The following is a 60,948-nucleotide window of genomic DNA, read 5'->3' as shown; positions in this document are numbered from 1 at the left end:
TGTGTGAGCTCTTTGTATTTTTTTTATATTAACCTCTTGTCACTGGTATCGTTTGCAAATATTTTTTCTATCCTGTAAGTTGTCCTTTTGTTTTATTGATTTCCTTTGCTTTGAAAAAGCTTTTAAGTTTGATTAGGTTCCATTTGTTTATTTTTGCTTTTATTTCTTTTGCCTTGGAAGGCTGACCTAGGAGAACACTGCTTGATTTATGTCAGAGAATGTTTTGCCTGTGTTGTCTTCTAGGAGTTTTATGGTGTCATGTCTTATACTTAGGTCTTTGAACTATGTTCAGCTTTTTTTGTACATGGTGTTAGAAGGAGCTGTAATTTCATCGATTTGCATGTAGCTGTCCAGTTTCCCAACATCACTTGTTGAAGAGACTGTCCTCTCCATTGTGAATTCTTGCCTCCTTCTTCGGAGATTAATTGACAGTAGGTGCATGGGTTTATTTCTGGACTCTCTGTTCTGCTTCATTGATCTATAAGTCTATTTTTGTGTCGATACCATGCTGTTCTGATTACTGATTACACCAACCCATCATGGCGGAGAGTTGCTCCCGAGTAGTAACTTCTTTTCGCTTCTAGGCGGCCCTTTGCGTGGGATGAGCGAACTCCCACAACCTCAGAGAAAGCCCTGAGCAGGAAAACAGAGAAGCTTCTGAAGTAAGACACGGTCAGCATTCAAACAAATAGTCCCCAGAGGAACTGCTCACAATAACGGCAGCTAAAATCAGATTCAGCGCCGAAGCTGCCTGCTGTGATACATGACACAGACGGGAAGGAATCTGGGCTGCTACTGCAGGTCTCGTTTCTGTGACTGGTCATAAAACCATGTTGATATTTACGATAATCCTTCTTTGTTACACGGTCTATGCTCCCTTCACCCTCAGCTAGCACCTCAACTGATTTGGGTCTGATTTGGATCTTACCTGTAGGATAATCCAAACCAAGATGAGTAAAATACAGTTATAAAGAGCATGGCTCTGGAATCACGTGATCTGGATTTGAAGCCCAGCTCTGCCACTTATTAACTCTGTGACCTTTCGTCAAGTTATTTTAATCTCTCTGTGTCTCAGTATGCTCATCTGTAAAATAGAGATAATGAAAATATCCACATCATAAGATTATTGTGAGAATTAGCTGAATTGATCCATGTGAGATGCTTAGAAGAGCATGTGACACATAGTTGATACCATGTAGTTACAAGCTGTTGTTTACTTCCTGAGAAGTCCTGCCTGTATTGGGTAGCTCAGTTTTCCATTAATTTTTTCACTGGGTTGACACATAAGAGGCAACCCAGAGGGTCCACTAGATTCCAGAAAAACTTCCTTTCTTTTGTCCCCCATATTGCAACAATCCTATTTCTCCTCGATGATCAAGATCAATCATTCCAAGTGTAGTGACTCTTTATTTGCCAACAGTGAGGATTCTGGATCACTGTCAAAAAACCCGAAGTCTTCACTACTCATGCTTAACACCAGACATAACAGACAGATGGCCTCTGCTTCACCCTCTACCTTTCAAATCTTGACCACAGACATCTTGCAAGAACCTCGCTGCTGTTGGTATTTTTTTTTAATGTGCTTATCAGTTAGTGATGCCTTCTGAAATGTTTACAGGTACAAAGATATGATATCCTAGGTTTTTTTTCTTTTTTAAATTTCAACAACAAAAAATAAAGTGGAGGGGAATAGGTGAAACAAGATTGGCAAAATGTTGGTGATTGTTGAAGCTGAATGATGGATGTGTCACATGGGTCACTCTACTAGTCTCTCTACTTTTGTAAATGTTTGAAAATGTCCATACTGAAAAGACTTATTTTAAACACATGGCCACCAAAAAAAGAGCCTGAGAAATCTAATGTTTGCCTTTCCAGCCGTTGCACACCAGGAAGGTGCACTGGAGAGAATCAAGTGCTAAGGAAGAAAGGAGATCAAGTGGGGAGCCATGATGTTACCGCATAAATGAAACACAAAAGAGTCGATACATAAATTATAAAGCTCTTGTCCCACAGTGCATTCCATCTATCCAGTAACTGGAGTAATTATATCTGTGAGATACAATGTCTCTCTACCTTGGATACTGCTTAAGGTTACAACTTTATCAGCACTAACACAGTGTTTATTAGCAATTAAAACAGGTGGTACCCACTGAGGGAGTTAAATAATGCATTGATTCTCCTTGGTTTTGCTCTCAAAACCAACAAACTTTGGGGACTGACTTACTATAGTCCTCTTTATACTAACCTCACTCTCACTGAGGGATAATAAGGAGCCTGTATTGAAAATGTGAAAGGGAAAAAAAGTTAAGCAGAAAAAATGCATAAGGAAGCTAGGTTCATTACCTACTGTTGTTCCATGTAAAATCTACATTGCAGATTATTGCATTTTCAAATGCTGAAGTGCTTTGAAAATTTTCTAAGCAGAAGTAGAAAGATGTTTGGACATTTAGGATGTAATGGGACATCATTTAAAAGTGCTGCTGTTAAAAAGTAAGTAGGTAAGCACTTGAGAAACGTGGGCATATAGCATTGAGTGAATATAAAAGTGATATTTTAAGCTCAAGAATCAACTAAAAATCTTATTGAACTGCTGACAGTTTTGAACAATATTGAAAAGCTATAGTAGCCCAAAGAATTAAAAAGACAAGTACAGTATCATCCTGTATCAAACTGCATAAGCACTGGGCCCTAATGTGTCTTACAATTATCCTTACAGGCTCAACCCACTTGTCAGCAAAAATTAAATGGCAGAGTTACAGTCATACTATTACCGAGATGCTGCTTAGTTTTACAAAACACTCTTCAAGACATTTACTAATGCGCTACAGCATGTTTCTATAAATAATTAAAATCAAATAAATTCGGAAGAGCTAAATAATTTAAACACTTGTCAAAATAAATCAGCTAAGAATATCCTGAGGTTTAATATATTTGATTTGCATGCTTTGATTTACTTATTTTCTCATTAAATCAGATAAAATAAAATTAAAAAACAGTTAGATGTTCAATTCCTATGTGCCAAATAATACTGCCTTCACTGTCCTGCAAAATGCATTTTTGGGAAAACCAACTGAAATGTATCCAAAAAAGGACTTATAAAATTTGAAATTTGGGTGGATTTGCCACAAGTCATAAGTGCCCCAAATTCAAATAGCATGGTACCGTCACATTTTCACAGACTATATATGTCCTAATTTTTGGTTTAATGTGTATGGTCCTTGGGATCAAGATATTAATATATGTATTAATAAGTATATGTATCCTTGGCATCAAGAAATTTGCAATTTATTAGAGAAACAAAGCACATAGATTAAAAGCTTAGCTCTAGGCTCAATTAGGTAAGACTTCCTGAAAAAAAACCTCTTTTTCTAGGCTTTACATTATGGTTAGGACCTTGAATAGGCAATGAGTAAGAGAGAATTTGGAATCAAGGTAAAAAGTAGAGTATTATATATAATCAAGGAAGGATAAGCAGAAGGCCTGGCTGAAAGTAGTGATTTTATGGTAAGAAATGGGATAAGAAAAGGGGGAAAACAAGGTAGATTGGGACCAAAGTGTGAAGGGCTTTGAATTTAAGTCAAGTGGTTTCAGTTTCATTCTATAGACAGTCATTTAAAGGCTTTTTGAGCAGTGGAGTACGGAGAAGGTTGCTCACGTAGAATCCATTAGGAAGACAGGACTCTGAATGCAGGAGAGCCATTAGGAGGTAATCGTTGCAGCACCACACTCAGTAACGGGCTCCCCTTGAGAACTGGTGATGGGAATGCAAAACAAGGAACCGGAACAAACCACACCTATAGAATCTATGGAACTTGGTGACTGCCTAGCAAGGAAGAGGAAGTGATGAAGAGATAACGAGAAGGTATCGCGAGGGACTGAGAGAATGGTGGTCCTATTAACAAAGAAAGAGGAGCCCAGAGGAGTCAGTCTGTGAAGAAGAGAATGAGTTTGATTTTCAAGCACGTTGTACTTCAAGGAGCAGCTCAGCTTCCGGGGAGTCGCAGCGGGAAAGACAACACCAGAGAAAAAGACTTGGCATTCTTTTGCCTGGAAGCAGTGGCTGAAGCAATTAAACTAAACTGAATTCTCTGAGGATGGCGATATAAATAGAAAAAAAAACCAAACAAACAGAACTAACCTAGCAAATGCCCCCACTTAAAGGATGGAAAGAGGAAGAAAGGCCATTTGTGGAAGCCACAACATTTACTGGGTGCCAGTGCAAGAAATGGAAATACATAACGTAAATGATGATAATAATTATTATTTTAGACGTTTATCTCTCAGTGTCATTCAAGCAAATGTAAGATACTGAAAATGTACTAAAGAATAATGAAAAGACAAGAATAACACCAAAACCCTTTTTCATGAATATTGCCAATAGAAATTATATTAATGCAAATATTGCAACATTTTCAAGTTAAATGTATATTGCTCATTTAAGTGAGGTGAAGGGTAATAAAGTGTTTGTATACAAATATTTGAGTTAATAGTGAATGCAAAATTTTTAGAAAGGATAAGATGAAATTATCCATAATAATGATATATTTATGTACAGGAAATAAATCATCTGTGCAAGCTACCTGAATCAATTAACTAAACTGGGTTTTATAAAATAAATTGACCAAGTTGATTGAATTAATATATTTGATTAATCATTTTAGAATCATATGGTCCAATGGACAAAGTCAAACATATTCAAATAAATGCTTAAATCCTAATTATTCATTAACACTTTATAGATAATCCTCAAACTTACTCAGCTGAGAGTGCCTGAATTATAACTAGGTTGATAGGATTTATACATTATGTCAAGTAAGAAAGTAAGATTAAGAAATAATTACCTTGTAAAATCATAAGACTATTGCTGATAAATTTTTCAGGAACCAACAAATTATTGGAAGGATTTAAAGTGGTTAATACTAAAATCAGGAGATGGTTTGGCAAAATAGTATGGATTTAGGAGTCAATCAAACTTAGACCCAGACAGAATATTGGGAGGATTATGTGAGTGGATATATGTACATTAAAAGTGCTTAGTTAATATTGTTGGAACTAAACTCAGGTCTGGCTGCTCACTGCTCAAAAATCAATACTCGAGAGGTAAGTGTTTGTAGAAATGGAACATGTTGCTTTTAATCAGAAAGCCGGCAATCTGGGGGGAAGGCAGACTCATGTCCCAAAACCAACTCTGAAGATGCTGCTCAGCCATGAAAGTTTTTAAAGGAAAAAGGGAAAGTAATCACAGTCAATCACTGAGACAGGGGACCAGACTGGTTGCCATGTCCCACTGGGTGCAGGCTTGCAACTCCTCATGATCTTTCTTTAGATGCTATCTTGTTCACACAATTTGCTCTTGAAATTGCTGAAAGAGAAGCTGGGGACAGGATCTGGTCATCTCTTGGATTACTTATCCTTTATTTCTATTTCTTTGGGAAAGAAAGGAAAGAACCTATCTAAGGAAAGAACCAACAGGTTAGGCAAGATATCGTGTGATCAAAAGATCTGAAAGCTGTGCTTGGGCCAGAGATGAGTAGAGCATTGGGGGTGCCTGGTTTAAGTTTAGTTACAATATAGCTTTGCTAAAGTGACCAGACAAAAGGAGCCTCCTGCAGAGAGCTCTTTCCTGCAGAAAGTTCTTTCCCTGCCAAAGGCTGCTTACATTGTTGAATAATTAGTTAAGGAACTTCTGGCTTCAGATGCTCATGGGCAGCAGAGGATACCAGATACATAAATCAGCAATTAAAGTAAAATAAGGCAATGATAGTTATCATTTATTATTATTATTAAGTGAGTACCATGTGTCAGAAATTGAGACCTAGAGGTATATAAATTGCCCAGTGTCACACAGTTAATAAGTGATACAGTCAAACCCAGATTTGCTGACTCCAGAGTAAGCTCTTAAAGATAACTGAATACAGTCCCCAGATGGACTTGAATGGAAGGAGTTATGGAGGTAGAAAGGAGAAGTTTCCTGATGCAGGGAGACCAAAGACAGCACTAAGAGGGTGAAAAGGAATTGGGAATGACATTATTACTACGATGGTGACGAAGGCAGCTTTTAAAAAGTAGCAGATTTAGACAAACAAGAAGGTGGGGCGGGCATTACAGGCAAAAAGAAGAGGAATTGAAATCACACTAGGCGTGGCTGGCTCACAGAGGGTGTGTGGGGATGTGGTAAAAGAGCTCAGAGAGGTCAGCAGGGAGACACCATAGAGAGCTTGATGCCTACTGAAGAGGTGCGGTGCCAGGAAGCATGGGAATGCCATGATCCTTCTGTCACTGACGTGTGATGGAGGGGGTGGACACACCAACTAGGAGGCAACCGTAACTGTCCAGGCAACAGATAATGAGTGGCCACAGTAAGGATGGAGAACAGAGCCTGAAGAAATCTAGGAAGAAGTATCAACAAGGTTTAGCACGATTGGGTGTCGTGGGTAAACGGCATGGAGAAGTCCAGGCTAACTTCTGGCTTCAGGCTATGGCGACTGCATGAGAAATGGCCTATTCCTCTTGAAGAGTCTGGAGAGAGGAGCAGATCTGAAACGGAAAGTAATGAATTTTACACTGGACTTTTTGTGCTTGGAGTGCCTCTAAGGCATCCAGGTGGAGATGAGTCACTCAGAAGTGATTTTTTTAATATGTAGTACTATCACATTTATTTAGCCCTTCCAAAAGTACAATATTCTTTTCTGCATTAAAAAATCATTTTACATATAGAGATACAACGGTATAGATTTATACCAGTGACCACAATTACAGTATCAGTCAAAAGATATCCTGGGCGTAAAGGCCAGTCTGCCACCTCACCTTGGATTCCATCCATTGGGCTGCACTGCCTCCATGTGTACCAAGCTGCAATAGCAGGAGGAGTTACAGCACCTACTTCACTGTTTTAGGAAACATTATAAATATTCAGACACTCGGAGACTAAAATAATGCAATGGGAAAGATTCTTAGTCTATATGGCCTTTCGGGAAAACTCTGGGAGCCATACCATAGTCTTGTATTTCCCAGAAAAGGAAAAAAATCCCTAACTAAGAAAAATAAATTCTGTGTTGGACTAAAAAAGAGTTACTCAGTAATCGGAAAGGACTTTATTCTTAGTTTTAATAATGTATCAATAAGTAACAGGCCAATTAGAAATAAAGGCTAGATAACTGAATCTCTATACTGTACAAGAGAAATGTATACAAGTTTGAATTTACACCTCGTGGGGAGTGATGGAAATGTTAGCTATCTTGAGTGCAGTGGTGGTTTCATAGGTGTGTGCATCTATCCAAATTCATCAAATTGTACCTCTGAAATATGTGTAGTTTACTGTACAGGAATTATACCACAATGAAGGTGGTTTTTTTTTTTTAAAGAAACTAATAGAACATTGTAATTCAACCCCCTCCAAAAAAACTAGAAGTAAAATGTGATTATTTGCTATCCTACCTTCCTATGGTATTCATTCAGAAGCACTAAAGGTCTGAATTTCTGTCTAGTATTAATAAAAATAAAAGAGAGAATCACTAAGCATTACAGTCAGCATATACCGAAGATTTAGGGAAAAACACCAATGCAATAAAGGAGGATTTTTCTAACCTTTGGAGGAATAGATTTACACAAGTTCTACCAAGCATTGTTAGCACTTAGCCATGCAGACAGAGGAAGAAATGTCTGCTTTCTTCAAAAACAGACACCATAGGACGGGGAAGGTATAGCTCAGTGGAAGAGTGCATGCCTAGCATGCATGAGGTCCTGGATTCATTCCCAGTGCCTCCATCAAAAAATAAAAAAATAAATAAATAAATAAACAAACAAACAAACCTAATTACCATCCCCCCAGGAAAAAAACCCAAAAAACAAAAACCAGTCACCATAGAACTCCAAAAAGGAAGAAAGACTATGAGGAGGGAAAAGGGAGAAGCTGAAAGAATACACTGATCAGGGATTTTAAGACTCAAATTCTCTTACCTTCTGAGTCTCTTGAAAAGAAAGTTGCACAGACTGTAAGTGAGGAGGTGGGATTTGAACCCAAGTAACAAAACTTACCTCTGTCTTCAAAGTCACCTTGTTTTTGCCTTTTAATAAAGATGTTTAGCTTTTAGCTTCTAAGACTCCAAGTTGAAAATGTCTGAACATGTCTCATCATCCACCAATCTGGAGAAGAATTTGTCTCCCCTAAAGGCATAACCTTAAATAAGGAGCAATCTAGGAAACAGGCTGCCTATCTTCCTATTAATTTATTTAATAATTAGAGACTGAGTGCTTACTCTGTGCCAGCACTGTTCTATTATTGCATGTATGCAGCATGGAAGATGGGGTGGGGAAATGACTTAATTAATTAACTAATTAATCAATCAATTGCTTATTCATAGGTAGACCTTCAGGTAGTTATAAGTGCTAGAGGTGGGAGGGAAGGAATGGGAAAGCAGAAATTAGTAATAACATTAAACCTGAAGTCAGAAGAACTAAGTGTTAGCTTGGCTTTGCCACAGGCTTGTGTTTGGTCCTTGGGCAAACCTACTCTCTCCTCTGGATCTTAGTTCTCACACATCAAATAAAAGTCATTTTAAAACATAGTGTATGGGGGGAGGGTAGAGCTCATGCTTAGCATGTGTGAGATCCTGGGTTCAATTCCCAGTACCTCTTTTAAAAATAAATACATAGATACATAAGTAAACCTAATTACCTGCACCCCCACAAAAAATTTTTTTCAAATTGGATTAACACAAAGGTTTATTTTCATTATTTTAAAAGGCTTACATAATTTGTTTTAAAGGAATTACTATTTTGAGTAAAATCAATGGCAATAGTTAAAACACATGCACAAATACATTTACACACTTTTTGTTCGTTTGTTTTGGGTTTTTTTTTCATTTTTCAGTTTTATTTAGGTAGAATTATTAGATAAACAAAATTTCAAAAAAAATAGTATATGCAACATATATGTTTATTCTTGTTCTTCTCCAAAACCTCAACAAGAAATAGAGTAAAGCAGTTAACCAAACAACAAACAAAAAGACTTAAACCCACAAGGACAAAAAGAACAGAAGAAAAGACAAGAGCAGACAAGGCTGTCAACCAAATTTTACAAGATAAAAGTATTTCAACAAGTGGTAACTGACTTAACAGGATTGAGGAAGCTGAAACCTCAGTGTGGAGAGAGACCAAAAACAAGTCACCAGGGAAAAAATGAAGTCAAAATAAACAGACTAAGCAGAGACCAAAAGAGAACTTTGAAAATACCAATTAATGTTATCAGAAAGATAATGCAATCATATATTCATGAAATAAGAAGAGTATGCTGTAAAAAGGAAAGAAAAGAAAAGAATCAGAAAGCAATAACAAAAACCTCTTGGAAATTAAAGTATAATAGCAAAAAGTTTAATTCAACAGAAAGATTGAAAAATAAAGTTGAGGAAATCAACCAAGAAGTGAAACCATAAACAGTAAGTTTATACTGTATAGCACAGGGAATTGTATTCAATATCTTATAGTAACTTATGGTTAAAAAGAATATGAAAACAAATATATGTATGTTCCTATATGACTGAAGTATTATGCTGTACACCAGAAACTGACACAACATTGCAAACTGACTATACTTCAATAAGAATGTATTTTTTTAAAAAAAAAGTGAAACCAAAACACAAAAAGGTAGAAAATGGGAAAAAAACAGTAAGAAATTCAGAGGAAATATCCAAAAGATCTTGCATCCAATTTTTAGGCATTTCAGGAAGAGAACAAAGAAATGGAGAAAAGGAAATTCTCAGAGAAAAAAACAATTAACAAAAAAATCCTAGAATTGAAAAGTAAGATTATTCACAATGCAAGAGCCCACAATGAAAGAAAAAGTCACATTATTATAAAGTTTTATGAAACCAGACATAAAGAAAGGATCTGAAAAGCTTCCAGACAGGAAAAAAGCAAATAGTTTCAAGATAACATTTTAGGAGTGACAATGGTATTGGACTTCTCAGCCACAACAGTGGAATCTAGGAGACAATGCAAAAATGTTTTCAAAATTGTGATGGAAAATGATTTCCAGCCATAAAATATGATATCTGGGCAAACTATTAAGCAAATATGAGGGTAAAATAAATGATTTTTAGACTTGGAAGTTCTCAAAATGTTTTCCTCTTATACATCTTTTTTGGGATGCTGTTGGAGAATGTGATCCACCAAACCAAAAAAATTTATCAGGAAAGAAAGCTACAGAGGGAGGGGGTTTAGCTCAGTGGTAGAGTGAATGCCTAGCATGCATGAGGTCCTGGGTTCAATCCTCAGTACCTCCATTTTTAAATAAATAAGTAAACAAACCTAATTAGTCCTCTCCCACTCCAAAAAAAAAAAAAGACAAAAAATTTAAAAAAACTTAAGAAAAAAAGAAAGGTATGGTGTGGCTGACGCAGTGGATTGACTCACTAAATAACTATTATAACCTCCTCCTAGCGTGCTTCTCTGGTTGTGTAGAAGCTGGAAAGCTAAAAACTACATTTACCCAGTTTTCTTGAAGCTAAGACTTCAGTTTTGTTCTTCAGATGTATGCACGTAAGACTTGAATTGAGAACCGAGTTCGGTGGAGTATGAGGACATGACATGTGTGGCATCTGTCTCTGGTGGTGTGAGGACGGCGAGAGCCACATGGATCTAGATCCAAGACCTGCAGGAGCAGCATCCTGACTCCGGTGTCGAAGCCGAGAAGGTAAGTTCCTGGAGATGGTAGTTGTAGCGTGGCTTCCTGATTCCCCAGCATCTTGATTAGGGCAGATCTGACTGCTCTCCAGTAGCCAGTCTTGTGCTGTGAGTCATCCTTCGGAGTCACCACGCAGAGCCTGCTCCTCCTGCCCTTTGGACATTATTTTCACCACTGAATTCCTGTGTTAAATCATTTTCTGCTTAAAATAGCTGGAGTGATTTCCATTGTCTACCTGTATGCAAAAGGACTGCAGGCAATAGACTTTCAAGGATAGGAACTGGGGATCATGTGACCTGGATTTATTTGAAAGGAGTGCGATCTGTTATGATCAGAAGGTGGGACACAGAATCCATACCGATCAGTGGCATGTTACTTCAGTGATCCCCCATGTGAACTGAAATGAAGCGCCTCTGATAGGCACAGCTTCGGTGGGATGAACAGCAAAAGCTACAGCACAGTGTGATGTGTGTAGTGAATACAAGAGCTGAGAGAGGTCCAGGTTCTTTTTTTGCTTCCCTGGGTCCCTTTAAATCCACTCTGCGGCATTAATTTTACCCCCACCCCCAACTCTAGATTAAAAATTCAGGCCAGTACTTGGACTTCTCAGGCCATTCTTAGATAATAAAAAGTCACTTCAGTCACTTCAAGTCACACAACGCACACTAGATTCAATAATAAAAATCTCCCACCCACGATTCAAAGTTGTGGCTTCTCCCCAGCTCCCAGTTCTGGCCTGTGGCAGTGAGAAGGTTGCAACCGGAGAGGAGAAGAAAGGTAGCTTCTGCCTCTACCCCACCTGGTGCTTCTCCTCCTCCTCCCTCATCTTGCCAGGCCCGGTTTTTTGGCCACTCTAGGGTCTGAGTTCAGGGAAGAGAAAAAGGAAGAGGAAAGAGAGCAGAAAAATTCACACCTAACTGGTACTGTTATGGTGATGCAGGGTCATGCTCTTCGGTCCCAGAAAAGGTCTTACACCAGCTCTTTTCTTCCGGAGCACTTTGGTAGATTTGGTGGGCCCTTCATAAATCCTCTATCACTAGAAAACTTTCACGTGCAAGTCCCGTGCCTGCATCTGTATGCATCCGTATTCTGGCTGAGTGCCTGCTACTTCTGCAGTCCACAGGCATCCAGTGGTGTGCATCCAAGGAGTCCTCTTGGATGAAATCTAAGACACTTAGCCTCTCTCTGGCCCTCGCATATGCATGATTTCCTTCTTCCAGTCCATAGGAAACTCATCCTTTGCCTCAGGGAAGTAGAGAAATGCAGATTAGTCCCAACATATCAGCAACCTCTCCTTTGCTCTTCTCTTGGAATGGATACCAAGGCCCTCAATCTTAAGACGTCTCAGATGAAGTTAAACCCATCCCCAGGCTGCCTGGGGCACATGTTGAGCTCTGTGAGTGGTTCTGCTCAGATTCTTTCACTTGAGATGAGCGTCAGGCATCCTTGGGGGGGATGTTGGGGGAGGAGAAGGAGCTCAGAGAAGACTTTCTGCTCTCCCCAAAACTCTGCTCTCACCCCATGACTTTTGTGTTCTTTCTATGTGGCAGAGGTTTATGAGTTGAATAGCCAGTTTGGGGGTGTCTCTTGAAATTTTTGTAGTTTGATCTGATCACTTACTTTGGAATATGTTCTCTGTTATACAAGGAATTCATTTGAAATTTCCATTATGTCGTGTTATACTTTGGCAAAAATAAAAATTAAAATGAGGGGCTTTCACTCCCTCATGGGAATGGAGATGGGAAAAATTTTAAGGTGTCTTCCAGCTCTAAAAGTTGTATGTGTGTGGGTGGTGGGAGGTTTATTTGAAGAGAAGAGGGAAATGCTAACAGTGATGGCATCGTGAAAAGGAGGAAAGGTGTGGTGTGATGTGGTCAAGGATGGGTGTAGCAACAGTGTTCCCTGTTGACTCCCTGGATGCCTTGGAGGTCGAGGCTGAAAGGAGGACCACAGAAGACTTCAAAGAACTACTGGCCAGACACCATCATTTGAAGGGACCTGAAGAATGTGGTTTAGAAAAAGAAACTTTTTTTCTTCTTCATTTTGAGAACTGTAGAATTTTAGGGAAAAACAGTTCAATATACTTTACTTTAGAGAGGATCATAATAGTGACTTTTTAATAATACACTGAATCTCTCTGTTTTTAATAAAACTAAATGAGTACTCTTTTACAGGAATTCCATGAATGTATTATTGAAGAATTCAGGCTACATTCAGGTTACTTATTCCTAATGAAATGTTGCTTGATAGAAAATGTTAGTAAAAGCCAAATCACTTCTTACGGAATAATCAGAGCCCAGGCATGTAGCTCTGATGAGGTGAATAGGTCCTGAATGCTCTTTGGTAGACTTCCAGTCAGAAATGACTGGCATCTGCAAAAGCTTAGACTTGGAAGAGAGCTGAGCATCTTTGTAAAGTAGAATTGTCAAATGTTTTAGATTTGGGATTAGAGGAAAATGTACTTCTATTTTCGCAGCTCAGAAATTCCAACAAAATTACTTTCCTTAAAGATCTTGAAATTCTTTGTGATGATTTATACCCTGACTTTTGGGTCATTTAATTTCCAGTGATGGGAAAGTGAAGTAAAGAAAGACTACAGTGATCGATCATCACATGAGTCACCCTCAGCAAAATCGTCAGTGTGATGGGTGAAAATTGCCACATCATTGACTTCATTTGCATCTCTTTGATTACTAGTAAGTCTGGGCATTCTTTCAGTGCTTAAGAGCCATTTATATCTCCTCGTTTGTTGAATTACCTGTTCATTGGTAGAACTGGTCTTTTGATAAATCAGATAGCAATATCCAGTAAAGTAGAGAAACTATGTTCTGGTCCCTCTCTTTTTAAATTTTGTATCTTAATGATATACTGCGCTTGGATGATTAGATTATAGGCCCCTAGCCATAAAACAAAACAAAACAAAAAACTAACCTCCATCTTTAAATGTGACTCACTTTTAGATGTTTCTGCTGTAACTGCCGTGCTCTCTATTTTCAAGCATGAAATGGTTCTAAAAAGTTAACAGCTCTAAAAATAAAATTTTACCCTTGAAAGACAGATATCAGTGTTTAATTTGCTTATTAATTATAAACTTATGCAAGTTAACTCATTGCATTTTCACTTTGAATGGTTTACACAGACATTTAGTTTCATCTGGTTTAAAATTTTTTCAGGTTATGTTCCTAAAATCATGCTCCATTATTGAACTTGGGGCTTTGAAAACCCTTCCATCTGTGTGCTAAAGTGAATTCCAAACTATTTCTTGAGGAAAATCTGGGCTCTGTCCAAGAGTATTTCCCTGGATTACCTCCATGCCCTACTAAGACTTTTTTGCCTTCAAAAGAGGTTGTCACTTCAATAAATTTTAAAAAGGAAGGAAGGAAGGAAGGAAGGAAGGAAGGAAGGAAGGAAGGAAGGAAGGAAGGAAGGAAGGGAGGGAGGAAGGAAGGGAGGGAGGAAAGAAAGAAAGAAAGGAAGGAAGGAAGGAAGGAAGGAAAGAAGGAAGGAAGGAAGGAAGGAAGGAAAAAATAAAAATAGGTTGTCAATTCTATTTGCAGCCCAGGTGACTATCAATATTTACAGTTCTAACTTTAACTGCACTCCAGGTACCTGGCGTTGAAAATAATATTGAATTTGTAGTATTTGTCCAAAGTGAGACAAGTAATATTTATGGAAGATTGATGAAAGGCCTATTCCTCTAGTTTATGCTAAGATCTATCCCAGGAAAGACCAAACCGGAAGAGAGCCGGATCTCAGCCTCTCATCATCTGGTCTTGCTGATTTAAGCTCAGACATGATGTCATTGGTCCACACTGAGGGATATTTATATGAAACAGTCAAACTCACTGATCTCTCAGTTCCTTGGCCTCCTCATCTCCATTGACATTTTTAATCCACACCAGCACCTGAGGCCCTCACTTTCCAAAGTCACACCCTGGATGTCATAACCAGAAAGTACCATCTCCAAATTCACAAATCTAACATCTCAGCCTCTTTGCTGCCCACCCAGCTCCTTCACACAAGTGGCACACTGCCACACTCTGTGTCTCATTAAGAACACCTAGCCACTGCCACCACTGCCACCACTTTCAATCTATCAAGATTTTCTTGTCTTCACTTTCTCCCTTATCCACCTTAGGCACCATAGCCTAGATGTATGATCACTCATGTAATTAAAAATCCAAGGGCATGTCTTGTTTTAGCTATAGCTTGATGCTGGGGACAAGACAACGACAAAAGAACTGTATATTTTCTGAGTTTAAAAGCCTCTGCTTCCTCAAGGTTGATTCTGCTCCCAGGCAGGCCCTGCTCCCATGATGGCAAGGAGGCTGCATTCACTAGCCTCAAAACTCCACGTTCAACTGAAACAGAGATTCTCTTTATTAATAACTTTCACTAAAGTCCGGGGATTCACTAAGATTCCCTCAGAGGATGCACACTGCACCCCTCCCTCTTCTGGCTAGACTTTGGATATGATGGCTAGTGCTTAAGCAGCCATTTTGGAGGTGAAAGGCAAAACGTGGAGTGTGGCAGTGCAGCAGTATAGACAGAGCCTGGGTCCTCACCTTTGCAAAGCTGCCCTGCTGGTCCTGGTCAACCCAACTATATACTTCTCTGACGTGAAAGAGAAATAAATTTCCATCATAGTTATGCCACTGTTATTTTGTTAATTTTCTTTCATCTGTCACTCACAGCCTAATCCAATCCTCATCCATGCCAAGTGTATGGTGCTAAGATAGACCACGGCATTTGAAGGGCCACATATAGTATCATAATGTAAGAGCAAATATAAAGAAGTAGGAAGTGAAGGAAAATCCAATGGTGATCAAAACGTCTATTTTATATTATCCTAATAAACTTAAACTTTGCTCTTTAAGCATTTGTGTGTGTGTGTGTGTGGTTGTATGTATGTGTGTATACATACAGAGGGAATTTGAAATAGTTCAAGCTAGGCATAATATGATTTGATTATTCTATATGTTAGAAAAATTCTTCAAGTGATATGATGAACATTTTAGAGGTGGGCAAGATCAGAGGAATTGAGTTTGTGGCAACTCTAGCAAGAGGTAAGGATCAAAATCAGGGCAACAACATTGGGGATGGCAAAGAGGAGAAAGATTTGAAAAATACATACAAGGCAGAATTGACCAGAATTTAGTCAACCTGAATGACTTCTGAAGCACTGGAGGCAAGTAGGCACTGTTACAAGACCACAGCCAGCTGATGTTAGAGGTTCAACATGAGCCTTCCAGAGAGCTGACATGAAAAAAAGCAAATCGTTGTCGATTCCTCATTCACCTCTCACGTATTCACCACTCACAAAAGTCACAAATGAATGTGCATTGGAGTGTACACGTGTTTAAATCACTGTTACATGTCAGTTATTATTTGAATCAATCCTTCCTCTTTTAACAAGCAAGATGTCTTCAATCTCCTGCCTCAGGTGTGCAAATGAACCGTAACTTTATCTTTCTACAACTCAACTTAGTCTTTCTCTTGAGCCTTCATTCCACCTAATAACCTAATGTAGTTACTTAGGATTTTTTTCCCCAACCATTGCAGGTTTAAACTCTTGTCAATTCAGGATTTTTTTTCTCCCTCCACATGTTAATTCAGTTCACTTAAACTCCTAAAAGTTTATATAAGCTCATTGTGCTGGAAGTGGGGAGAGGAATTTGGTTAACTGAGAGACGACAAAAGTCTTCACTAATGTAATGACTATAGTCTTATCTTTTAAGGACGGAGCCATATATAGAGGAAATTCTACCACTCAGATGCCCCTCACTGCAAATATAACAAAATAAAAATTAAAATAGTGCCTACACAAGTTAAGACATTATTACTATATTTTAAAGTGTGAATTGACTTCTGATTCACTTTGAATGGACTGTCTTATTCAGAAAAGAACCGTGAAGACACAAATGATTTTTTTTTCATTTTTTAGCTTTATTAGGTAGAATTGTTACAATTTGACTGCACATATACAATATATTGCATGTAAATACATATATACAATATACTGCACATATTTTTAAATTTATAAATATGTATTGTTCATTGTTTCTAAGAACATTTAGAGCTTTAGCTTTTTAAACTTACATAGTTATCAAAGGAATAAAGCCAACCACAAAATAAGAATCAACAGAATGCAGTAATCCAATCATAAAGGACAGTCAAATGTGCTTACACATATTCAAGAAATCAATCATCTAAGCTATAAATAAGTAGTTCATTTGTGTCCTTTTTTAGATTCCACATATAAGTGATCAAATGATAATTTTTTAAGTATTGAGAATGGCATGAACAAATATTCCAAGCTGACTTCTAATTGTATGCAATTATTTCTGTCCACATTATTCATATTCTGGAAAAACTATTAACTCAAACAGTCTCATTAGATAGTTAAATGAGACTAGGTAACCAGTTCAAATCAGAACTTTGGTTCCAGTTCAATCTGTCCCTGATTGTGAGGCTCAGGATACAGAAGGTATTATAGATCTTAATCACCTCATATGGACCATTCAATAGTCTATCTCATGACTTCCTAGTGAAACCACTGGGACAATATCCAGTTTGACATCAAATTTAATTGTTTATCAAATTAATCCTTGGTAGGAAAAGATTATGAAGCACTCAATTCATAAATACAAGGTTGTAACTGATATCTCCCTGTGTCTACTCTTCATAACTAGAATTTTTTTCTTTAATTCCCATCCAAAGTTTTCAATCTTCATGTCTGAAATCAAATATCATTTTCTATTTAAAGATCCATTATCAGTTATCCCGATTTTGTCTTTTAGAGGGAACTTCATGGAAACCTTAAATTTATTAACAATTATTTATTGACTGTCTATTATATTCCAGGTACTGTGCCAGGCACTGGGATATTGCTATGCATGAAACAAACCAAGGAGGGGAGGATGTAGCTCAGTGTCAGAGCACATGCCTAGCATGCACAATGTCCTGGGTTCAATCCCCAGCACCTCCATTAAATAAATAAACCTAATTATCTACCCCCACCCCCATCCTCCAAAAAAACACTGAAAAGAAAAAAAGATAAAAACAAAACAAAATTCCCACACTCACATTTACATTCTCTTTAGGGAGGGAGACAATAAACAAAATAAATAATTCCATATTATGTTACACAGTCGTAAGTGCTATGGAGAAAAATAAAACAGAGCAAAGGAGTGGGGTAGTTTCACATATAGAGGGAAGGAAAATTTCATGGAGATATTTTAGTGAAAATTGAATGAGGTGAGGGAGCAAGCCATACAAAGACAAAGGGGAAGAGCTGTTCAAGACAGAATAGCAAGTGCAAAGGCCCTGAGGTGGGCAGCCTGCTTTGCATGTTTGAGAAATACCAAGGAAGCCAGGATGTTTGTTGTAGAAGCATAAAAAGAAGATAGAAGATGAGAGCCAAGAGGTAAGGAACGATCAAGGACTTTGACTTTTGCTGTGAGATAAAAAGCCATTAGAGGTGCTTGAGCAAAGAAGTGACATGATGAGACAAATTTTTACAAGATCATTCCAGGCGCTAGGTTGAAAGTAGCAACAGTAATAGCAGGGCAAGGCCTAGGTAAAGACTATTACAATAATCCAGACTAGAGATGATGGTAGCTTGAATCCTAGTTGGCAGAGGTGGAGGTAGTGAGAAATGGTTAGAATCTGGGTAGATTTTGAATGTACAGCCTTACAGAATTTGCCAGTGGAATACTTATGGCGAAATAAGAAAGAGTGGAATCAGGCTGAGATTTTTGACCTGAGCAACTAAAAGAATGATGCTTCCATTGACTTAGGTGGTGAAGACTGAAAGAGGAGGAAAATTTTTTGCTTTTGTTTTCTTACTTGTAAATCATAGTTTCCCTATATAGGTTTAACGTAGTGAACACAAAGATCACATGGAGAATTTCTGAGCATTTTAGGAGAATCTCAAAGCCAGAAGATGCATTAAAGATTATCTAGCTCTTTTGAACTTTTTACTTTGAACCGAACGAAATAAATTTTACATGTTGACCCAGCAGACACCAGTATGAACACGACACACACACACACACACACACACACACACACACACACACGAACATAGACACTCTCATGCATACACACATGTCACTGAAAGAAAATTTGCATGAAACAAACATCCTTATTATGTATGATGTACTCGGGTGTTTTGTTTTGTTTTGAATTTTGATAGTTTCCCCACCAAACTGATTTTACAACTCCTAGTTTGAAGAACACTGATGTTGCTTAACACCTTTAGGGGCCAGTTGAGGAAACAAAGACCCAGAGAGAGTAAGTGGTTTATAAAAAGTCCCCCAAACTTAGTGGCAATGCTGGGACCAGAGCACAGGTCCCTTGACTTCTGGTTGATAAACAACAAACAGAGGCTAGATATCCTTTCTATCCCTTCCTATATTTTCTCTTTCTTTTAAAAAATTTATTAAAGCAGCATGACCTCAGTAGCAGTTTAAGTACCTTTCTTAAATTACATATGCCCTACCTCCCTGCCTTATCTTCTAAGCTTAAACTTCTACAAACACAAACACAACATGATGGTTTTTTATCAAAGTATTAAATTATTTGTGCGCAGCTTGCATAATTCAAGTGTACTTGAAATTAAGGTTATTCATGGATTAGTCAAAGGCAAATTTTAGTAGTCATAAAATTAATCAATTTTAGTTCATCACGAAACTCATCACATGTGCACACTGCACATGTATAGAAGTTCCGGTTCATGAAAACTATGGTTGACAGTTCACTTCCACTCAGTGAGGATCTGTACAGCACCCCTATGTGCTAGTACCACTATGTGCTCATTGTATGTGTGCTGGGGAACTAACAAAGAATGACTAAATCCCTCTGTCTTACAATCTAGCAAGAGATAGTCAGACCAATAGCCAAAATTCAATGAGATATTTTACAGAAGATACAAGAGATGTCATCCAAGTACAGAGTACACTTTGCATAACAGCTTTAGGATCACAGATCAGGGAGAAACTGATTCTCCGTGGGGGTGTAGATGGTTTAGAAAGACTACAAAGGGAAGGTTATATTTGTTCTGGGCCTTGGAAGGTGAATACAAATTCATTGACCAGATTTTCATGTGGTGAAAAAGGTAAAAAGAGAGGAGATAATAGCATGAAAAAAAAAAACAGTATAGCATGAATAGCGAGCGTGTCATGTAGAAGAATTACTGACCGGATTATGGGTGCCACATTATGATTGGTCATCCATGACATGATTAGGTATTTAGAGTTCATCCAAGGGTGAATGAGTCATCAAAAGTGTTTAATAAAGTAATTTTGGAAGCACTGTAGAAACAAAACAGGAGTCTGCTTTCAGTCGAATTGTGTGCCTCCAAAAAGGTAAGTTTTGAAGTCCTAACTTCCAGTACTTTATAATGTGCCTTATTTGAGAATAGTCTTTGCAGACGATCTAATTGAGGGGAGGTCATTCAGGTGAGCCTTAATTCAATATGACTGGTGTCCTTATGAAAAGGGGGAAATCTGGACACAGACATGTACAGCTGGAAGACAATATGAAGAGACACAGGAAAAATGCCTTACAAAGGTGGACAACTGGAATAATATGTCTACGGTCCACGTAATGCCAAAGATTGCCAGTGAACCACAAGCTAGGAAGAAGGCATGGAACATGTTCTTCCTCACAGCCCTCAGAAGGAACCAACCCTGCTGATACCTTGATTTTTTGGACTTCTAGCCTCCAGAACTCTGGGCCAATAAATTTATGTTATTTTTTTAAATTTTATTTTTTATTGAAGGGTAGTTGATTTACAATGTTAGTTTCAGATGTACAGCACAGCAATTCAGTTATATATATATATATATATATATATATATATATATATACACACACATATATTTTCATTCTTTTCCATTATAGCTTATTACAAGAAATTTAATAGAGTTCCCTGTTTTGTATATAGAAATGGGTATCTGTTAATCCCAAACTCCAATTTATCTCTCCCCACTCTTTCTCCCATCGTTTGTTTTCTATGTCTATGAGTCTGTTTTTGGTTTGTAAACAAAATTTGTATCGTATTTTAGATTCCACATACAAGTGATATCATATTGTATTTGCCTTTCTCTGTCTGACTTACTTCACTTAACATGATAATCTCTAGGTCCATTCATAAATTTGCGTTATTTTAAGTCACTCCTTTTGTGGCACTTTTTTTTACAGCAGCCCTAGGAAACTAATACAGAGCAGCGTAGTCTAAAATGATAAGAGAATGGTGGGCAGCGGGGTGGGGAGGGGTGTATAGCTCAGTGGCAGTGTGTGCTTATCACTCATGAGGTCCTGGGTTCAATCCCCCATACCTCCACTTAAAACAAATAAATGAATCTACCCTCCCCCCAAAAAAAATTAATTTAAAAACAAGAAATGATAAAGTGATAAGAGAACGAACAAAAATAGTGATAGTGGGAAGTTCAAAAATGTCATAAATGCACAAGATATTGCTAAAGTAAAAAGCAACAAGATTTAATGATTGGAAGAATATGCCAAGGAGGGATGAAGTCTAAGGTGAACAAAGATTTTATTCGATCTTAATCAACTTGAATGTAGTGGCTCAAGTTCCTTAGTGTCCTCATTAGATCTCTCCCGAGGTCAAGGACCTTGTAAAAAGCCCCATGCCTTTTCCTCTGGCTGGTGGTGTCTAGCCTAGCTGTTCTGCTGATTTCTCATTCAGACCTTTCTCTGGGCTGGATCCCCCAGTTTCCATTCTGTTGGCTTATAGCTGTATCTGCTCCTTCCACCCAGTTCTTTTAAGAGGCTTCAGTTGACCTGTCTAAGTTCCTTTCCATTTTAGTTTTGCCCTGGATGCTATTAGGTTATCATTAGCTTTACATTCTGCCACTTCTAGCCCAGTTCCATCCCTCCCGAATACACAGCACAAACCGCTAGCATCCAGATTCAGCACCACAAGCTTTCACTTGTCTAGGGAGCTAGAACAGATACTAACACCACTGACCAAACTGTAAAACATAGGAAACGAAAACATGGCAAGAAAGCCACTGAATTGACCATTGGACATTACAGAGAATATATTTTTGACATGAAGGAAATTCATTGACCCCTCCTTTCTCCAGGGCTGCTAATAGTCCACATACCACCTCCAAAGGCATTGGTCTGCCTCATGCTCCTGTTTCCTTGACCATATCTCTTTGATAGGAACACCTCTGAACTGGGCCAGCTAGATTGTCTCTACAGAAAAAATGGAAATCGGTTTCCATAAGTGTCTAGATCTAACTTAGAAACTGCAGCAAGTATAATCTTCCATATGGACTAAACAGAGAAAGCTGGATTGCAGAGAGGTAAGAAAATTAAGCAGATGTTAGAAGAAAGTGAATGTGACAGATACAGAGACCCATGCTGCCTGGGTCCCTTAGAGCATTCCCTTTCCTGGTTCCAGCAGTTTTCTGAAACCGGCTGCATTCCTGCCTGTGGATTCTGTAAAAATACCTCTGTATCCTTATGTTAAGTGCACTAACCTTTTTATATCACCCTAACTAAAGTTTTTCTCGAAGAATCCTAACCAACACAGATGTATCAAGTCTGAAATGTGTATTTAACATCTGAGAGAAGAGATAATTGGAAACATGAGTCTGAATATAAAGCAGAGGTTTGCGGAGGGGTGGACATATGATTTGGGTAAGGGGGAAACTGAAGTCACCGGAGTAGATGATGTTACAAGAAACAGCTCAAAGTGAAGGGAAAGAGGGGGAGAGGGCGAAAAAAGGAAAGATGGATCTGTTAAGAATTTTAATATATAAGATATGGATCACAGAAAGGAATCAGTGAAGGTGGTTAAAAAGAACAGGAAACTAGGAGAGAATGCATTCACAGAAACCAAGAAATAAGATTATTTAGATTCTACTTATAGAAAATACAGTCACCAGTGTTTTAAACAAATACTGATTTATTTATCCCAAACAACAAGATGTCTAGAGATGGTACCACTGATCAACAGGTCCATCTGGGACCCGGTCTCTTCCTCTCACTTCTACCACCATTTTTAGCATCCAGCCTTCACCTTTATGGTCACAAGATGGCTGTTACACCTTCCAGGTAGGAAGGAAAAGGAAAGGAGACAGGGTGATGGGCATTAGTGGTGCCAGCCCCCATCAGAAAAATAAAGGCCTTACAAGAAGCACCACTTACGTCTCATTGATCAGAACTCTGTCACTTGGCCATCCCTAACTGGAGGAGGACTAGCAGAAAGACTGTGGTTAACAGTTGGGTCAGCCAGTCAGTTTAGCAACAGAGTATAATCAACAAAAGCTATTGTGAGGTCAAGAAGAATAAATAAAGATGAATGATGGGGTGGGGAGGGGTAGATCTGGCAGTTAGAAGGCCCCTGGCAACCTTATCAAAAGAAGTTTTCAGGGGCATATTAGACATGGAGAGGGATGAAGGCAAACTGGTGGGTGAAAAATGAGAATATGTCGTTCTTTTTTTAATGTTTGAGAAGGAGAATAATGGAGAAAGCAAAAATCGAAAGGAGAGGGCATCATGGAAAGATCTTCTGCTTGGTTTCAGGATCGTGGATACCTGAATATGTCTATTGGCTGAACAGTATAAACAATTGGAAAGGGAGAGATTTGAGGTATAAATGGTACAAACTAAAGATCAACTGTTGGAAAGAAATGTTTTAAAAAGATGGGTGGCAGCGTATTAAGCACATCCTTGAAAACAGTACTTCTTCCTCCAAAACAAGAAAGGAAGTAAGGATGAGTAACAAAAAGTTTAAGTTTGGATGTGGCATGAAAAAAAGTGGAATTGTTAAAATTCTATTTTGGCAAAAAACACACTTTTTAAATTTTTATTTGTTTAATTGAAGCATAGTTGATTTACAATGTTTCAGATGTACAGCAAAGTGATTCTGTTATACACGCATATCGATTCTTTTTCAGGTTTTTTTCCTTCATAGATTATTGTAAGATATTGAATATAGTTCCCCTTTCTATACAGTAGATCCTTGTTTACCTGTTTTATATATAGTAGTATGTGTATCTGTTAATCACAAATTCCAAATTTATTGCTCCCCCCTTTGGTAACCATAAGTTAAAAACACACTTTAAAACTGTTTAAGTTTTAAAAGATAAATCTTGAATTCACTTATTAACCAGTTTGAAGGAAGGCATGGGAAAGTAGTACGATCTCACCAGAATTCAGGTGTGCTTTGTTTATTTAGGTCCTCGACCAGACATAAGCTAAGAAGGGACCACTTAAGTATTTTTTCCGACATACAGAGCAGAGACCGAGAAGAATGGGAGGGTTTTTTTAATGAATATATGAATATTTTATTTTTTTCTCTTCTCCTTTCCTTAGCTGAAGGGCCCTAAAGAGTATGGAGTTGATTCTTGGTATTTTTCTCCCTCTTCTGCAGTGAGAAAGAGATGGTGGTGGCAGGAGCAATGGCCAAAGCCCTTCCTAGGGGCACCCAGAACTTGCTCTGAAAATTTCTTTCTTTTCTGGTCTCAGCTCCACCTTAGAACGCCTCGGAGGTGGCAATCCACAAGGCTAGAGAGCAGAAAGCCGCAAATGCAAAGCTCATAAATTTGCAAGGTAACTGTGGTCACAGAGCTGGTCAAATCGATAAAAGAGGAAACTACAGTGGTGACCCAGGGGACGCCACCCCCATTTCCAAAATCAGAGCCGGAATCTGACAAGTCCGCCCTGACGCCTGCAAGAAAATGATTCTCACTTTTCATTGGCTGACCCTTCCTGAGTTGAGACCTTGCTTCATTTTCATTGGTTGTTGCTGCTGTCACGTCCTTTCGCCACACCCACTTCCCCCTCGGCGCCCAGTGAGCTTTGCGGGAAAGTGATTTACAGAGGTCGAGGGCGGGAGTCCGCACGTTGCTAGACTGTCTCCCCCACCCCGCGCCACGGCCCGGCCCGCCCCCTGGCCCGAGGCCCCGCCTCCGTCACTGCCGGGCCCGCCTCTTCTTCCAGAGAGGGCGGGGACCAGGCGGCGGCCGCAGCCGCAGGAATATGCTGGAAGGTAGCGGGCGGGTGCCCGGGAGGTGCTGAAGGGACAGTTCCCGCCGCCGAACTTGGCCCGCGGCGGGTGGGCGGGTGGGGCGGCCCTGGAACCCGCGGGCACGTGAGCGATGGAGACCATCTGGATCTACCAGTTCCGCCTCATCGTGATCGGGGACTCCACCGTGGGCAAGTCGTGCCTCCTGCACCGCTTCACTCAGGGCCGCTTTCCTGGGCTGCGCTCCCCCGCCTGCGACCCCACCGTCGGCGTGGACTTCTTCTCCCGCCTGCTGGAGATCGAGCCGGGCAAGAGGATCAAGCTGCAGCTCTGGGATACAGCGGGACAGGAGCGGTTCAGGTAGGGCCGCCGGCGCCGGGACCCTGGGGACCCCGGGCACCGCGCTGGCCCCTCCGTCCGCCTGGGCCCCCCCTTCCCCCAGCGTCGGCCGCTCCGACCCCGGTCGGGAGAGGCTCCGGCCCTCCCCTCTCTCGAAAGTGCAAACACTCCATTCTCGCTTCCCCTTTGCCCCTCCTCTTCCAGGGACGACTTCCTCCTCCGCAATTTCTCACTTCTTTCTTTGGCGCCCATTTCCTGCGCTCCCTTAGCGTGTTACCTTTCCCGCCTGAACCCAGAGCCCCCTCACCAGCCCCAGTCTCTCCGCCCCTGCTGGTGTTTTTATCCCCAACTCTAAGGCTCTCCTGCTGCTTTCTCCCCAAACTCAGGGTCCCTCGCTGCGCACACCCTGACCCGGCCACCCTCCCCCAAGTTCCCCTTTCCTTCCCCTGACCCAGCGGCTTTCCATCTCTGCTGCTCTGGAGAACAGCAGCCAAGGGCCCCCAGATTCACGATTGATCCCTTTAGCTTCACAGCAAGCAGTGCTCCAGCCCAGATTACTGCATGAGCTCACTGGGCATGGTTCACAGGGAGATGAATGCGGTAATGGTTTGAACACCTCACAGCACCGAATGTGGTCATCAGAAATACTGGGCCGGGACCCGTGGGAACGTACATTGTGCAGCAACCGGATGTAACATCAGGGGCAGAGGCACAGCTGAGGAGTTTTTTGTTTTGTTTTTTAAGGGTTGAGTTGTCTTTAGAAGTTTGTCATCATTGGGGCTTTGGTGGAGAAAAGAGATATACATACTGAGATTTGTTAGGAACTTTTCCTTTATTTTATTTATAATTGGTTATCAACGTGGTGCTAATAGATCTCAGGGTGCTAATAGATCAGAAAATACATTTCTAAATAGAGAAGGAGGGACCCAAATGAATAGTCTCAGTCTAAATTCTCATTGAAACACTGAAGGATTTCACAAAGGCAACATGTAAATTAAAACTAAATGTAAATTCTGTGCATTTCCCAGATACTTAAGATTGAACCAGTTATGAAACACATTTTAAATTTCTAGAATTCAAGGACTTTTTTTTTTTTTTTGAGGAAGGTAGGGCCTCTAGGGTAGAGTCTGGGGTTTTTCAAAGATTGCTTTATCATTTGGAACTCATTACAGCAAGCATTATGTAGTCTTCAGCAAGAACTCTGCTTGTGAGAGAGAGTAGTCCATGAGGGGACTTCCCAAACATGGCTTCCCCTTACACGAGCCAGCATCCGTTCTGAGTGAGAGCAGCCTGCCTCTGTGAGAATGTTCCAACATTGAAAGTTTTGGCTTCCCTTCCCAGCTATGACACTGATTCACAGAGATAAGTGACTCCTTAGCTTGCTTATACTTCAGTATTCCCATTTGTGAAGTGGAAAGATGGTAAGACCAGCCTTTCAGAGAGATGTTAAAGGTTAGTGGTTTGAATTGTACAAGAATCCATGAAGAAGTTTTTTTCAAGATGCCTCCTTTAAAATAATTTTTCAAACTTCTGATTCCTCCTCTGTAAAATGGAGTCATCATAATCTCTAAGATTCGTGACAATTTTACCATTCTGAGTTGATTACAAATTCCTTCCCGTGTGATCTCAGTCAGAGGTGAACTTTAAGATATTTCATGGTCAGAAAAAAGTGTTTACTAATTGCTCTTGCTCTATCCTCTAAAGTGAATATAATAAAAACATGTTCCTTATACCTTAAACTTCTAGCAGCTACTATCATTTGCAGCTACAAGAAACAAATCTTGTGTCTAAAATTCTTTCCTTAAAAGTAGCTCTTAAACAAATTGACAGGAAAGTAAGGGATGATTAATTTGTTAGATTTTTTAGAGACCTTTCTGCTAAATACATCACTATTTTTATTGCCTTTAAGAAGAAAATAAATAGTAATTCATTTTATATACATTATTAAAACCAGACAGTAACTCTCTCATAATAATGCAAGGACATTCAGGGAATGTTTACTGACAATGAGTCATACTTTATTTTGTTTGGCTCTTTACCAAAGATGTATTCCTAAAGACATAGAGATTTCAGTAGCTATACTTGCTTTTCTCTCATTTAACAGAATGTTTCTCCATAAAATTGCATTTTAAACAATTATTGTTAAATCATTCTGTACCTTCCTCTATGAAAATGTAAATACTTATTTTGAATAAGCACATTGATTTCATAAGAAGGTGCTATGTAGTTCATGAATATATAGTCCTGTCATTGGTTATAATCATACCATTAGGAATTTGTGGGAAATAGTCTATTTGGAGGTTTATTGGTGGTTAGATATAAACTAACAAAAAGGAGCCTACTTTAGACAGCTTGGGGTATAGCCTGAAAGCATAAACAAATATGTTACAGAACAGCAAAATAGTAAGCTGATAATTATGACCATAAATAACCTTAGATTTTTCCTTCACCCACCTTCATTGAGGTATAATTGACAAATAAAGCTTTGGTTTTCAATGTTCTGATTAATATATGCTAGTAGTCAGTAACCTCTTGCAAAAAATAAAACGGAACAAAATCAAAGGGTTAGAAAAATAATGAATATGTGAGCATCTATAAATTGTAACATAGCACTGGATTGTTAAGTTCTATTATTAACTCTGTGTTTTACTCAGGATGAATGTTAAATTGCTGTATTAAGGATACTTAAAATTACAGTGCCTTCATTAATGAGTTGATTTCTCTCTTGTGTAACAGTCTCAAGGTAAGTGGTCCAAGTTGTCGGAGTGGCCCGCTCCAGGCCATCGTTCAGGTACCTTCCCTCCTGCTTTCCTGCCATCCCTAGGACATTATCCTCATCTGTGTGGGCCAAGCTGGGTTTCAGGCACACTATGCGCCAGCTCAGGGTGGGGGGAAGAAAAGATCTAAACAAGCGATGTTTCTTTAAAGCAAGTGAAGCCAATGTGGTACAGATCACCTAAGCTCTCAGTTCACTGAGGAGAAATTAGTTACAAGGCCACACTTGGATGGGGCTACCACGTGCCCAGGAAGAAGAAAAGAGGGGTTTGAGGGCATTGAGGGGAAGCCAGCAGGCACCACTGTTATCTTTTAATCACCATAGTGGAAGAAGTTTATCAGAAAAGAAAACAAGAATATTGCTTAACACAGTATGAATAAGGCTAAGTAAGTGTGAATAAGGCTAGAAGTGTAGAGAGCACCAAACGTAAGAATATAAATTCTGAATTTTTTTCTAGGAAATGCATTTCAAGCGACATGAAGATAAAATGAGATAAAGAAATAGCAACATTGCAGGGACAGAAAACCTGAGGTTTCAAGCTGGATTCAGCCTTTTATTTCACGTCGTCTGGCCTTCGGGGTATTCCAGTTGCAGCCACTGGTTGTAAAGCTTAGAAAATAATGTGCTCCTGGTGCAGTGCTTCGCAAAGGCTCTTCTGCAGAACGCTCAGCCCTTGTGATTTTTTTTTTTAAAGGATGGGGTCTGTAATCCAATAAATTTGGAAATCCCTATATTCCATTTCTCCCTTCGAAATTCACATCAAAGGCTCTAGGAAGTGTCGAGCAAAGAAACATGCTGAACTTTGACTAAACTAGCATTTCCCACATTTATTTGAGAGGCTACTCTTAAAATCTGAAAATTGGTGATAATTAGTGTTCCAAGGAGTATAGTTTTGGGGTTAAGCTCCCTTGATGAGTTGCTCCAGTCACATCCTTTGGGCAGGACCACTAAACTTTTGGAGGTCTGGAGCAAGGGAATGCCTGAAGGCATTAGTTACCCAGCTAGTTCTCCTAGCAAAGGGCTGTAGGCAGTAACTGCTCTATAAGGGACAGCGTCCTCTGCCCCCCCAAAACTCTGAGGGGGACCTCTAATATCATTAGCCTCCTGGGCCTCTCCCCAGCTGTCTGCCTGCCTCTTCCTCTTTCCCTCCAGCTCCTGTTCCTCTGTGTATCCTTCTCTTCCCTGTAACTTACCCTTCCTTAGGCTTCTATTTTTATTTTTCCTTTACCCCTTTCATCTGTCTGTCCCTACTCATAGTTTCCTCCCACCTTCCATCTTTTCCTCTCCTTCCTTTTATTTTAATGTGTCTTTTATGCTCTCATTTCTTTTGAACTTATTTTTCCTTATTTATCCCTCTGCCTCCCTTATGTCTCCATTATCTCCTTTGCCCCTTCAAAACATCCATATGACGTTAATGTTTCAAAGTGGCTTAATTTATGTTCTCCATTCATAATTTTTAAAGTAAACAACATGAACATTTTATATTTCTCCTTAAGATACCTTTAAAGACCCCTAAACTAAATAGGCTTTTTATTTTTTAGGGACCCTCACTTGATCCCCATGCTCCTTACTGTGGTTCATGGTCTTCAATACAAAAAGATTTGCTGATAGTGGATTAGCCGGTTCGTAACTGCATAGGTAACAGAGCAGAGATTGTCCACAATTAAGTGCCACAATCATTGCAGTTCCAAATTATTAGAAACAATAGAAAGCTAGGCTATATTTGTATTGAGTAGTCAGATAATAAAATGACTTAGTTAAAATAATTTGTGTCATAAGTAACAGAAATCTAGTCAAATTAGTGTAGATATAGGAAATAAATTATAAATGATACAGATCTCATGAGAGACAGAAGCTCGCTGAACATACAGGTGTCTGAAAGTACGGAAACTCTCATAACAAGAGTTTATGGATTTTCTCTCTAGTTTATTTCCATTCTCCAATGCTGTCGCCCAGCTGTGTCTCAGTCTCTGAGCCTTTTCCTCAAATTCTTGAAAGAAAAAAATCTCATTAGCTACTTGACCTGCCAGTGAATCAGCTCCCCACCCCCTGAAAGGTTATTAAGATAATATATACATAAGATACAAAGGAATTTTAATACAAATATCCCAGGTATGTATTATAGGTCATATAATGCAGATGCATCTGTCAGGGTCTACTTTTTTGGGAAAGAGAAATTCACAGAAGAAAGAAGTGAGCAGTTACCCCAAAAAGTATCTACTTTATGGTGTTTCAGAGTAAAATAGTATGTAAGAAGGAGCCAGCATGGTTCCTAACAAGTGTAGCAGAATGTGGAAAGAGGACCTGTGTAGCAGCATGTATCTTTATACACTAAACGTTATTCTTACTGTCCACTCAGAGCGTTCAGACCATTTTGAGTGACTGCAGTTAAGAAGCTAAACAGTAGTTTCAAAAATCTGTGATAATTTTTCTTGATTTCTTTTTTCTTCAATGAATCAATTGATTTAGCATGTGTAACCACAACCTCAGTGATATATTGGTATATGAAGATGATTATACATTCTATTTAGTAACTGAATATTGTAAACATAGTAAACTAAATACTGTACTCCAAACGTTTGAGGTCCCTAGGCCAGCAGTCGGCAGAATTGTGAAGTCGATAAAGCTCATTCTTGGGCCTCTGGGGCTTTCCTGCGTTTCTTTCCTTCTGTTTTTGAATAGTAAGACCTTGACCTGTCCTCGCCTTCTGTTTTCCCTCACATCTCAATTAGAAAGCCATCCCTAGTGGCTTTTTACACCATCTTAGCTTCAGAGAGAAGAAGTAGCTGGCAGATGAAGAGACATAAAATTATTAAAACTTTTTTAAAAACTTTGAAAAATTATTAAAACTTAATAAGGGTTCTGCCAGGAGTATTTACATTCTAAAGAGAGGATGACCACCTAAAGAGGTAATATCTCATCTCGAAGTAACGTTTCCCTGTTGGCAGAGTCGTGGATCTGTGGCTGAAGGATGCTGGAGTTTCTTCTCATCATGCTTCATTGATGACCGTGTATTCTGACACGTTGGCCCCACATTTAGCTTTCAAAGAAAGGGCTAGGAAAAAAAAAATTAGAGGTAATGTTGTGAGTACATGGATCACTATAGTAAAGTTTTCACATGAAAAATACAAAAATGCTTTGCTCGGTCTGAAAGAAAGAGAGAGAGAAGGAACTTCTAGTCATTGTCCGTCAGTTTGGTTAGCATAGAAAGATTTCTAAACAACTTACCCTCCATAGCCATGGTACTTTAAAGTTTAAAGAGCAACTTCTGGGAATGGTGTAAGAATATTTACTTTGGTATTTTATGAGCAGGTTACTCTTACCCTAGCTGAGTTAGAGGGCATCTGCATGCTTCCAGTCTGCCCTGTCAAGCAGTGGGAAAGGAAGATGACCACGCAGATACTGCTGAGGTGCACACACGTGTCCCGGGGAGCATCAGATTTCCTTTAATAAGATACTTTTGTTCTTTCTAAGGCGAAATACCTACAAAGCCTGTACTTTCTGATATTAATAAATCTGCCTCCAAATGTCAGTAATCTTTAATCACTTCTGATAATATATAATTCCAGGGAGGTTTATTTAAAAATTGCCACTGCACACAATCTACCTAGCTTACCATGAAACAGATGCTATGATAAACCCCACTGTTTTCTAAAAGGAATCACTTTATGTAATAAAGCACTGTTCTGACCTATATGAGTTCCAGAAAAAAATGTGAAACAGAGGTCCAGTGTGTTTTAAACATAAAGGTATATTTTTAGTTTAAGCTGGAAAAAAGTTTGAAAATACCGATAGTAATTCTGTATGTAAGCGTGACTGAGTAAATGTTGATGGCTAGCTGGCATATTATTTTAGCTTGGTTTAAAATCTCAGCAGTGTTCTCTTGTTAAATGTTCTGAAGTTTTTTTCTATTTCCTTCCTATGGTAATGATTCATTTTTAATTTAGGAACACCATACTAAATAAAATTATTTTACTACTGACAGTAAGTCTTTAAGACCATCCACTGATGTCAACAGTTAGGCCATAAAGAAGCCACCAAAAATATCTCAAAGCCAAAAAAATATTGAGGTGAGGGAACAGAGACTTCTCTTAAATTTATTTCTACTTCACTGGTGTGGCGGGTGCATCAGAAGTCAGCTGAGGAAGGTCTTTATCAAGCCATGCCTCAAAAGTCATCAGTGACTTGTCTTGGCAAAATGTTGCCCTTCTCTAACGCTTTTTTTTCCCCCCTGCTTTTGTATAATTGGTCATAATCTCTGTTAAAAATTATCTTCCTCTACTGGGAATGTTAAAAGTGGTTTTTCTTCTGATTTTTCAGCCTTTCCAAATGTATTTCCTTATCACAGGACTTTGTGTGATATGGCCTGGAATAGACGAGACTGAAGGCAGCCTAAATTACAGACTCCTGCCTCAAACACAACAGGGTGGTGTGTGGCCCAGACTGAACCCCCTCCTCTGAGCACAGACCAGGGGCAGAGCTGCAGGGGGCATTTGGGCAGATACGCAGTGCGTCCTGGCTGTAGGAGAAGGCATATGGAGAAAGGTTACATACAGAGTCTCAAATTCCAGGCATCGCCTATCATTTTTCTTCAGAGCAGCATTTTTCAAACTGATAGTAATAGGTGTGATCTGAGTAAAGCGTTCCTTGATCCAACAGTTTTGGAAATGCTGTGTTGTTGCAAAATTACTCAGGGCTTTTAGTATACTAATATCCTAATATACTCTGTAAATGCCCAAGACAGACATGGTGTTTCCAAACCCAGGGTCCTTTTACATAGAAGTATTTTAGGAACCAGTAGAGAGAGAGATCAGAGCACTTTGGGGGCCAGGACTTCAAAGAAAAAGTATAGACAGTTCCTTAAATTTTAGGAGTATATTTGAGCCCCCCTCACAGTTTCTCTATATGATTCTCTATGCTTCTTGCTGCTGCTGCTGGACGACTTCATTAGATCTCCCTTTTAAAACACTTGATTATTGTATTTTAGGGCGAGATCTAGTCAGAGCTGTAAACTCTAGAGAGCCCCTTGATTTTCGTCCCCTCATTCAAAATTAAAAGGTTTCTCTTCTTGCCTGACTTCTAGCCATCTGTCACACTTTTACACGGACCGCGTGCTTGTTTCACCCGCAGGATCTTCCACCTAGAACACTAGGAAAACTGGAAGATTGACAAAGGGGCAAACTGATGAAACCTCATAATTTTAGATTTCTTAGGTGTGAAAGGGCTGCAGAAAGGCAATGGGATTAGGAAAGCAAACGTGAATGAAGCAAACACGAGGTGAAATTTAAGACAGATTCAATAGACTAGGTGGACAGACGGAAAAGAGAATTAAAGGTGGAGGAGAGGTGTAATTGTATAAGAGAGAACTATTGGATGCAAGGAAAATTAGTGAGAGATGAATTGAAAACGAAATCCAAAAAAGTGAGGGGGGGAAGACACGTGAAAGAAGCCACAGAGATCAGCCACACTGGTCAAAATTTTGGCCATTTTGGTACAACCGTAGGACTGGGAAGGAACAGACAGATGATCTGATACAACAGTCTCATTTTTAAAGTAATAGAACTAGTGTCCAGAGAGGCTTTGACTTGCCCCAGGCCTTGTAATTTGTTAGTGGGTTTGCCCAGTTCTCTAAACACCTCTGTTCAGTGCTCTTTCTGCTGCACCAGGCCTCCTGGCATGGTGGAAAAGACTTTTATTGGCACATTGCATAGTTTCTACCCTGAAAAATATTCTGCTTGCATACAACCCCACCCCCACTGTCATCTCTGTAGACCCAGTTAATTACTATGTCTATTCAAATCATTATTTTACTGCTAAATTCAGAAACAAAAGGAGAAATAGCTTTACACAAGAGAAGTGATGCTGAAAACTGGCAGCAGGCACGTGTGTGGCTGCAATGACAACACTCCCCTCCGGGGGGAAGGGTGGAGCTCAAGTGGTAGAGCACATGCTCAGCACCCAAGAGGTCAGGGGTTCGATCCCCAATTACCTCCCCTTCATGAAGGGAACAATGCAAACCCTCCCCTCCATGCAGAACTCAGTGACTACACTGCTACTCTTAGTAACTGGAATGAACCCTGCCCCTGCAGCGGAGGAATTTATATGAAGCCTTTTGCCTTGTTAGACAAGGAGAGCTGTTGAATATTAAGTAAAGCTACAAGCAAATACTGGCCCCAGTGTCCTAAAGTTTCAGAAGTATACGATGAAGTAGCTGGGGGAGGGTATAGCTTAAGTAGTAGAGCACATGCTTGGCATGCACGAGGTCCTGGGTTCAATCCCCAGTACCTCCTCTAAAAATAAATAAGCCTAATTACCATCTCCTACCAAAATTTTCTAAATACTTAAATATTACCAAAAAAATAAATAATACAATAAATAAAAAATAAAATGTTTTAAAAAATACTATGAAGTAGCTTTCCGTTTTTCCTAGGACAACTGAAATCAATCAGGGTGATGACTGATGTATGGAAATCTGTGCATTTGATTAGATTAACTGTACAACAGGTACTAGGTAGAAAAATAAATGATATAGTCTCACATTCAAGGTCCACGCTGTCTTTATGCAGGGTGGAGTCAGACTACACCACTATAACCAAGAGATTGCGCCCAAATGGTACCTTAAATAATATAGAACTTTGTTTCTCTCTCCCCTGTGTGAATAGTCCAGGATGAGCAGTTCTGAACTATCTGGGTGGCTTTGCCTCAGCATCAGTTTCTAGGGTTCTCCAGTTATGCCATTTCCTAGCAAGCCAGAAAAAAGAGTAAGTCTCAGGCAGATGGCTTCTTCAAGCAAATGAACCTCAGACTGCGCACAAAACTCATCATGTCCCATTGATCTAAACTTAGTGACATGACCACAACTAACTGCAAGAGGTGCTGGGGAATATAGTCTCTATTTAAGTTGCTGTATGCAAGCTAAAACTTGTGGAGTTCTGTTACTAAAGACGAGGAGAATAGACCCGGGGGGACATTTAGAGGTGTCTCACAGACTCCTAGCAAAGAATGTTAAGAATCAAATAATTGCAATACAGGCTGGTAGGTACTGAAATAAGTTCCAGCTGCAAAACAAAGGGAGGGATTGTCATCTGTGTGTAGGGTGAGGGCTAGTTTCAGAGGATGTATCTGAAAGCTTGTGGTTCTTGATGCAGGGACATGAAGGATGTGTTGGTAGTTAGGAATAACAATAGGAAACAGTAACCACAGACAGAGAAGTGGCTTCCAGTGATAATAGCAGATTGAACACCTGTGCCTGTGTTAGCTTTTTTATCCTGAAACTTCGCTAAAGTGACAATAGTTTCATGTTTTAACCATAAGTCCTCACAAGGAGAATAGATCAGAAGACCATAGCAACGAAGTTTTGGAAGTAAGAAAGCAGATGGAGGAATGGGAAATGGATTAGCAGATTAAAGAAAACGAGCTTCTAAGCTGGTGGCGGGAAAAGCTAAAAACCAACCCAGGATATATCATTGAATCCCATAAAGACTCAAGAAATGGTGATGCCAAATTCTTCTGAAGTGGGAATGCTAAAATCAGGATCCTTGGTTATCAGTCGGTTTAAGAAAGACTGAAGTCTCAAACCCCCTCCAGCACTCTGCACACCAAGTGACTCCTCTCCCCCAACGTTGGCAAAGAAGCTAGAAATTGATTCTTTGAAAAGAATTAAACATCAAGTCCCTTACTGGAAGCATCAGGCATCATTGAGTTTGGAGTCCCTTAAAAAAAGAAAAGGCTTTTGGTGAATGTATGCATATTATATGCTTAGACTGTCCAGCCTTCTGGCCCGTGTTAGCTCCCAGAGTGCTGGCAATCAGACCTTGACTCTTCAAACAAGACATTGGTGAAATCATTTCTAATAAAACTAACCAGGCCAAGAGGAAAGAGTTAAGGTACCAACATTACCGTTTTCTTAACTAAATGATCGAGCCTGATCATCTTACAAGTGAGACTTTTAGTCTCAATGAAAGATTACAAGAAATACTAAGAAAAATGTAATATGAAACTTAGAGACCAAAATAAACAGAAACCAAAAGCAATCAGAAAAACAAACTTAATAAGGGAGAAAGGAATATTAAAAAAAACCCCTATCTTTAATCTTCTCAGAGGGATAAAAGGAAAATATTGCAGTCGTAAAAGAACAGGAGACTATTTTTTAAAAAAATATTCTGAGAACAACAGAGTTTTTGGAAACACAGTAGGAAAAATAAAACAATACAAAGTTCAGAAGTGGGGGAGGGTATGGCTCAAGAGGTAGAGTTTATGTTTAGCATACACGAGGTCCTAGGTTCAATCCCCAGTGTCTCCTCTAAAAATAAATAAATAAGTAAACCTAATTACAACCTCCCCAAATAAATAATAAAGTTGGGGAAATTTCTCCAAAAGTAGGGCAAAAAGACAAAGACATAGAAAATAGGGGAAAAATTTTTGTTAGAGGACTAGTCCAAAAGTTTCAATAAATAAGCAACAGGCATTCCAGAAAAATGGAACAGAGAAAAAATAGAGGGGAGAAATCATCAGTGAAGCAATTCAAGAAAATTTTCCAAGATGTAGGGACCTGAGTTTTCAGATTGGAAGGATCCAGCACATAGATGAAAGAAGACACATTCTAAGAAACATCGTCATGAAATTCTAGAACACTGGGGCCACGGAGAACTTCCCACAAACTTCCAGGGCAAGGGTGGCAGCATGCGTAACAGGTCACGTAAAAAAAAATGAGGAATCAGAGTGACTTCAAACTTCCTGAAAACGACAGCTGAAGTTAGAGGGCAATGGAGGGACTTCAGAATTCTAAAAATTCCACATCTGGCCAAACTGTCATTCAACTGTGAGTGCAGAATAAATCAAACATGCAAGACTTCAGAACATTATTACCTCATGCATCTCTTTTAGGAAGCTACTTGGGGATGTGCCCTGCAGACACATGCATGCACTTAAAAGAGTCAACCAGGAATGAAGAACACGTGGGATGTAAGGAACGGGGCTCTGCCTCTGAAGAAAAGCAAAGGAAGTGCCCAAAGAGACAGTGAAGGGAGATCCTAGGATGGTATCCCTGCCACAGATACCAAGGACAACCAGGCCAGATTGGAGCAGGGCGGAAGATTGTAGAGAGACCGCAGGAAGATGAAATTGACAGAAAAGCTAACAGGAATGAACTTTTTAAAAGGAGGCAACTGGCAGAGAGTTTGGGGTTGGATTATTGAGGACTACATGGAAAACAGCAAAAAGGAAAAGAAAGGAAGAAAAATATGTGATAGAGACTTAGTGCTCACTCACAGCTGATGCTTCTTTTCTTCTGGACACAGGAGGAATATATATTTCCCTTCCCTCTTGCATTTAGAGTCACTTACAACTAATTCTGGCCAGTGGATTTGAGCAGACTTCACATGTGGTGGTTTTAAAATACAGCCCAGATTTTTTTTAACATTCTTCCTATCAAGAGGTGGATTGTTTGTTGCTGTAGCATATCCTGGTCTATCTTGACTAATATACAACGTAAGTGGTAAGAGATCATAGTTTGTACCAGGGCTTAGCACTAAAAAGTATCTACACAGTCAGAATGACACAAATGCCAAGAAATAATCTTTCTAAAATTATGATAAAGCAATCCTGGCAAGTTTGGGCAACAGAATCAATAAGGATGTGTGGTAAGTGCATAGGTAACTTTGATGAAAACACAAACTTAGAAAAAGAAAGAAGGAAAAGAACAGCCTGTTCAAATGACTTGAAAATAGTGCCTGCCTAGCAGGCGTGACATCTGGGCTCAATCCCCAGTACCTCCATTAGAAAAATAATAAATGAACAAACCTAATTACCTCCCACAAAAAAAGAAAGGCAAAATGACTTGAAAACAAAAGCTACAAAATTTCAGATATAAGATGAAGTGAGAAAATGATAAACACCAATAAAAATTTTAAAATGTGGAGAGATAACAGCACATGAAATGAAGCAATAGTGAGAAAGTTGTATAGAAACAGAAGTCAAAAAAGTGGTGGGAGAATTATAACTCAAGAAGAAATGTTGTGTGATTAGTTTAGATCACATAATGTACTGTGTTATATGGAAAATAAAATAATCAGGAGAAGCTGGCCATCATCTCTTGTTCTGCAAAAGGAGGCCAGAAAGTGTGGGAATTAGTGCTGAAATCTTTCACGCACTTTTCTAGTACAACACCAGATAGAAAGCAAATGTCCTTTCATTATCACCTCACAGACAATTAGTGAAGCTAGAACCAGGTCTCATTAATTTCCAAATAAATTATTTGGATTTTCACATAACTGGCTCTGCCTTCCAGAATCCACTGCAAAGTATAATTTGAATTACTACCAACGTATATACAGTAGGTGGGTGGTTTCACCCGTGTGTGTAGTGTGTGCTGTTACTCAGCACATTTCTCCTCTTTTGACTTCCTGATTCTCACCAAAAATATCAAAAGGAGGTAAACTTTTTTGTACTTCCTTCTGTTATTCTCCCATTTGCTTAGCATTTGCCTGCTACCAGGGCATAGTCTGACAGTCTGAACTTATTAATTCAGTTGTTTATTTATTTACAACTGTTGATGGGCCTCATGAGTGCCCAGTTCTGTCTTAGACGCCAGGGATACAGCGTTCCAAAAAAAAAAAATGGCAAAAATCCTTGCTCTCTTGAAGCTTATCTTCTAATGCGGGAGACAGGCTATAAGCAAATAAGTTGGAAAAACTATACAGGATATTAGAGTGATAATTACTACTATCGAGCAAAATAGAGGATAAAACGTAATTGGGACGTGCTAGGGCGGGTGATAAGAAAGCCTATCATAACATGATGATCTGTGGTAAAAGAAAAATAAAAGGGGAATTGATTTGCATATTCAAAGAAAGAATATGGCCTAATATTAGGTCTTGTCAGTATTACATGTAGCCTCCACAACCACAGACTTGATTTTTTTTTATTGAGTTATAGTCATTTTACAATGCTGTGTCAATTTCCAGTGCAGAGCACAATTTTTCAGTTGTGCATGAACATATATATATTCATTGTCACATTTTTTTTTCGCTGTGAGCTACCATAAGATCTTGTATATATTTCCCTGTGCTACACAGTATAATCTTGTTTTTCTATTCTACATTTCAGAATCCCAACCTGTCCCTTCCCAGCCCCCACTCCCTTGGCAACCACAAGTTTGTATTCTATGTCTTTGAGTCTGTTTCTGTTTTGTATTTATGTTCTTTTTTTTTTTTTCTTTTTAGATTCCACATATAAGTGATCTCATACGGTATTTTTCTTTCTCTTTCTGGCTTACTTCACTTAGAATGACATTCTCCAGGGACATCCATGTTGCTGGAAATGGTGTTATGTTGTCATTTTTATGACTGAATAGTATTCCATTGTATAAATATACCACTTCTTCTTTATCCAGTCATCTGTTGATGGACATTTAGGCTGTTTCCATGTCTTGGCTATTGTAAATAGTGCTGCTATGAACACTGGGGTGCAGGTGTCATCCTGAAGTAGGGTTCCTTCTGGATATATGCCAAGGAGTGGGATTACTGGGTCACATGGTAAGTCTATTCCTAGTTTTAAATGTATTTATTTATTGTGGGGAAGGTAATTAGGTTTGTTTATTTATTTTAATGGAGGTACTGGGAATTGAACCTAGGACCTCGTACATGTTAGGCACACACTCTACCACTGAGCTATACCCTCCCCCTATTCCTAGTCTTTTGAGGAATCTCCATACACTTTTCCACAGTGGCTGCACCAACCTGCATTCCCACCAGCAGTGTAGGAGGGTTCCCCTTTCTCCACAGCCTCTCCAGCATTTGTCATTTGTGGACTTTTGAATAATGGCCATTCTGGCTGGTGTGAGGTGATAACTCATTGTAGTTTTGATTTGCATTTCTCTAATAATTAGTGATATTGAGCATTTTTCATGTGCCTATTGATCATTTGTATTTCTTCCTTGGAGAATTGCTTGTTTAGGTCTTCTGTCCGTTTTTGGATTGGGTTGTTTGTTTTTTTCTCATTAAGTCATATGCTGCTTCTATATTCTGGAGATCAAGCCTTTGTTGGTTTCATCTTTTGCAAACATTTTCTCCCATTCCATAGGTTGTCATTTTGTTTTGCTTATGGTTTCCTTTTCTGTGCAGAAGCTTCTAAGTTTCATTAGGTCCCATTTGTTTATTCTTTTATTTCTATTGCATGGGTAGACTGCCCTAGGAGAACATTTTTGAGATGTATGTGAGATAATGTTTTGCCTATGTTTTCTTCTAGGAGGTTTATTGTGTCTTGTCTTATGTTTAAGCCTTTGATCCATTTTGAGTTGATTTTTGTGTATGGTGTAAGGGAGTGTTCTAGCTTCATTGCTTTACATGCTGCTGTCCAGTTTTCCCAACACCATTTGCTGAAGAGACTATCTTTATTCCACTGTATATTCTTGCCTCCTTTGTCAAAGATTAGTTGACCATAGTTTGTAGGTTCATTTCTGGGCTCTCTATTCTGTTCCATTGGTCCATATGTCTGTTTTTGTACCAATACCATGCTGTTTTGATTACTTTAGCTCTATAGTATTGTCTGAAGTCTGGGAGAGTTATTCCTCCAGCCTCTTTCTTTTTCTTCAGTAAATCTTTGGCAATTATAGGTCTTTTGTGGTTCCATATAAATTTTATTATGATTTGTTCTAGTTCTGTGAAATATGTCCTGGGTAATTTGATAGGGATTGCATTAAATCTGTAGGTTTTTGATGGAAAGACCTTGGAGTTACACAAAGAAAAAAAATTTTAATGTTTATATGTATGAAGAAAGATATCCTAAGTTATAAGCCTCGGTTTCAGAAGGCAGGTCAGGGACTGTTAGTGTCAATAATAATAAAAGGAGGGGGAGACTTGTGTTTTAGTGTCTTGAAAGTCCTAAGGGCCTGGATTACAAGGCAAATAAAGCAGGTAAATAAACCATCAACACGGGTTTTTTTTTTGGGAATAGCTTGACTATTCCCAGAAGGGCGGTGGGAATATAATGTCATGGTGAAAAAAAGCACTGAGAAGGCTAATGCATTCATAGGCTGCTTGCTGCCAACAACCTTTGGCATAAAGCACTTGTCTCTTCTAAGTGCCTATTTGGCAATTGGCAAAGCCACTAGAAGGGCATTTCCAGAATGGAACATCTGGCTCATTTTACCCAGGTTAAGTCCAAAAGTGCTCTGTATTTTGTTGCTTTTTTAAGATGCCAGTACACATCTTCTAAGGAACATAGTAATAGCATATAAGATCTCACTCACACTTGATTGCATTGCCCATTTGTTAAGTAATTCTTTGTAAATGTCAGCAAACTCCAGTGCTTTACATTTCACTCGTCTGCATATTGTTTTGGGAAAAAAATTAAAGAGGAAAACTAAACAGTTTAAAATACTTACATAAACAAGGCTACCATTTTTTTTCTATTCTGAAGCATATATATATATGAATAAACTTTGAGATGAATGGGTAAAGAAAAAGGGGGATATACATACAATTGAATATATTCAGCCATAAAAAAGAAGGAAATCCTGTCATATGCTGCAACGTGGGTGAATCTTGGGGACATTATGCTAAGTTAAGTAAGCCAGTCACAGAAGGATAAATACTGCATGGCTCCATTTATATGAGGTGTCTACAGTCATCACACTCACAGAAGCAGAGAGTAGAAGGGTGGTTGCTAGGGGCTGAAGGGGGAGGAGTTGAGGAGTTGCTATTTAATGGGAGTGGAGTTTCAGTCATGCAGGATGGAGACGTTCCAGAGATCCACTGTGCAACATCGTGCTTAGAGTTAATAATACGCTAACAAAATAATACTCTAATAATAAAAGTTGCTAAGAAGGTAAATCTCATGTGTTTTTTACCACAAAGTTTTTTTTAATGGATGAGTTTTGGCTTCATGAAACTACGTTGAAAGTTATGAAAGATTTGTGACTTTGTTTTGTATCATTCTTTTCCTGCAGAATACATATAGCCTCATCAATTAGGTCTTGGGTTGCCAGAACCAAGCTTGAGGATGTTAATCAAAAACAAAAGTTACTGGCAGCATGTCTGAGTCACAGAGACCTGACAGGAGAGCTGGAAGGGAGCAAGCTTGTAATAAATCAAAAGTTCTGGGAGTCCTGGGCTGCAAGAACCACTGGAGACCGGTGTGGTCCCCACGACACTGTTGCCCCTTTTTTGACTGTTCATCCACTGCCAAAAGAAGCCCCACACGGACAGTTGGCCGTCTTAGCTACTAATTCAGTAGAAGCCTCATGAAGTTCTCTAGTGAAAGCATTTCTCCCTTGGATACTAAAACCTTTACATCAGCAGAGTTCAGAGTCACAGGGATTAGAAGCAACAAAAAATTTTAGTGACTCATTAAGTGTAATTGTGAGAAGCACCATCACCTGACTTTCACCCTTTGTTTCCCATAACACAGCATCTATTTATGGGGGGGGGGGAAACACCACCTACTCTGTTCCTCACCAGCTTAGAATGTGTACATTCTGAAGGTTCATGTTAAAATCTTACAGGGGGGGGGAAACACCACCTACTCTGTTCCTCACCAGCTTAGAATGTGTACATTCTGAAGGTTCATGTTAAAATCTTACAGGGTGTCAACTCCTGGACATGGGCACAACTGAATCTTTTGCATTTTTAATTGATGTATAGCCAAGTTACAAGGCTGTGTTAGTTTCAGGTGTACAAAGGTAATTCATATGTATGTATATACGTATATTTTTTAGATTCTTTTCCATTATAAGTTATTACAAAATATTGGCTGTAGTCACCTTTGCTATACAATAGATCCTTGCTGTTTATTTATTTTATACATGTTAGTGTGTATCAGTTAATATAATTGAATCTTAGTAACCCATTCCACAGTTTTGTAGGACTATACCTCTAGGTAGTGACATCATAAGATCAATGAATCCTATGGCGTCAGCCCATTTCCTTGTCTGTTCCTCTGTTAAGTGAAACCTTTGGTCTGTAGCAAAGTGTGGGATACCGTGACTTTGTGTAAGGCATTCCGTAAGTTCATGGATGATGGTGAACCTGAGTCCACATTAAATGTCTGTTATAGAGAGGGCATATCAGTGTCCCCTCTGTGATGATTCTCCCAGAGCAAGGTGCCAGTAACTGCTGAAAAACTGGGTATTAGCCAGTGACAGTTGAGGTAAGAGAAAGTCTCTGTTGAGCCCTCTCCCAGCCTCCTACATGACCATTTTGAGTCCAGACTGGGGTATAGGACAGGACATTTTGCTCCAGCAATTATTAGGAGCTCCTTCAGAGGGGGTTTAAGTGAGTATGCACGTAGGATACAGTATTCACATGCTCTAGACCCATCCGCACATCCCGAACCTCCTTACTGTCAGTCTTCTGATCTTGTTTCTTCCAACATGCCCAACCCTTAGCCTCTGCTCACGAATTGTGTAGACCCTTACCTATGTCTCTTCATCTCTTCCTCTGGAAAAAGCATCACTAGAAGTTCCACAAATGGAAAGGTTTCTCTTTTCCACCACTGAGTGGGGGCTGACTGATGCCAGTGTATTATTTAGAGCCATCTGTGAGGCAGACTTGAATTTTTTTCCTCTTTGATTATAGGGAAATCCACATAAGGCCATAGGTTGAGCGGGTGCTGCAGAAGTAGACATGCTGGGTGTGTGAGCCTTGTTACTCCAGGTGCCCTCCGGTCCCATCTGCCTATATGTAATCACTTCTGCTTGATGACAAAGTCCCAGCCTGGTGAGTCAGAGGACACCTAGCTCTTGAGGAGCTCTCAGATTTCACAGTCACCTGGTGTTCTGGCATTTGGTCTCTCTATCAAAGCCAAGTTTTAAGCCAAGAACTATTTCTCCAAGGGTAATAGCTCTTGACAAAGAGGGCATGTCTTTATTATAAGATGGCACACCTGTAATTGTCCAGTGGAGCCTTCCCCAGGCTTGATAGGGCATCCCAGTCTGCTCAAGGCACTTCAGGCAGGCACCATTTGATCTGATGACCCAGGTGGCAAAGCTTCTTGCGTTGAGCTGGGACCAGCTGAGGGGATTTCTCTTTCTTTCAGCCCTATTAAAGCTGGAAGCTTTGGGGACTTCCACTAAATGGGTCAGAGAAGCACATCTAAATAGAATACATTACCTTCAAAACCCAAAAAGACCCACCAAGTATTAGGCTTACTTTTCGTTTGGGAACGTAATCTACCTTGTTGTCTCTTGAGAGTTTTCATCTGCATGCCCGTGGTTAAAGGACCTTCCTCCCCCAAGACACTTCACAGACATCACTGGCATTAGCCAGTGTTTTCATGGGATGTATCTCTAGGATGCATACAGGTATGTTTAGTTTATCCACTCTCCTCCAGCACTGACATGCTCATAGCAACTCAGTGACCTTGGTATGAGAACATAAGGACACACTACTAGTACATCTAATATCGAGCACCTTTCCTTTTTTGCAAATTTCCTCACTCTCTTGGCCATTTCTCATATTTCCCCAACAGCTGTGTCCTTGGCTCTTAACAGATCAACTATTCATTTACTCACTGAGACTTAACCACTGGGTATTCAGTGATGAGCGTAGACATGGTAGCTGCCTACCTCTCACAGTTAGCAAGCCAAGTTGATGAATCCACAAAGGAGGAAAGGAGGAGGAAAGGCTGCCATGCAAGAGTTCTAACCTTGAACAGTGATAATACCCAACCTGAGAAACAGACTCTAACCAGACAGAGCAACCATGTCTCCTTCTGTGGAGGAATCAAGTAAGAGGGCTGAAATGTTCCTCCATTTTTCTTGTGGGGAGAGGAAGGTTGAATGAAAGTTCCATTTCTTTCCAAGGTAGAAGCCTAAATATGAAGATAAAGGGAGAAGAATTTCTCATGATTACCAGCAGTATTCTTTGGCAGTGCCAAATATAACATGAGATTATATATAATTAATTTGTAGTGACACCAGCCTCCCTAGTTGAGTGATTAGCCCCAGAAACACTGGATGTTGGACTGATACAGAGATAGAGTGAATATGACAGAAGGGAGAGGAGCTGGGGATTGAGATATTTCCAAGAGAACAGTCATAACGATTCTTACAGAACCAAGATATGGAAGGGGGTAAATATGGAAGGGTATTAATGGGTAGAAAGTGATAGCGTTGGTCATTGGATTACAAATCTTCATGAAATTAAAGAATTATCACAGTAAAAATAGCCCTTTGGGTTGTGAGATTTTGATCAAAAAGTGGGCTGTAAATTTGTAGTTTGGGAGGTAGTAAATGTCTCTGATAATTTAAAAAAAAAAAAAGGAAGTGGATGAGAAAAGCAGAGTGGCAGGGCAAGTTCATCTGAGTTGAGGAAGTCAAGAAACAGATGACATCAGACAGCTCATTCAAATGATGTTGAAATCAGTGAGCAGAATGATAGGAATTGAGATAGAAAAAGCGAAGTACTAAAATCTTAAGTATACTGAGAAGGACCAAGAAGTTGGCAGATGACAACAGATCATGGAGCCAGATGGCACAAGCCTCAGAGGAACAGGGGATTTTTTGACATCAAGAGTTGGGAGAGAACGATTATCTGGAAGTGGCACGGGGGAAGTATTAGCCCCTTCCTTCTGATCTTACAGAGTGAACAACACGGGTTTGCTTCAGGGGAAGCTATATTCTCAGGGACCAGCACGTTTCAGTTAAGACAATGAGTTAGAGAAAACAATTTGAGAGAAGACTCTTTGAAAATGGGGTAGGAGTTTCTGATCGCATAGCTTTCAAGGTCTAAAAGAACCAGCAGTTTTATAATCAAAATCAGGTCTTCCATTTAGGAGGGACAAGGGGTTGCTAAGAGCTTGTGACCCCGATCCCTGTCCTCTGTAATTCACCTTCCATCACACCGCCATCATGCTGGATTTAGGGAGTGCTTGCTGTATCCTCTGTACCAGTTTTGTCAGAGGGTAGTCTCATAACTCTTAATGCTCCAGTAACACACCTGAGACCATATTGGAATCCATTGACTTATTTCTCCCTTCTCTTCTTCCCTTCCCTTCATCTCCCTCTACCTTAATGTTTTTCCTTTCCTTAAATCGTCCATTCATTCAGTGAGACTTTCAAAGCCCAGAAAAAAAATAGATATGACATAACATGCAACAAGATATTGTTGCTTATAAAGAATTGTTACTCATCATTCTTTACAACTTTTTTTTAATTGAAATATAATCAGTTACAATGTGTCAATTTCTGGTGTGCAGCACAATGTCCCAGTCATGCATAAATATACATATATTCATTTTCATATTCTTTTTCATTAAAGGTTATTACAAGATATTGAATATAGTTCTTTACAATTCTTGAATCTTTTACAGGGGGGCTTACCTACCTAGTTCTTTCAGGGTCTATTTCCTGCTTTCCTATAAAACCTTCAAGACCTCCAGAGAACTAAGTGTCCCAACCCAAGAGAGGAAGTTCCAGAGAAGACAGATGCTCCCTCATCACCTCTGTAAGACCTGCCTCTCAATTTTCATTCTTCAGTCTTGAAGGCCTGTCTTCCCCTAAATAATTGACAGCAGGGATACCCAATTGGTTTAGGGAAAACTCTACCTCCTAGGACAACTAATTCTGCATCTGAAGCTTAACCACATCGGAAATCTAAACCCAATATCCAGACACAAACTGGAGATCGAGTTACTGTATAGAAAATGGCAGGTGTCCTATTGAGACCTCTCATTCCAACTAGTTATTAATAAATATATTGCATATATTTTGCTATAATTTTATTCTATAGAATGATTTGCTAACTGTTTTCCAAATATATTTTCAAAATTGAATAAAAGGTGCTAAAAAAACCCATGGCATTTCCTACAGTATACAAGACATGCCTTTGCCCAATAGACAAGCATTTCAATGTTGAGTTTTTAACCACAGAAGCATGTTGTTTTAAATTGCACTAATGGTAAATTAATTGGGCGGGGAGGGAGTAATGCAGACTTGGTGCTGAGTAAATTAAAGCTTTCAGTCTAATAACAGCCTTATTAGGTTGCTCTTAGGGCACTGCACATCTGCCTAAATTCACATGTAGATGAGTAGCAGAATAATAACAAATTAATTATCCCTCAAAATTTAAAAAAAAAAAACAGCAACAACGTAAATGAACTGCATTACTTCCAGCCTGCCAGTGATAGTGGGAGGTTTTTCTAGTCCCTGAGAGAAGTTTCTGTAAGTAGTCACTTGACAATCACTCTACTAGATATTCTGAGAAGGGGAAACAGAAGAAACGGAAAGGGGAGGTAAACTTTCTTCAACAAATGGTACTTGTGGTATCGAGTCACTGAACTGAGCTGTGATTTCAGCAATAAGGATAATGAAGGTCTGTAAAAGTTGGAGAACACCATATAACCCACTGGCCCTCCGCAGAGATCTTTCATGCCTCAGGCAAGTAACAGAAGACCTTGCTTAAGGATGACCTCAATGCTTCAGACCACTGTTAACTTGGAAACTGAGACACATATACGATTTCTGGCTCACACAACTTTTAACAATTTCCGTCTCCAATAAGATTAATTAATGCACTATAACAAGTATTAAATTACATCCTTCATTTGCCAGGCGATATGATTGTTGGATACATAGACAAACCATGTTGTTTGTTTGGTGCATTTTATTTGTTATTTTTTTATTTTTTAAACATTTGTTATTGAGTTATAGTCAGTTTACAATGTTGTGTCAAATTCCAGTGTAGAGCACAAGTTTTCAATCATACATGAACATACATATATTCATTGTCACATTGTTTTTCGCTGTGAGCTACCACAAGACCTTGTATATATTTCCCTGTGCTATACAGTATAATCTTGTTTATCTATTCTGCATATGCCTGTCAGTATCTACAAATTTTGAACTCCCAGTCTATCCCTTCCCACCTCCCTCCCCCTTGGCAACAAAAAGTTTGTGTTCTATGTCTATGAGTCTGTTTCTGTTTTGTATTTATGTTCTTTTTTTTTTTTTTTTTTTAGATTCCACATATGAGTGACCTCATACGGTATTTTTCTTTCTCTTTCTGGCTTACTTCACTTAGAATGACATTCTCCAGGGACATCTATGTTGCTGCAGATGGCGTTATGTTGTCATTTTTCTGGCTGAATAGTATTCCATTGTATAAATATACCACTTCTTCTTTATCCAGTCATCTGTTGATGCACATTTAGGCTGTTTCCATGTCTTGGCTATGGTAAATAGTGTTGCTATGAATATTGGAGTGCAGGTATCTTTTTGAAGAAGAGTTCCTTCTGGATATATGCCCAGGAGCAGGATGACTGGGTCATACAGTAAGTCTATTCCTAGTCTTTTGAGGACTCTCCATACGATTTTCCACAATGGCTGCACCAAACTACACTCCCACCAGCAGTGTAGGAGGGTTCCATTTTCTCCACAGCCTCTCCAGCATTTGTCATTTGTGGACTTTTGAATAATGGCCATTCTGGCTGGTGTGAGGTGACACCTCATCATAGTTTTGATATACATTTCTCTGATAATTAGTGGTATTGAGCATTTTTTCATGTCCCTATTAATCATTTGTATTTCTTCCTTGGAGAGTTGCTTGTTTATGTCTTCTGTCCATTTTTGGATTGGGTTGTTTGTTTTTTTCTTATTAAGTTATATGAGCTGCTTATATATTCTGGAGATCAAACCTTTGTCAGTTTCATTTGCAAAAATTTTCTCCCATTCTGTAGGTTGTTTTGTTCTACTTATGGTTTCCTTTGCTGTGCAGAAGTTTGTAAGCTTAATTAGGTCCCATTTGTTTATTTTTGCTTTATTTCTATTGCTTGGGTAAACTGCCCTAGGAGAACATTTCTGAGATGTATGTGAGATAATGTTTTGCCTATGTTTTCCTCTAGGAGGTTTATTGTATCTTGTCTTATGTTTAAGCCTTTGATCCATTTTGAGTTTATTTTTGTGTACAGTGTAAGGGAGTGTTCTAGCTTCATTGTTCTACATGCTGCTGTCCAGTTTTCCCAACACCATTTGCTGAAGAGACTGTCTTTATTCCATTGTATATTCTTGCCTCCTTTGTTGAAGATTAGTTGACCAAAAGTTTGTGGGTTCATTTCTGGGCTCTCTATTCTGTCCCATTGGTCCATGTGTCTGTTTTTGTACCAATACCATGCTCTTCTGATTACTGTAGCTCTACAGTATTGTCATAGGCAAACCATGTTTGACCCTCAAAGAGCTTTGAATTGAGGAGACATACCAGCAAATCCAATCAGTACATTGTAAAAATGGATATAATTATAATGGCAGTATGCCAGAGGTTCAATGGAATTTGAGAGAGAAGCATCTAAGAGAGGTAAAGGGGGAGAGTTCAGTGACAGGGAAGTCTTCTTATATGATAGGATTTTTGAACTGACTTTTAAGAGAGAAATAGGAATTTTCTAGGCAAAAAGGGGTAGAAGACGTTCTCAGTAGAGAAAACATATGTCAAGACAAGAAATATAAAACAATATGGCCTTGCCACCTTGCCTCCTGATCCAGTCAGGAAACAAAGGGCACCCTTGGAAGGGTAACTGGAAAGAGTTTAATGAAGTGATTATTTCCAGAAATGCAGGCTAGGTCAGGGGCAACAACAAAGGATGGTGAAGCATTCAAGGACAGCAACGGTGGGAAGTCATTAAAGACCTGGTGAGCAGGGACAAGGAAAGGGAATGAGACTGCCAGAACCTGGTGGAAGCCATGGCCATGGAAGAGGGGCTGCCCAACAGGAACCACAACCAGAAGCCGAGGACACCACCACCTAAGAGCCACAGCCTGGCAGAGACTAGGGGAGGGGTAGAAATACCTCACTGGCCTCCAGTCTCCAGCAGGCCCCTCCCACCGGCTGAACCCCACCGCAGCCAGAGGGGAAAGGAGTTGGGGAAGGCTTTCTGTAAAGGTCGCTTCCTGAGGCCCAGAGAGCAGAGACTAGACCCGGAGAGGCAAACAGTCCCTTAGCACAACCGATTCACATCCCACGCCTGAACAGTTTCCTCCTCCTTGAATTGGTGCAGCCCAGGACTAAACCTGTAACTCACGTTAGAAAAGTTTGCTCTTGTTTCTTCTGACAGAGAGGGAAGCTCATTGGCTTAAATGACAAGGAGAGGTCATTAAAGTCCAGTTTGTTGTGTAACCTCTGCCCCGCACCAGATCTTTCTACTTTTAACCTCAATAATGTGATAATTATTCTATCAGATATTTTAAAATGAAAACAAGTACTCCTGAGTGTGTGATGACATACGTTGTAATTGTCTTTCTAAAAACAACTCCTTTAACATTGTCAAGTGGATGAAACTGGCTCGCATATTCGTTTCATAGAATTTTTTTTGTACTTAACGACATCCCATATTTGACTTATAAACTCCAGTTAAATCACATTAAGCTATCTTTAAATTGTATTATGGTGCTGCATTGTTTGAAGGAGGGAGAAAAGAACAATTTGTCCTTTTACAACCCTTTTTTTTTCCTATTTATTTTTCAGGTCAATAACTCGATCTTATTACCGCAACTCGGTTGGTGGATTTTTGGTATTTGACATTACCAACCGACGATCTTTTGAGCATGTGAAAGACTGGCTAGAAGAAGCAAAAATGTATGTACAGCCATTTCGGATTGTGTTTCTGCTGGTGGGACATAAATGTGACTTAGCCTCGCAGCGTCAAGTCACAAGGGAAGAAGCCGAAAGACTGTCCGCAGACTGTGGGATGAAGTATATAGAAACCTCGGCAAAAGATGCTACAAATGTAGAGGAATCCTTCACCATCTTGACAAGAGACATCTACGAGCTTATTAAACGGGGGGAAATTTGTATTCAGGATGGCTGGGAAGGGGTTAAAAGCGGTTTTGTTCCAAATACCGTGCATTCTTCTGAGGAAGCAGTAAAGCCCCGGAAAGAGTGCTTCTGTTGACTTCAAACACGCCGAAGAACCAAGAACAAACTGGGTGTCATTTCAGGATAAATACCAACATTAAGCACAGAATGATGTGACAAAAGCGTTGAAAAAAGTCATAAACCCATGCTAACACTATTTTGTAAGGTATTTGATTCAGAGCAGTGCGCTTACTTGTTAAAGTACCAGATTGGTATTCGGCTAAATTATCAGGCAAAGCAGACAACTTGCTCTTGAAACTGGAGTGTCTACATAATTACCTCCACTCTCACTTTGCTAGCATATAACTGACCTTAACGTCCAAATATGTCAATATTACTCATCTTTCTTGACAGTTTGAAATGGGTGTTTTGTGCACATATATAGTCTGATTGAAAAGATTTTATCAGGAATAAAATTCTCTTGAGTTAATTAATTAATATTAAATAGTAAAGTGGATTTTAAAGTGCACTGTTCACTTACAAAATAAACAATCTCAGAGTTATCAACTAGGCCTAAAGGAACAGTTCCTTGTTAAAGGTACCAGGTTTTAAACCATCCTCTGAAACATTTATCCTCTCTTAATTTTGCCTGGACATAAGAAGATAAGTTTTTTACTCATTTTTGTTCTCTGATTTTATTTCTCCTAAAATTTTTATGTTTTATAAAGGTGTCTAAGGATCCAAGCAAAATGTTTTGCTGCAAATATTTGTGAAAATAAAAATGAAGGACCACTGTCAGGAAATGTTCTGTTGTTACAGTAGACTGTCCTTATTTAGACAAGAAAAACAAATTTATATGCTGATATTGTCAAAGAAAGTAAATTCAATTCACCTTGAACTATTATCAGAATTATCAATATAGGTAAATATAGAATGTTTCTAGTAATAGCTTGCTTTGTCCAAGTAAATTTCCAAATTGCCCCATTTTCAATACAAGGAAAAATGTAGAAAAGATTTTTCTGAGTGAGAAAAATTGGCTAGATGTTTGATATATTTAGCATTCAGATTTTCTTTTACAATCTCACCAGTAAAAGTAAAGATAGAATAATGAGTTAAGGCTGTAAGATAATGTTTCCTAATTTTTAACTTACTGATTAAATTAAGTAAATTAAAAATGTCCCGCCTTGAAGGGACATTTTTATCACATTGTCAAATATTTTATAATGTACGTTTCTATTCTGGTCTGTAAACCATCCCTGATCCCAAAGAAGCACCAAATGAAGCTGCGTTTTTGGAATCATGAGTTCTTTACTGTTAAACTATAGCTCCTTCATTTGTCTGAAAACCAATGTGGTATGTATAGCAGAAGAAATTGGAAAACCTGGGTTCTAAGCTTGCCTTTGCTCTCCAATATTTGTACATGTGTAAATCACTTAACCTCTCTCTAAACACTAGCTTTCTTATCTGTAAAACAAGATTAATAACCCCATTTATTTTATTTCATGGAATTATTTTGAAAGTCCAGCGAATTATGTAGAAAAGCTTTGTAAATCAAGCAAGTAATACACAAATGTGAGCTCACGAGCAGCTGCTCACGGGCACACTATATTTACAAACGTATGAGAATTTGTTCTCCTATTCTTCTCCTTCATTCTCACATAGGAGGAGAAAAGAAAGTGCATGCTTCCATGGATCTGGGGCAGTTCTTGGTTTGATGTATTTCTCTGCCCTCTTACCCTGAAACCCCGCTCCTCCAAAGTGGAAATGATGGGGAAGGAAATCCCAGGAGACTTGTTTCAATCAAAAGTCATGTTTGAATGTGGTTCTTGTGCCTCTTTGAAGTAGATGTTTAATTGTATTTTTAAATAGTTACACCTTACCTAGGTTAATGTAAGTATTTTTATAGTGCTTGTGGCGAGAATATAAATTATACCATCACGATAAAATTTGTGAATGTATTGTCAACATTTTCTTGATATCCTCAGATTAATTTCACTTGAGTGAGTTTAACCTGTAATCGGCTACATAAGAAAATACTGTCCCCTCAGATGTGACGTAGCCTAATTTTCTAGTTTTACTTTTGCAATTTTAAATTTTATATTACAATTTTCCATCAGTCGGAAGTGGCATAAACTCAAATACTGAACACTTAACAATCTATTGTTTGGAGTGCAGTTACCTGTGGCTACTTGTGAAGTTAAATAGCTAAAGCATAAAATGTGATTTAACCTTCGGTGGACGCCCTTTATTAATAATAATGTTGGGGTAGGACTCATCTTCAGTCAAAGGGTATGATGTGTTCCAAGATTCAGAATAAAATTGAGGGTCAAAGAAACAAATGGGAGAGCAGGGCCCCAAAAAGCCGATACTTACCAAGATCACATGTGAGCAGAAGCAAGCCTAGACCTCTAGCTGTCCATGATTACATGATTGGTATCCTTTTTCATTACCATGCTGCGTCAGCGCATGTATGTGTGTGTGTTGAAGATAAGGGGAAATGTTATCTGACGGCATCCACAAAGCACTGAAATTGGGCTAAATCATTACGGTGTCGGAGGAGCTACTTGTGGCAAAACAGTACTAAAATGTGCGGTGACTACAGAAATATGAGTTCTTATACCAGATTGCCAAATGTCTGTGTAATCTTAGCCAGACGTCTTTATCAATTTACCTATCTCTGTGTATAAATAAATAGCTGACCTATTTTCTTACACATCATTATAGAGAATACGGCTAATAATGCCAATGTAGTAAAAATATCTGCTCCAGGCAAAACATTTTGACTTAGGTTCTTAGAAGTCAGATATGCTTGATTTTACATGAAAATTCTTTCATTTAAAATTTAATTTAAATTTAAACATTATTTAAAATTTTTAAAACTTAGAACTAATGAATGATGTAATTACTGAATAGTTTAAATGTGATTAAAAAGAAATTAAAGAACCATCCAATCAGATAATAAACTTGTCCCTGACAGAAACTGTTCATTTTGAGTTGCAAAAACACTTTCAGTGCATGTCGTGACGTGAAGTTTCATTTGATGGTAAGCTTAAGACAAAATGATGATGTAATCAGAGTGCTTTTAAATGTGGCCTTTATGTACATTAACAGTAGCAAACAAGATTTTTTTGAGCCTGGAAACTTGAGAATTTACTCTGGGTTTCCAGCAGGCGCAAAGCACTGTATTTTTGTTTGTTTGTTTATCTGTTTGTTTTGATTTTTTTATTTTTTGGTGGCAACAAAAGCAGTCCTTTCTATTATTGTTAAGATAACTTTGGCAATCTTTTCACCCAACTTTACATCACTGAAAACCTGAATCTATGGATTAATAAATCATATTAGGAGTGCTTTTGTCAGATTTTATATTGCCCTTGATTCAGTTAAGAACAAAGCTTCTTTTGACTTAAAAGAGTGCACTATACTTGAATAATTTCCTTAGTTGTGACATAGTGAGAAGGATTCAAAGGACTAATGACCCATTTGATAAGCAAACTCATTCGTTCCCCAGTAACTGCCTGGAGAGATTTAGTTGGAAATGCAAAGGAAACGTGTAATCACTAAGAAAAAATTAATGAAAAACTATAAAGGCTTTAAAGTTAGATCCTTGGTAGTTTAAAATGGCAGAATGCATTCCCAATTAGAAACTAACTCGTGGATATTCCATAGCTGATAAATAGCCATCTCTGCTTCAAAATCTTTCTAAATTCCAGTGTTTTCACTAAACTTTACTGAGCAACTGATCTTTAAAATAACTATTAAACTGTTCTCCTGAATCTGAATGAACTGCTGCATGACTTGGTATTCCCAAAATCTTAAAAGCACCTGAATGATGAGCTGTGACAATCTAACCAATTATTGCATCATCTAGTTCACTTACTACACATAATCATGGTATAGAATGAATGAAGGGGAAAGAAAAAATTTAAAGATATTTTAAAAAATGGTGTTCCTTGTTGCTGTCTCTCTGGGTAAATTTTTTGTCTTTTTTTTAAATATTGCCTAAAACATTGTCTTATCAATGTGACATTCAGTGACTACTAATTGATGGTTATTATGTTGAATTAATCCTATTAAATGTCGGTTCCATATATTTAATTTTAATTTATACATTCCATAGAGGAACAAACATGTTTTACTACAGTCATCTCTTGTCATTTTTTTTAGAATGACAGCCAATGGAAGAAAGATATGGTCTAAACATTTTGAAGTATGTTATTAGTGTTATTTGATTTTAAATAATAATGAATAAAAAGAATGAGAATGAGAACTCTTGTCACAGGATTGTTACATTATCCATTTTTAGTGATGCATTTTTAGTGGTGCTTTTAAAACTGCAGCAACTATTAGCTGACAATGTGTGTGTATTCACAGGTGAAGTACAAATAAGAATCAATACAAGATCTGAAGTTGCTTATATATTACATAATACTCTGGTGGCGCGCGGGGCAGAACACCAGAATCAAACATTAACATACAGGCAGCAAAATGTATGAATATTCACACTAGAAAGACAAGGTTACAAATAACCAGATCAGGTCAGATTTTTGCTGCCAAATGAGTTATCAGAAGAATTTTAGATTTTCAGAGCTGTGGGGGCTTCAGAATTGCAGAAAAGGGATCATGGATATCTACTATGCCTTAACAGATACTTCAGAATTTATTTACTTTTTTGTAGTTGGTTCATCTTTGTCATGCTTCAGCCTTGCACGTAGTAGGAGCTTATCAAATTTTGAATTGAGCTGTTAAACCACACACAATTTTCTTTACTTCTGTGTATATAACCCGTTACACATGTGAAATATTTACCACAGTGATCAGCACATAGTAAGCACCTGACAAATGTCACTTCTTATTTTTGTTTTCTTTGAGCTGCTGAGTTTTAATCCAAGAAGCCAGTTTTAATCCCCATGGTGTGCCAGCAACTAATTGTTGATAATGGCTATCTCACTAGGTCCCTGAAAGTGTTCATGAGTCTTTGAAATGGTCTGATTCTTTTTTTTTTTTTGCGTATTAAACAGGTACCATCCTGTACCTTTTTTTTATCCATTTCCTTTATTTTTTTTAACATTTCTTATTTATTTATAATCATTTTACAATGTTGTGTCAAATTCCAGTGTAGAGCACAATTTTTCAGTTATACTTGAACATAAATATATTCATTGTCACATTGTTTTCTCTGTGAGCTACCATAAGATCTTGTATATATTTCCCTGTGCTATACAGTATAATCTTGTTTATTTCTCTACAATTTTGAAATCCCAGTCTATCCCTTCCCACACCCCACCCCCTTGGCAACCACAAGTTTGTATTCTATGTCTATGAGACTATTTCTGTTTTGTATTTATGCTTTGTTTTTAGATTCCACATATGTATTATTTCTTCTCTTTCCGCCTTACTTCACTTAGAATGACATTCTCCAGGAGCATCCATGTTGCTGCAAATGGCGTTATGTTGTCGGTTTTTATGGCTGAGTAGTATTCCATTGCATAAATATACCATCTTTTATCCAGTCATCTGTTGATGGACATTTAGGCTGTTTCCATGTCTTGGCTATTGTAAATAGTGCTGCTATGAACATTGGGGTGCAGGTGTCATTGTGAAGTAGGGTTCCTTCTGGATATAAGCCCAGGAGTGGGATTCCTGGGTCATATGGTAAGACTATTCCTAGTCTTTTGAGGAATCTCCATACTGTTTTCCACAGGGGCTGCACCAAACTGCATTCCCACGAGCAGTGAAGGAGAGTTCCCTTTTCTCCACAGCCTCTCCAGCATTTGTTGAAATGGTCTGATTCTTAAGAGCCAGGGAAGAATGCTTTAGTAGGACAATCAGAAGATGACACAGCTCTTGGCGATTGCTGGCAGTCACCAGCAGCCTCTGAGCAGATGGACAGGGGCTCAAATCAGCACAGGCCATCATGTCTGCACAGCAGCACTGGGATGTTGGCACCAGGAACAGTGAGTGCTCGTGCCTGTGCGGTAAGGACTGTAGGTCAAAGGACTGGACTTCTTAGTCACTTATATATAAAATGACCATCAGCATTGTTTTTTAAAAGATTTTTTGGCAACAGCTTTATTGACATACACTTCATATACCATAAAATACTCATTTAAGACACACAGTTAAATAGTTTTTAGTGTACTCAAAGTGCAACCATCACCAAAGTCAGTTTTAGAATATTTTTGTCACCTCAAAAAAGAAATTCCTGTACCCTGTAGCAGTTACTCTCAATGTACCTCCCCACTCCACACCACCGGAGCCCTAAACAACTTCTCATCTATTTTGTGTATTTGCCTATGCTGGACATTTCATACAAATGGAATCCTATAATATATGTCTTGTATGATTGGCTTCTTCCAATTAGCATGTTTCTAAGGTAGTATCATCATTTTAATAAAAGTGTCCCAATTATGTAATAAATACTAGCTCATTGTATAAAATTTGGAAAATACAGAAAAATAGAAAGATGAGAGAAAAATCATTTTAGACCCATCACCTGAAAACAACTATTTCAATATTTAATATATTTCCTCTTAGTAATCGTGTCAAAAGAAAAAAATCTAATAATAGAGATACATAAAGTAAAAAGTGAGAGCCTCCTTTTACCTTGTCCCAATTTCATTCTTCTTGGAGAGAAAAGTCACTGTTCACAATTATATATGTATCCTTCACGCCTTTTTCTTACGTGTTTTACACATACAATGCACACTTTATATACTGCAGGAGGGACTACACAAATAAGATCAGTTTATGATATTATTCTGTAACTTGTTTTTTGCACATAATAAGGTTCTTGGAAATCACTTCCATATTGACAAATATTTTCTCTTTGACATCTTCAAAGAGTGCCATAATATAGAGGGAAATATCAGAACCACTTTCAGTAATAATTTGTATTGTTTCCAATTTTTTGCTACTATAAATAATGTTACAATGAACATATTAGTGAACGTATTTTGGCACGAATGTGTAATTTTGTGTGATGGATTCCTCAGAGTGTGTTTGCTGGGTCAAAAGGCAAAATTGCACATTTTTCAGTAGCTGTTGCCAAATTTTATTTTAAAAGAGGTCAGTGGGGGGAGGGGAACGGTATAGCTCAAGTGGTCTAGTTCATGTTTAGCATGACAGAGGCCCCAGGCTCAATCCCCAGGACCCCCTCTAAAAAAATTAAATAAAGAAAATAGTAAACCGAACCATCCCCAAATAAACAACAATAACAAAGAATTCTCGGTCTGGTTAAAAAAAATAAAATAATAGCTCTTAACGGTATTCTCAAAAAGAGTAAATAAAACACTTGTTTCCCTCAGATCCCCATTAATACCAAATAATGGCAAAATTTTGACATAAAATGGGCAAAATTTTTTCTCATTTTAATTTGCATGTTTCTGTTCTTCTGAGGCTGAGCAGCTTTCATAAATTTATAGATCATTTGTTTTTTCTTTGGTGAATTGCCTACTAGTATCCTTTTCCAATTGGACTGTTAGAATTTTTCTTACTATTTTTTAGGAGAACTTTCTATAGTATGGCTAGAAATTATTTGTCTTACATGTTAAAATTATTTTCTTCTAGCTTGTTCCAACTTGCTTATGTTATCTTTCGTTGTAAAATTTTCATTTCCCTTTGTGGTTTTTAGGATTTCCATCTTGATTAGAAATTTCTTCCCTAGCCAAAAGTTATAAAACATTCTCACATATTTTGCTTTTTCCGTTGACATTTTTATGTTTCGGAACTTACTTACACATGCCATGATGTGGGGGTTCTTTCTGAGTAAGTAGCCCGTTTTTCCAATGTCATTTCTTCTTTTCTTCAAGCATTCCAATGGCTCTCTTTATGACAGATTTACAGTTCTGTGTTTTGGGACTGTCTGTGTCTATACAGAATCTGTTTCCAACTTCAGTTCCACTGATTATTAGTCTATTGATGAGCTAATACCACATTTTCATTTACTGAAGTTTTAAAAGATGGTGTCACAATGGCTAAACCAGTTGCTATAAGTAGCTCCCACATTCACCAGCACCCAGACAGTGGTCTGTAAATACTGTTTCCCACTGAATAGAACCAGGGCTCTTTGGTGAAATGGCTGATTCTTGGTCTGGGGTGGGAAATGAACAAAAGGAGCCTGGGTACCTTGTCACACCAGACGGTAAAAAAAAAAAACAAACTGTCAAAGAATACTATGAACGCAGCCAAAGGACTTAGACGCACATCTGAAGACGCCAAAGCTGGGAAAATGTGAGCATCACAACGGGTAACAGTGTAGCAAAATAACATTAAATATTTAAAAATCAATGAGTTCAAAGTTACAGGAAGAAAAACTCAAAATAAATAGTAAAAGAGCCACTCATACTCCTATCCCATGATTCCCAGACCTGTGATTTAGGATACAGGGGAGACTACAGCATATAATGGTCTCTCATTCAAAGCGTATACTGCATTCTTTAAGACTGAACCCCACCCTTACAGGTTTTGTCTCCTCTACGGCTCTGCAGCTGAGTCTTTAGTAAGCCGTTTTCAATTAGGCCAGCTGCTTCTGGGTGACGCGGTACATGGTAAGACCAAATAATTCCACAAGCATGAACCCACTGCTGCATTCCCTTTGCTGTGGAACTCCTTGATCAGACCCAGTGCTCTGCGGGCACCCCCGGATAAGGCATCCTGTGAGTTCAAGTATGACAGTGAAGCCAAACCACGCCCAGAAGATGGATCTGTTCCAGCGAGGACAAATCTCTGTCCCTTTCATGATGGAAAAAGTCCGATGTGATTGCCCTGCAATGAGCGGCTGATGGGGCCCCGGTCTAGGGCCCCTCCGAGACCACACCCACTCTCAGTGAGTCACGGGATTCACAGGACTCAGCAGACCTACTCAGCTATGATTTATTACAGCGAGGGAGACAGAGCAAACTCAGCCAAGGGGAAAGGTGCATGGGGCAAAGTCTGGGGGCAAACAGTCACGAGACTCCAAGGGTCCTCTCCAGGTGGAATCGAGCGTAATCCCCCAGCAACAAGTCGTGACAACATATGTGAAATGTCTATGATGAAAGCTCAGTGAGACTCAGCCCCCAGGGTGTTTACTGGGGCTGAACACATAGGCAGCCTCTGCCTGGCAAGTATTCCAGAATCCCCGAAGGAAAGCAGATTTTCTGCATAAACCATATTATTTGTACAGCTTAAGCATAACAAGCCACTCCTGGTTTCAGAGGCTTCCTGAAATCTAAGTTTCCAGATGCCAACCAAGGGCAGGTTTCCCAAAGCGTAGCAGTCAAGCCTGCTATGTTAACTCTTTTCTGCACACACCACCCGCCTCACCACGGGGAGTTAGTGACATGTCAAGGGCTCCCTGTTCGTGTCTTTGGTTGGACATCTATTGGTAGCAGTAGCTGGATCAGCCTTAGTAAATGGGAGTCCATGCTGTTGGGTCCAAGCACAAAGCAGGGCAAAGGAAGTTGGATTTGGTGCTGGAAGCCATAAATTGGCAAGTGGCAAAGCTGCTCCAGTCCACTTCCATAAATGTCTGGGGGCAGCTCCTCCAGGATTCCTGTGTACCTCTCCTTCCCCCTTAGAAGGGGAAGCTACTGGAACAAAAGATAAGAAGTTTCTGCAACTGGTTGCAAGGCCACAACTGATAACTCGCTGTTTTCTTTCTCAGCCATCCATTCTGGACTCCCTCATCCACATCTAGTGTCTCTGCTGGTTTCACTCATGTGTCTGTGGTTTAATACAGACCCTGGCCCCTGGTGGCACCTACGTCCTAAGCCCCAGACGACCCGTGACTGTGTTACCTTATATAGTCAAAATAGCCAAAGGGACTTTGCAGAGTCCCCCAGCAGATATGTAATTGAGTTAAAGATTGTCAGATGGGGAGATTATCCTGGATTATCCAGATGGGCCCAATAGAATTGCAGGGAAAGAAGGATACAGGAGAGTCAGAGTCAGAGAAGGAGCTGTGACAATGGAAGCAGAGGAGTGATGCCAATGTTGGAATAGGGCCACGAGCCGAGGAAAGCAGGTGGCCTCTAGCAGCTGGAAAAGGTGAGGAACAGATTCTCACTTGACAAGTCCAGCCTCTGCAGGTTGGGCCGGGAGGCTGGAGGCCCGTGGGAGCCAATTTCCAGTTCAAGTCCAAAGGCCACCTGCTACAGAACCAGGAAGAGTCCATGTTGCAGACGAAATCCAAAGGTGGTCTGCAGGAGAATTCTCCCTTGCTCAAGGAAAGCTGGTCTTTTTATTCTCTTCAGGCCTTCAACTGATTCAATCGGTCCCACTCACATTACGGAGGGCAATCTGCTTTATTCAATGTCCACCAATTTCAATGTTAATCTCATCCAAAAATAACCCTCACAGAAACACCCAGAATAATATTTGA

The 60,948-nt window shown here is 39.1% G+C and overlaps 1 protein-coding gene and 1 long non-coding RNA gene across 2 annotated transcripts; both read left to right on the top strand.

Moving 5' to 3' along the window:
• The first annotated feature begins 23,068 nt into the window (after positions 1-23,068).
• Positions 23,069-24,430, top strand: LOC140691066 (uncharacterized). The gene is made up of 2 exons (XR_012066515.1): positions 23,069-23,132; positions 24,099-24,430. It is a non-coding gene; the product is annotated as an uncharacterized lncRNA (long non-coding RNA).
• A 235-nt stretch (positions 24,431-24,665) lies between these two features.
• RAB39A (RAB39A, member RAS oncogene family) lies at positions 24,666-54,849 on the top strand. The gene is made up of 2 exons (XM_006217901.4): positions 24,666-25,052; positions 50,259-54,849. Exons 1-2 carry the CDS (start codon positions 24,826-24,828, stop codon positions 50,683-50,685), a joined length of 654 nt encoding a protein of 217 aa, XP_006217963.1. The 5' UTR covers positions 24,666-24,825; the 3' UTR covers positions 50,686-54,849.
• The last annotated feature ends 6,099 nt before the right edge of the window (positions 54,850-60,948 follow it).

Source organism: Vicugna pacos, chromosome 33 (assembly GCF_048564905.1).
Source record: "Vicugna pacos chromosome 33, VicPac4, whole genome shotgun sequence".
Lineage (NCBI taxonomy): Eukaryota > Metazoa > Chordata > Mammalia > Artiodactyla > Camelidae > Vicugna > Vicugna pacos.
This window is presented reverse-complemented; position numbering and strand designations above follow the sequence as displayed.

Coding starts and splice junctions, on each gene's coding strand:
- RAB39A (XM_006217901.4), top strand. CDS start 24,826: ATGGAGACCATCTGGATCTACCAGTTCCGCCTCATCGTGATCGGGGAC. Junction 25,053..50,258: donor GCGGGACAGGAGCGGTTCAG/GTAGGGCCGCCG, acceptor TTTATTTTTCAG/GTCAATAACTCGATCTTATT.